The sequence below is a fragment of the Protobothrops mucrosquamatus genome, unplaced genomic scaffold (genome assembly GCF_001527695.2).
Source record: "Protobothrops mucrosquamatus isolate PMUCROS unplaced genomic scaffold, P.Mucros_1.0 scaffold3096, whole genome shotgun sequence".
Taxonomy (NCBI): Eukaryota; Metazoa; Chordata; class Lepidosauria; order Squamata; family Viperidae; genus Protobothrops; species Protobothrops mucrosquamatus.
In genome coordinates, this window is record NW_015389104.1 from 1 (window position 1) to 72,089 (window position 72,089).

General features: G+C 38.0%; 1 protein-coding gene across 2 annotated transcripts; it reads left to right on the forward strand.

The window, feature by feature from the left end:
* The first annotated feature begins 11,123 nt into the window (after nt 1–11,123).
* On the forward strand, nt 11,124–49,323 carry TFPI (tissue factor pathway inhibitor). 2 transcript variants are annotated; one of them, XM_015826394.1, is made up of 9 exons: nt 11,124–11,541; nt 22,827–22,946; nt 32,470–32,670; nt 36,958–36,996; nt 38,848–39,024; nt 39,594–39,680; nt 40,736–40,780; nt 47,028–47,210; nt 49,187–49,323. In XM_015826394.1, exons 2-9 carry the CDS (start codon nt 22,832–22,834, stop codon nt 49,291–49,293), a joined length of 954 nt encoding a protein of 317 aa, XP_015681880.1. In that variant the 5' UTR covers nt 11,124–11,541; nt 22,827–22,831; the 3' UTR covers nt 49,294–49,323. The 2 variants fall into 2 exon arrangements, with proteins under 2 accessions (XP_015681880.1, XP_015681881.1); XM_015826395.1 differs by lacking the exon at nt 40,736–40,780 and having other exon boundaries at nt 11,125–11,541.
* The last annotated feature ends 22,766 nt before the right edge of the window (nt 49,324–72,089 follow it).

A 72,089-nucleotide genomic window follows, 5' to 3' on the forward strand; every position in this document is an offset into this window, starting at 1 on the left:
GAATTGCTTGAAATAAAGGGAAATTGCCAATATTCTGTGATGTTGTTGATGATATCCCTAAAGTTTATGAGATACTGCAGAATGTCAAAAGTTTGTGACACAAAGAATCAAAGGTTCCAGTCTTGGAGGTTTGTGTATGCCATCAGAATTTTGTCACTAGGTTCTTAATGGTCTCAAAATGGCTATGGATGGAGGAGAGGGCAGATTCCATAAGGTCAACAACCAGCTACCAAGGACTAATTAGTCAGATGCAGTGCTTTTTTTGTAAAAAAAAAAAAAAAAAAAAGATGCTGGAACTCACACACGTCATACAACCCGCCTTGCCTACCCTACAAGGTTCCATCCAAAAAAGGTGCCGGAACTCCGTTCTGGGCGTTCTATGACAAAAAAAGCCCTGGTCAGATGTCATTACCTGTAGCCCATTCTACACTACTTGCAGGCTACTTCCTTACTACTTCTGATCACGTTTACACTTTTTATGGAGAAGGTATCACACTTCCAAACAAAGCACTGGGCTATGATGAAGCATGTTGATTTGTAAATAAATTGTGGAGCTTATTTCAGGTCCAGAGGCATTCCTAGAAATAAAGGTGATGCTGGAGGCTACTATTTTGCTTTTCAGCATGCAAATGTTCATGTCCCTTAAATAGAAAAAAAAAAAAGTTCAGTGGGGCAGAGAATTTAATGGGCCCAAATCAGCAGGCATGTGGGTGTTCCTGGGCATTGTGCTGGAAATCTGGAAATAATATGATGCAGCTCGGTGCCAGAATGGTAATTGGCCTATTTGTGTCTGTGTAATTGAAGATATAGAAAAAGTATACGCTGTATATTTCAGTTTATCTAGAAAGTCCATCTTTCCTCTTCTTTCTTCTGACTATACAATTAGCAAAGGAAACACTACCAAATTCAAAATGAATGTTTCGGTTAAGGGAACTTTGAGGGCAACTTCTCATACTGTTTTTCCCACCCAAGTAAACAAGAGATATTTGAATGGTTCCTCAGGGGATTGGAGAACAATGTTGGTTAAGATGCCCCAAGTGGACCATCCATCTTCTCCTCTCTGCTTCCCATCATTGTGCTCAATCTACTCTTCCAGTCAGAAGCTAAGAACTCAGATCTACATGCAATGATAGCAAAAAGGCAAAAGATCACTAAGAACAAAGGTAAGAAAAAAAATCCATAGAGATGTTGCCATTGGTTGTGATCTCCTAAACTCCAAAAAGATCAGCTTACAAATTATTTCATGAAACATGGCATATTTTTTATTTAATATCTCAAAATTATTTCTAAATTCTACATAGATAGGCATTTATTGTTGAATGTAAATTATATGTAAATCATTTTTTACTGGTTTTGTTCTAGTGGTTGTTGTTCATAACTGATTTTTTTTTATGCTCATTCACTATTTTTTTATGCTCATTCATGTGAACTTCAATTCTCCTGGTTCTTTAAGACATATGGAAGAAAGGGAGACTTGTCCTTCCCCATTTGACATTTCTGTGTCCATTAAAAAACAGAATTATATCTGCATTAATTTTTCACAACTTGAATTTTGTACCTGTGCACCTGGGATGATCATTCTTTTGATGATCAGACAGGGAATGCCTAGTAGCAAAAGCGTTTCAGAGCAGAGAAAGTTGTAGAGAGCATGCCTTTTATTTAGTTTTTATATTTACCCATCCAGCTTCAGACAAAATGGTTGCAGGGATATATAGAAAGCAGAGAATATTAGATATCCTCAAGTTGCTTTGGGTGGCTAGGAGGTGATGGAAGAAGCTGATCTAGCTGATCAACTTAATAATGCATTAAAATACTTTATGGGGCAAACTATGATCACAGTTAATTTCCATTACAATAAAGTATTACTATACAGTGCAGCATAAAAAGAACAAAAATTAGCATTAGGCATTGCAATATATTCAAAATTACTTTTGAAATATGCTTATATTTGGTTCTTCCCAGAATCCCATTTGAATGCCTGCTGGTAGCTCAGGATCAGCTCAAGGATGAGAGGCACTTTCTTTATTGATTGAATCATAAAAGATTTTGAGCTGCAAAGCAATGACTGTTTGGCCCATCTAACTTCCTGTTTTGTTAATGTATCTGCAGTATTGTGCATTAAGTTTGTCGTTTCCACATTCCATGCTTCTGTCCAGATATTGAGGTTTAATAACCCTGCAATTGATTTTTAACCCAAAATCACACACGATGATCTATTTTAACCATTACTTTGCTTAAAGTTATGTCATCATACATATTGTCTCTTTTTCTTCCTTTGAGTTTGACTTTAGAACTTTTTCCTTGGGTTATTAGACAATTCTGATCATTAAGCACAGCAGAGACAGATGATCAGATTCTGCTACAGGCGACGTGAAATGTGTTTCATCAAGTTGGTATTGCCTCTGGTTGCTCAAGAAATTGAGTTGAATGTGATTTGATGTTATTGCATCTGACTAATAATTTTGACAAGGCTGGTGGAGATGGCTGACTTCTAACTTCTTTGTTTATCTTTATATAAGCATTCCTAAGAAATGTTCTCAGCTGCTAACCTGTCCCTGATTTTGATACCAATGAAAAAAAGAGAGATAGTCTCAGCTTCTTTTGTCTTTGAGGCATAATAACGATTTATATTTGTAATAAAGATGAATCCTCAAGTATTGCTGTATTTCTCAAAAGATGTGCATTAGTTCTGAGAAGCCAGGCTACAAACCTCCAACTACTAAACTCTGCCTTGCTTCCCCTTTCCTCCCCTTTATTCAGAAAGACCTTATCTTCAGGGACTTCTTGGTTATGTATACCTCCAAATACAATTAATCCACATCCAAGACATTTATTGTGTTTACCAGTGCAGAGGCATTTCACATAAAGGAAACCACCATGAATATTTGGCCTTTAAAGACTCATCTGTTTAATTGCTTTCATTCAGTGCCAGCCTTCAAACATTCCTTGGATTAAATAGAGTGATCCGAGGTAATCATTTTTAAAATGGGTCATAGCAGAAAGCTATTCCAAGGAATGAGGCAATTTAGGAAAAGCATTAAGGAATGCTAAGCTGCATTAATAATGGTATTCACAATAGTCATGTTTAATGTTGCAGTCATGGTCCAGAATGGAAATATAAACTCTACTTACATGGTTAACTCTAGAGTGTGGGATGTTAATTAATTAAATCCCCAAGACTAAATCTAGAGGTCCCACAAATCCACCCTGAAAAGAAATATTAAAATGATGTTTGGAAGAGTCATGTAAAACCACATCCAGTTCATATAATATAATTAAGGGGGGAAACAGCTATTATAATGCACAAAGGATGTTTCAAAAGATTAAAGAATTGAGAATGTAAACAAATGTGTAGCTAATAAGCATGTATAACTCAAACCAAATGAAGATTGTAATCTGTCTATAGCTGTTTGCCAGCCAAATTGGAGAAGACGCCTGCTTCCTTAAATAGGCTGTCAGAATCAACTATCCATTAGGAAAACCAAGAGGTCCTTCCAGCCTGGAGATGGGGAAGTAATCTGGGTCTTTTGGAAACTCCCATTTCCATCATTCATTCTTTGATTCATTGTTTCTTTGATTCATTCGTTTGTTCATTTGTTCATCCATCCATCCATTCACTCACTCATTCACTCACTCATTCATTCATTCATTCATTCATTTATTCATTCATGCTGCTTATCTCATTCTGAAAAGTGACTCACAGTTGCCTATTATGTGATTAGTGAAATATTAAGAAACAGCGTCTGACTGAAGATGTTTCACTTTTCCTTTCTTGTCCCCTTTTTCTTCACCAATTTTCTTTTTCTTTCAGAGATTTTTGAACTCTGGTATGCCAACGTTTTAATTTCTTGGAATGATTTCACCGAGCACTGTGTGCTCCTCCCTTTTTGTTTACTTTTTGATATAAAAAAATGGTCAAGACAATACAATATACAAGGAAAAAATAAGTAGGTAACTCACACTAGTATCAAAAGTTCTGACTTAACCAGGTGTTTTCAAAAGGATTAACAAATTGGAGAGGGAAGAAAGGTCTGCAGAATTAATATAAACAACACATGAAAAAGAAGCTCTTTGTTGATTGCAGGTTATTTCTTTCAAAAATGCCACCTCTCAAACTTTGCTGTATCAAACAGTAATCCAGTATATTTTTTTGTGCATGTGCCTTTGATTCAGTGTTGACAAATCCTGGCAATTTTCTTGACAAATCTTCAGAAATGGTTTGCCCTTTCTTTCTTCCTCAGGGTGTGTGTGTGTGTGTGTGTGTGTGTGTGTGTGTGTGTGTGTGTGAGAGAGAGAGAGAGAGAGAGAGAGAGAGAGAGAGAGAGAGAGAGAGAGAGAGAGAGAGAGAGAGAGAGACTGGGAGAGGTCACCGAGCTGGCCTCTAGCTGGACAAACTAGAACTCATAGTCTCCCAGTTTTTAGCCGAATGCTTTAACCACCACACCAAACTGGCTCAAACCAGTAAACTAAAATTTCCTAAACTGTAATGTTGTCACTTTGGTTACTTTCAGGAGCAAGACAAAAGGATCCTTACGATAAAGCAAAAGAATAATTTCTAATGAGCTGCAAAAAAAAAACACCAAAAAAACCCCAACCTTGAGGAAAAGGTGTTGTGAAATTCTGTTACTGTAAATTCTGCAGTAAATGTAATTTTAGCATTCATTCCTTTGGTATTCAAGTCCAGAAGGATGCATCTTGAGAAGCAAAATTCCTCAGGTGAATGAGTCATGGGTTTTAGTTTGTGCAGATCTACTGAATAGCTTTATCCTAAAGACTGTGTGATGCTAAACGCTGTCAGTAGAGGGCCACAAAATATAAAGCATGCCTCAGTAAAAGGCTTTTATCTAGCATCAAATGTAATAGTAAATTAGAATATAGTGCATGGAATAAAGCCCCCAAAGAAGAAATAAATGAGAGGATTGTTAAATGGAAATTAAAAGAAGAACTGGAGGGAGGGTGGCTCACATCTCTCTAGAACGCTTAGAAAAAAACACAATGGAGTCTTAAAATGTACACTATCATCTGACTTGGCACAAAATCTGAATTAAATGAAGGAAGGGGAATTGCAAGTGGTTCTTAACTCAAGATGGAATTGAAATGCCCAAGTGGCCCAAACTCTGATTCAAAATCCTCTATGGAGCTCTATCTTAGTTTATCCCCAAAATATCCATGAAATAAGTTGGGAAATAAAAAAATATTCAGTTAGCTCCATGACCAGGTAGAAACTTGAAGCAAGATCTCCCTGGCCCAGATTCTTCAACTGATTTTCTAATTCTTGCTTCAGTATTGGGAACAAGTGGAGAGAGGGTATCTCTAGGAATAATACAAAGCACTTCCTACTAGTTCCAGGAAGAAGAAGCTGGTCACAAAGTGTCCAGAATAGTCCTAACTGGAATGCACAGTGAAAAAAGGCTATCAAGTCTGCAGGAACATCTGCATAAATGGAGTCAGAAAAACTGTAACAGCAAAAAGACATGTTTCACATTATAAATGTTCTGCCAAAAAAGGACTGGCAATTTATTATAAACTGGTTGTAATGATTGCAAGAGACAGAGGGGGAGAGAGAGAGAGAGAATAACAATGAAATATTAAAATATTGGAAGTAGAAAACTGATCTCAGGAGAACTCAGTGACCATTGGATCTAATAGGAGAATATAGAAGTTATAAATAAACTCCAAAAATTATTTAAATTTATATTCTGAGGAGTTTTACATTTATATTCTGAGAACATACATTGTAAATCTATTACAGGGCTACTTGCCACTTATTATTATTATTATTATTATTATTATTATTATTATTATTATTATTATTATTATTTTACACCAGTGGTTCTCAACCTTTTTAATGCCGCGACCCCCAACCGGTCGTAAGTCGAGGACTAAACTGGTCGTAAGTCGAGGACTAAACCGGTTGTAAGTCGAGGACTAAACCAGTCGTAAGTCGAGGACTACCCAACCGGTCGTAAGTCAAGGACTTTCCCTGCCCGGGAGCACCGCGCATGCGTGGTTCCGCCCCCTGCGCCGGCCGAGGCATAGCTGGCAAGCGGCAGAGACGAAGCAGGCCAACCACCAGCTGGCCCAGCCCAAGGGAGGTAAGGCACCCGCCGGAAAAGGGGAAAAAAATGGCGGACAGCCTTGCTTGGCGACCCCCATGAAATGGTCGATCGACCCCAAATGGGGTTGCGACCCATAGGTTGAGAACCGCTGATTTACACTATCCAAATTTGCCCTATTTTATGACTTTTCTTGCCACAGTTGTTAAGCGAATCACTACATTGGTTAGCTTACTAACGTTGTTGTCAAGTGAATCTGGCTTCCCCATTGACTTTGCTTGTCGGGTCACAAAAGGCAATCACATAACCCTGGGACACTGCAACCGTCATAAATATGAGCCAGTTGCCAAGCATCCGAATTTTGATCATGGGACGATGGGAGGCTGCAATGATCATTAAGTGTGAAAAATGGTCATATGTCACTTTTTCAGTGCTGTAACTTCGAATGGTCACTAAATGAATAGTTGTAAGTTGAGGACTACTTGAAATCCAGAGTGGCCTCACTTACTCATGTCAAAGGCCTGAGCAAGCAACTTGGTCTTTGAAGACCTTTGAAACATAAGCAGGATGTGGGATATATGGATATTTGTGGAAACCTCATTCCAGAAGGCAGGCACTGTTATAGATGGTGTTTTTTAATCACAGGAATTAGCCAGGGAGATACTGTGGGTGACATATGGTCCCTCAAACAGCTGGGCCTTATGCAATGTAGGACTTTATAAATAATGGCCAGTATCTTATCCATCATCCAGAAGCAAACCGGACACCAGTATAGCTAGGGAATCAGAAGGGTTATATGATCATGTTGAAGTATGCTCTTCACTGCCCACACTGCTGCATCTGGGGTCCATTTTGGGTGGTCTTCAAGGGCAACTCCACTGAGAGCACATAGTAATAGTTAAGTCTTTAGTCTTTTCTTTTTGAAGAATGTTTCTTACTCCTTACCCCTACCCTAAGCTTTGCTTTTCTTCCCCCAGGTAACTGGGCCGCAGCCTTCCATCATTTTTATTTTCTAACAACGCATATGGGATCATCTGGATTGTAGAGGAATTCTTAGAAATCAAGATAATGCTTATTGGGGTCCCTAGGATTAGTAGGAAGATCCAGTGCAGATAAGTATGTTGGGTTGGGGGCCAGCATAAACAGTGTTTGTGGCACTCTTATCTTATTCAGAACAGAGCATAAAGATAGATTAAGGTGGGGATGGGGAAACTATAGCCCTCTGATGTTCAGTTACAGCAGGGGTCTTCAAACATGGCCCTTTTATGAGTTGTGGACTTCAAATCCCAGAATTCCTCAGCCAGCGTGCCTGGCTGAGGAATTCTGAGAGTTGAAGTGCACAAGTCATAAAAGGGCCAAGTTTGAAGACCCCTGAGTTACAGTAACATGGCCTGTAAACATTAGGAATAGTAGCTCAGCAGCAGCTGGTTGGCTATGGGTTATTCACATCTCATTTAAAAGACTAAGCAATTAATGTTCCGATCTCTCAGTCTTGATTTCTCCACATCTACCTACAATCATATATGATTTGGTTGAGATCCCAGTTTTATGGTTAAGATCAGGGGTCCGCAACCCTTGATCTGTGGCCCGATGACTGGCTGCAGCCCATTCGGAACCGGGTCGTATAAGTGGTAGACAAGTGTATGTGCATACAAAACCACCACCCCCCCTCTGCTGGTCCACCGAGCTGGAAAGATTGGAGACTGCTGGTTTAGACAACAGTCCTTTTATTTTAGGCTAATCAATTCCACTCAGCAACTAGGTGGGAAGCTTAAAGATTTCACGCCATGCTACTTTATGCATGTAACTCTTTTTCTTTCCATTTCTCCCCCAATTGATTCTTTCTATATATTAAGGTCTAGTATTATTATAAACAATATATGTGCTACTTTTGCAGATAGAACAAATAAAAGGGACCTGAAATGTTAAAACTGCAAGAACTGTTAAAATATAAAACCCGTCAAAATATTATATGTAGGGTTTTTTTTTTAAATGCATTGCTTTTTTACAACTTGCTCTTGAAAGTACCATACTTAGATTTTCTATCATGCTGGGAAGCACAAGGTTTGAAATTTGCTCCATCTGTTGACCTGGACTTTCCCATAAGGAACTTACATTTGGGTTAGCTTTTACTGTTCATTCTTTGTCCCAGATAAATATATAGTCAAAACAAACCTTCTATTCATTGCTATGGCTTGGTGAATATTTGTTTTTGTGTGTGACTAAACACTACCAGCAAAGAAACTTTCCAGGTTCACAAAGTTTGTGCTTATTGAAGCTTGATAGAAGTTTCATATCTTAACTATTTCTTCCTGAGTTTTTTTCTTAATTATTTCCTCCAATTTCTTTTGCATTCATTGTCTACAATGTAATGCTTTTCCGCTAAGCCTTGAGTTGTCTTATGGAACTTATGTAGACAAAACATTTACAGATGTGGACCAATATTCTTTGCTGAAACTAATTCCTAATTCCTACTGATTCTTATGGATTTGCATTGTCATTTTGTACATTTCCTCTGTTTAAAACATGTAGAAGTAAATGTTATTCATATATATTTGAATAATATAAATGTAGCTTATTTATATTTGAAAAGTACAGCATAGACTATACCATTTTTATATACCATATGCTCAGTGTTAAGTTATGAGCAAAGCATGGTACTTTAGTATTGACTAAAAGCAAAGGAAAAAACAAAACATAAATACTAACACTGAGTTTATTGACTAGCTTTTTGAAGTTTAATTAAAAAAAACTACATTTTCTCAAGGTTTAGGGTCCTTGCAATGGCTCAGCAGTTAAAGACACCGAGCTGTCAGCTGGAAAGCTGACAACCTGGGTTTGAGACCGGAGCGCCACGTGATGGGGTGAGCTCCTGTTCCTTGCCCAGCGCCAGCCCACCTAGCAGTTTGAAAGCATGCAAATGCAAGTAAATTAATAGGTACCACTTCGATAGGAAGGTAATAGAATTTCATGTGCCTTTGACGTACAGCCATGCTACCACATGACCACGGAAATTATCTTAAGACAATGCTGACTTCCTCAGTCAAGAAACAGACATGAGCATCACCTCCTAGAGTTGCACATGACTGACAGGGAAACATTTACATTTTTACCTATGTCCTCAATTATCTCTTGTTGGAATCTTCCCCATTTATTCAAGACTTTCATGGCTTTGAAAACAGAAGCTTCTCATCTGTTTTGGTTCGAAAAGATCACAATGTGACAAAATTTTGTAAAACAACATGTTTGATAGTTGGAATACATATTTCAAATTTATAGAATTGCATATGAACAATGATTCAGAGTAGATATTAACTGAGCTGGAAATATTCACAATAAAAATGCATACATAATTTTTATTTGATCTGTGTGAGAACAGTGATATGGAAATGTGTTAAGTTGCTAACCTTACACAATTGCAACGTTTTATATAACATTGTTATTCCTTTTGATGTAACATTTTTGTTTTGTTTTTTTAATCTCACAAAAACAATTAGAATCATTTTGGAGTTGGACAGCTCCAGAAAACTGATAAACAGACTTTATACTTGAAATTGATAAACAATATAAATTTCAGGTAGTGCAAAAAGCAAAAAAGGTAAATGTGTTTTAGTTCCTTTATTTGATCAAGAAATATGGGCTAAGTTGACTGGAGCTAAAGTGACAACTACAGTATGTTTCATTTATTGCTTTGATCAATGTGTTTATGACACAGGAAATACATATTGAAGTAATTAAAGAATGTCAATAATGTTATGATTAAATAAGACTGGTAAGTCTATGTCTGGCACAGTCTTTATGTCATTGACTCTTACGTCATTGATATATCAGAGCCAAAGATGATCTTATTTAGGAGTCTTGGAGCAACTGTCATTACAAACTGCTATTTTTTTGGGGGGGGGATTGTAATTTAGGAGTTTCCCAGGTGCCTGAGTTGTGGGATTCTTTTTACCCGGAAACCTTACTTTTCCCTTGCACAAACCAAATCATCATATTAGTTCCTTGCTTCCAATGCTTCCCACTGTTGACTGTCACGATTGTTTAAAAATGCCCATATAGATGCCACAAAACAGAAGAATATTGAAAATAATCTCTCATGCGCAGTCATCTTTTTGCAGTTGTCAAAAATGCAACCTACTGAGCAGTCTTCTCTCTGCATGCTTACATGCAATGACTGCAACAGCTTGTGGTTTCAAAACTACATTCCTGCTGTTACTGTCTTCAGTGTTTGAGAGTGTTTTATCTCAAAATGCAATAAGCTGGACTTAACAGCCTTAGCTAAGCAAAACTCTGAGTGGGAGGAAGGGAAAAGAAATGATAGTCCTACGTCTTTGTGTCTGGATGAGAGCCAGACCATCTGCTTAATCCAGGATCATATTAGCCAACAACTTCCTTTTTTACCTAGTAGTTGCTAGTAACATGCCCTATCAGGAATGAGGTACTCTGGGATAAGTATTATCTCGTTTCTTCATGGCACAGTTTCATGAAAAATTGCCAGTCTTCAGAGTACAGTTGGGGGAAGGGGAAGCAGAAGATTTATTTGCAGTAGGAATATGAAGAGAAGAAAAGGCTAACCTCCCCCCCCCACATTCACACACACATTATAACCCTGATGATGGATTTCTCTCATAGTTGCAATATTTTTTCCTTTCTTTTAAGAAAGCCCTTTCTTTTGCCTAATATTTTGACCTAGCTCCTTCTACATTCATGAGCAGTAGCCCATCCTTGAGAGGCAGGAGCAGACAGCAAAACCAGTGTAAAAAACAGCAGACAGCAAAACCAAGTGTATGCATGCTTTGTCTGGATTTTAAACATTAAAAAGCTATCCTGAATATTCTTGCGGGGGGGGGGGGGAAATCCAGGAGGAAAGTCTGTTTATCCCCAAAAGACAAACTCTTCTGATAAATGATAAAGGGCTGGAAATCACAGAACCTTGTAGGATTCTATTGCAGTAGCCCATATCCCGAGGGCATGCAGAAAACCCAGTGCTGGGGAGAGTCTCAAGATCAGTTTACACTCCTTGTTTGGGGGAAAAAGGGAGGAGGCTAATCAGAGAAGACAGCCTGAAATTAGTCAGAAGGGCTGCTCATCCTGCCTCCCACGTACTGTTACAGAGAAAGTGTTTTCCTGGAGGGAGAAGTGCAAGATAATTTCACAGGAAGGTCATCACCATGCTTTGAACCGGAAGCTCTGCCAGGCGACTCCTTGGAATCCCAAGGTTTCTGCAGAGCATAAAAGAGCAACTTCAGAGCTGTGTGTTTAGATTCCCATCCCAACCTACTCCCCGCCAGTTTGTCTGTTGACAACTCTGGTAATAAAATCAGATTATATTTCTGATTTTGTCTTTTTTCTTCCCGTCCCCTCCACCACCCCACCACCAGGCCCTGCCTTCTGGAGCTGAGGAAGAAACAAAACAACGAAGTCTTCCTGGAATCTTGGGATACTTTTGGGACGGTTTTTTTTCAGCACTGCAAGCAATTTGGTGGTAAGAAAATAGCAATGTTCTTTTCATGTTATTTCTCTGGCTGGGTATGTGTTTTTGCCAGATGAGTGTCAGATGTCAGATGTATTGATGTTGTTGAAGTCTGCTTTTGTGTACTGAGTGCAAGAATTAAAATGGCAATGTATGCATTTAGCTGGAAGGATACCTCAGCAAGGACAGTGAGTAGTACCTTCGTGGAAACAAACTTAGAGCAACTAAATACAAACTGTTAGCAATGTAAACAGGTATATATTTCTATGGAGAGCATGAGGAAAAATAAATGTTTTCATAGTTTAGATTTAGAATATTTATTTTCTTGGCTCTGCATATCCACAATTGTTTGCAACACCATTTACAAGAAAATTATCTTGGGATTTACTCTCATGTATGTTAATGCAGAATTCCATCCCAAGTAAGGGTGTGATATTATGAATATCTTATGTACTGAAGAAGCTGTTTCAAAGAAATCCACAAGGAAAAGGGATTTATTCTCTTACATAGATGTATAAATTGGGAACCAAGGAAGAATGCAATAGTTAATCGCCCACTATTTTCTTGAAACAAGTTTTAGTATAGTTGGTGATAAGCTTTGTCTATGCTATTTGTATAAAAGAGACCTGGTGATAAATAAACCTTTCTCAATTAAATTGGAGGGGAAAGAGTGGGTTTTACTGTATGTTGCAATTCTCTTAGGTATAATTCTCATAGAGTTCAATGAAATGTACTTGACAGTATGAGAGAGAAGAAGTTACACTTGGTGGAAAATGCAGTATTTTAGTTAAGTGCAAGGAAAAGGGAAGAGATGATGACAATAATGAAAGATGGGTACTAATTTATCAGGCACATATTAAGAAGTTGGTTTTGACTGATAAAACTCAAAAGGGCTTAGGGTTATGTGACGTCATCTCTCCTATTTTGCACCTGTCCAGCTGATATGATTGGCAGAAGAAGCTCTCTTGCTTCTGAGGCCAGAGACTTGTTCTTTTTTCGTGCAGGAGAAGATCTTGTCCCCATTGCTCCTAGCTACAGAAGACCCTGTTCTCTTGGGAGTTGGGTTTGCCCTTCTTAGTATTTGGAATCCTATATGGGTATATCTCTTTGCCAAGCTTGGAATTGTTAGATCATTTTATTAATTACTATTATAATTTCTATTAATGTTAATTTTAATCTATAATCTTAACTGTTTTTATACATTGCTTTGGTCTTAAATTGAGCTAGCTGCCTTGAGTGCTTCACACTCAGAAGAGAAAGTAATTATACAGCCTTAATAAATGTAAACATGTCTTCTCACTAGCCAAAAGGTTGCTATCCCATTTAATCGGCCATTGGTTTTGAATGCCTTCAGATTAATAGCCTTGAATTTACTTAATAGAAATACAGAGTTGCCTTTCTGCCTAGCATCCTCTCCATTATCTTCTTCATCCCTCCTATTATTATCTCTAGGAAGAAGCAGAAGCTAGTCTGATATACTGGTGAATAGCAATAGCACTTAGCCTTATATACCCCTTCACAGTGCTTTACAGCCCTCTTTAAGCAGTTTGCAAAGTCAGCATATTGCCCCGAACAATCATTTTACCAACCTCGGAAGGATGGAAGGCTGAGTCAACCTTGAGCTGGTGAGATTCGAACTGCTGAATTGCTGGAAATTGGCAGTCAGCAGAATTAGCCTGCAATACTGCATTCTAACCACTGTGCCACCACGGCTCTGGTACTGAAGGTACTGATCCAGAAACCAGGACACTCTGAGTTTAGTTCTGCCTTACGCATGAAAGCCAGCTGGGTGACTTTGGATCAGTCCTTCTCTTTCAGCCCAACCCACCTCACAGCATTGTTGTTATGGGCAAAATAGCAGGAGGGAGTATTATGTATGTTCCCCGACCTTGAGTTATTTATAAAAATAATAAAGGCAAGATAAAAAACAAACAAATACTGTAAATAACTAAAAGAAATAAAACTAGGACAGCTTGGGGTTGTGCTTAGGGAAGAAAAAAGCTGATGCAAGTAGGTAAATCATGGCAGTTGCATAGTAATGTCAGACATATACATGGATGACCATTAAGTTACTCCTAGGTTTTAACATGTATGGCATATGAAAGTTGCTTTCGCAAACAGCGTTGAATATAGCATGCAATATCCTTTGGGTAGCAAATTTCCTTTATTTGATAAAAAAGAAGGATTTTCTTTGGTTCAAAGAATTATTCTCAGTTGTTTTATTTTATTTTTTTAAAGAAAGGGCTAAGAAATACTTTGAAACTCTAAAGATGTCATGCACATGGGGAACATGAGCTATGCAATTTCCTGTGACATTTCTACACAAAATAGAAAGTATATAGAATTATAATATGATCCATTCAAATCTAAAGTTAATTCCCACTCCTGGTTTTCTCTACCTCCTTCTAGAGTTGGATTTAAAACTGCCAGCAGAACTCTCTTTTATAATTGTCTACGGCATCCTGTCAAAAACCTCTCTAAGTATCACCATCTGCACGCAATTTTCCTAACTTCTTTAGAAAGAGACGATAGTCCTTTAAAACTATATCTCTCTAGAGAAATGAAACACTTACACAAATACTGCTTTCCAAAGTTCAAATATTTGTCCTGTGCTGAAATGAAAACTCCCTAAAGGATGCTGCCATTTTTAAAGTCCGTCTAATATTTAACCAGTCTTAATGCAAGATGAATTGCTAGCCAAATCACATTTTAAATCAAAGGCCTTTTCTGCTTGTTTTATTTTCTGCAGAGTAACTCCTATTGGAAAATGAAGTGGTATGTTATCTGTGTGACTGGGTCACCACTGATAAGCCTGATTGTTTCACAAAATAAAGATAGTTTCATATTTACCAATTAGTTATTTTTTTCATGTGCCATTATACCTTATCCTGTGTCATGATACAGTGTTCAGCTATGGAGACATTTGAGTATCGTAGAAATTTACGTGAACTGTCAATAAAAATATACTGTAGATAGAGCTATGGATATAGCTATACATATAGATGATGTTGATACAGATGTAGATATATATCAGGGGTCTTCAAACTTGGCCCTTTTATGACTTGTGGACTTCAACTCCCAGAATTCCTCAGCCAGGCACGCTGGCTGAGGAATTCTGGGAGTTGAAGTCCACAAGTCATAAAAGGGCCACGTTTGAAGATCCCTGATATAGATAGATCTATTATTTGGCTTAAGGATAGACCCCTGCTCTGAGTGATTGCTGTCATATGGGTACATTATTACTTGTGGTATTTGACTGAGACAGTCCTGATTAAAACGGAAACAAGCTTCAGGTTTAGGTTCTTCCTCAGTGAGCTCAACCAGAAGTGTTTGTTTTTAAAACTGAATCTGTGTGTCCCTCTCAAAGAGATCAACCAGACCTCTTAAGTCAGTAATACCACTGAATTTAAGGTTACTTTTTAGTAGACATGGCTGGTAGTGTGTGCAATGAATTCCTGATTGTTTGTGTGTTTCTGTGCTCCTGCCTTCTTATACATAGGTTTGGGTATACTGAGTTAAGTATATCTAGTTCAATATTACTCTTATTGGCTGCCAGCAATTTTATGCAAGAGCTTTTCCATCCCTACCTGGAGATGAAGATAAAAGCTTGAGTCTTCTGCATGCCAAGCACCCAACTCTGCTTCCACTGAGTTCATTAGACAGTTTGCTTGCATGTGGACATGGTATACATCGGAGCATGAGCAAAGTTACACACAAAGATAGTTTGTGTTTGAAAGCTAGTCAGAGGCTGTGTCAAATGCACATGGGAACAGTGGGGAACAATCCCAATTTATATTCCAAATTTGCATTCAGTTAGGTTATGTATATAGTCTTCATAGGACTTATCTCTTGTGACCAATGATCACAACTGTATTAAAATACAGGGGGAACTTTTGCCGAACCACAGAAACATTTTTTCTAATAATAAAAGTTTACCACTGAAGTGATGACATCTTTTCTTCTTTGACAGCTATCTTTGCAGACCTTTAAAAATCTTTCATTTAAATTGCATTCTCAATAACTTCAGGCTTGTATCTCTTTTCTGTTTTTCATTCTATCCTTCCTGTTGTTCCATAGCCACAAAAGTGACTCATTCAAAGTGACAGCACAGGAAATTGAACAGAAAAAAAAACCATAAGGCTTTTGAAGCTCAAAATCAACATAGGAACTTTTCCTTGTTTTTTATTCTATCCAACAGAAACACGCATAGTTAAAATAACTAAGGATGTACTTATGCAAACAAGTAAACAAAATTATTTTAAGGATCTGAGCAAAGTTGAAAGAAAAGATGGTTAAAGGTTTGAGAAAGCAAAATAACAAAGGAGTATTTATTGCTAAGATAGATTCTGTTCAGGCATGCCTATGTGGAATGTATCTGGAAATGTATCTATGAATCACTCGTCTGTTTCACTTTTTTTGTGGTTTCAACACAGACTGCAATAAGCAGAGTATCCATACCTGGTACATTTGAAAGGAGTTTGGTGAAAAGTGTATTTGCCTTAATGTTTCCAAATGCCTATAGCCAAATACACATATAGGTAGTCCTCTTCTTACGACTGAGCCCAAAATTTCTGTTGCTAAGTGAGATGGCTGTTAAGTAAATTTTGCCCCATTTTATGACCTTTCTTGCCATGACTGTTAAGTGAATCAGTGCAGTTGTTAAGTTAGTAACATGGTTGTTAAGTGAATCTGGTTTCCCCATTGACTTTGCTTGTCAGTAAGTCACAAAAAGTGATCACATGACCCCGGGACACTGCAACCATCATAAATATGAGTCAGATGCCCAGCATCTGAATGTTGATCGCGTGACCCTGGGGCTGCTGCAACAGTTATAAGCATGAACAACTGTTATAAGTCATTTTTTCAGGGCCCTTATAACTTCGAACGGTCACTAAGTGAACGTTGTAAGTTGAGGACTACTTGTATTAACTCCTTCAGAATTTAGCACACCATTCCAAAAGAGTGGTGTAAAGAGGAGCCAGGCATGTATAATCTGATAAGTCAGAACTATATTAACATTTGGGTGGTCTAGTTATTTATCTGTGCTTTCAGTTTTAAAAAAAATGGCAAACTTGTGTTGTTTTACCTGAGTAGCTTGTGTTTTGCTCTCCCTGTTTTGTAATACAAGCTCAAACAAACAACATAGATACCTAGCAATTTTATTTTCTAAAAAGAATATGGATAAAAAATATGCTAAAATTCTACCATAAAGGACCCAGAAGTCAACTGCACAAATGCAGAAGGTGTTCAGGATTAAGCTCTAAAACTGTGGCCTGCTTATTAAATATTTCTTTCCCCCCCAAAAAAAAATTATTAATTTTCTATTATTACATTTGATTAGTGCTTAATAAACATTGTGTTGTCTGGGTTAATTTGTTTGCTTAATAATGCAAGTTACATTCTTAGTCTCTACCCCTTTTTTCCAACCATTGATAAAATAAATTCCATGTTTGAAAATATTCTGTATCTTCTTTCTCTTTGTAAGCCTGTCCATTTCAGCACAGTCCAATACCTTCTTGATTATCTCTTCGTCTAGTGGTGTTTCTTCATTCTTCCAATGCTAAGCAAATACAATCCTGCTGTTTATTAAATATTTCTAAAGAGAGCATTGGCAGATAATTATTTCCCCAATTTGTTTTTAAGTTGGATCAAGGCATACGGTTCACAATACAGTTTGACTTGGTATTCTTTATCTTGATTCTGTCCTTTGAAAATATTAGCAGTATAAGATAATCTGAAATTGATGATGGGTTTGTGAAATCAAAGCACCAAAAAAGCTAGTTTGGGCAGAGCTTGGTTTCATGTGAGCGAAGTCATGGTCCTAATCTCCCACTCGACTCTTCCTTTCAATGCATTTTTCCCACTCCTTATGGCAAATCTTTATGCTGAAACTGGACTGCGGACTGTGAAGTGCATAAATCATCTGCAAACAAGATCTGTGATCCAAAACAAAGCCAGCAACCATCTGTGAAGGTTCTCAGTCATCCAGATCATGGTTGCTCCAAAAGGCCCGGGAAAGGATAATATTTCTCATATTCTTTCTGGATTTTAAAAGAATGTAAGGTCTGCAGAGCACATTAATCTTAATTCAGTTGAAGGTCTGAATGCACAAGTCCCTTTGTCAGTTTTTCAGCATTACCAGGTTGCAATACAGGTAATCCTCAACTTACAACAGTTTGTTTAGTGACCGTTCAAAGTTACAACGGCATTGAAAAAAGGAACTTAGGACCATTTTTCACATTTACGACCATTGCAGTATCACGTGATTTACATTCGGATGATTGACAACTGGTTCATATTGATGACGGTTGCAGTGCCCCAGGATCACGTGATCCCCTTTTGTGACCTTCTGATAAAGCAAAGACAATGGGGAAGCCAGATTCACTTAACAACCACGTTACTGACTTAACAACTGCAGTGATTCACTTAACATTTGTGGCAAGCAAAGTCGTAAAATGAGGCAAAACTCACTTAACAAATGTCTCACTTAGCAACATAAATTCTGGGCTCAATTGTGGTCGTAAATCGAGGATTGCCTGTAGTTCATGCGAGGACACTACTAGAGGAAAACTGGCTTCCACTTTTGTTTTTATAAAGCACAGATTTGAAAAAGGCACATGTTTTAAAATTACTCAAGGGATGTTTAGCACAAGTTTTATTTTTAACAGTAGATTACACAAAACAAGGAAGAAGGGAACCACAAAGAGTAATTAATCTTGGGAAGCTTCAGTCCCTGCTTCTGCATTTCCCAGGTGATGCAATAGATCAAGTAGCTGAGATTGGGGAACAAATGAAACATTTAAAACAAAATGTAGGCACTCTGTACACGGAAACAGGTAATTATAAAATACTACTTTTCAGGAGTTCCCATTCCCCCACTCCTGCCCCATTTCCTTTTGCTCCATTTCCCATAATAAGATTGCATTTAAAAGTGTTTCATTTATTACTCAACTTTTACATGTAGAGTGATTTTTTTTCTTCTTTTTTATGAAAGAAGCTTTCCATGAAACCTAGTTTCAGGTTGAATCTACTGCATTAATATTGCATAAGCACTTCACAGTCTTTGCTGCTTACTAATATCATATAATTATATACTACTGCCTTCTATGATGCAGTCTTTCTTTCATAATCCTGAGTCTTCCAGGGAATCTTTTGCAATACAGATTGAAACTATGATTTAATATTAGACTGCTATAAAAAATAATAAGGTATTGCATTAATAATTGGTTTGAACTATTTCCAGATTAAGTGCTTAGGAATGTTTGTTACAGGGCGTTTTCTTGTGGAAATTTTCCCCAACTCACTTGAAACCAACTGATTTCTAAGAAATGGGAAAGGATTTTACATTACACTAGTTCAGTTTGGCTTGTGAGGTGTAGACATTTGATCAAAACATTAATTGTGGGACTTGACTCGATTTTCAGGAAACAATGAGCAAATTTAAGATGGTAAAACGTTTGAAGAAAAAAATGATAGCAATATTTTCATAAAAGTTAATATTATAATTTCACCTGAGGGAGTCCTGCCATTGGTGGTGATTTACTTTCTCTTCTGGAGCTATTCCTCACCATGCCCCTGTGTTCTCAAACACATGGAACAGATTTTGAAGACATACTTTCAAGAAAAAGGAGGGAAAAAATGTACCTTTTTGTATAATTTCACTTCTTGGCATTTGCCAAAAAGAATTTCATCTACACATTAACAGTCTACCGATTTGCAGATAGTGCATTTCAAATAACCTTTCAAAATCTCCATGTTCTGCCATCAAACAGTGCAGAGTTCTGCAAATTATGGAGAAAACCCATTCAACATGATAATTTGATCAAAGCTGGGCAAAAATAAGTGTTATTGAATATATAAGAGTTGCATTTAGTGAGATGGGCGGCTATATAAATGTGATTAATAAACGCACAATATGTGTTATTATGGGTAATATGTTATTTAACATAATAAGATAGTCGTATTACAGTTCCAAAGATATAAAAACCTTAGTATGCTTCTACCAAATTTGCAAAAATATCCAACTAAAAAAGGATACTCTCAATCTAATAACTAATATTATTGGATTCCTTGGAAAAAAAAGAAATGTTCCGTTTCTCTCCTTCCAAACTGGGCTTAATTCTTTCTATTAGAAAATGTTTTCATAGAGCACATCGGTATCTCAGAAACGTTTATGTTGATTCTAAACTTCTTTATTATTAAATAGATTGTTTTGATTTTTTTTTTGATTAAGCATACAGGAGACAGACAGATAGTCTCTCCATTATTTAAGAATAATTATTTTTTGTCTCTTGACATTGGGCCAAGGTTACAGATACAGGTTTCATGAGGACAAATGGAACACTAGGAAAATAATCTTGATTAAAGATAAGCACTTTTTTTTTGTCCTGTTAATGGGTGGAAAAAGGAGAAAAAGCAGCAGACACTTTTCTTCACATACTTTTGTGGAACAGATTGAATATGGTTTCTGAAGTACTAATACCATGTGAAAGTATGTCAGATTCCTATAGCAACACATATTTTATGTCAGAGACTTTCACAGACCTCTAGAGCAGGGGTCCCCAACCCTTGGTCCACAGCCCAGTGCCAGGCAGTTAAGCGCACAAAACTGCATTTGTGCAAGTGGTACATACATGCAAAACCATCACTCTCCCCCCCCCATCGCCACCACTGCTGGTGCCGCAGGACCACAGACCACAAAATGTTGGAGACCACTGTTCTAGATATTCCTAATGTGAGATGGTTATTGGATTATTTATGTATTAGATTTATGCACCACTCATCTCATCTAGAGATGATCATGAGATGGAAGTAATTTTGTTATAGTGAGCTACCCCAGTCAGTGGCCTGGTTGTTGCATTCTGGACCAATTGGAGGTTCTGAGTCATTTTCAAAACTAACCGCATCAAGCGTGTTGCAGTAGTGATCAAAAACAGCTTCCTGATCCAGGCTCTTCTTGCTTCTAGCCCAGTGGTGGCGAACCTATGGCATGCATGCCATAGGTGGCACTCAAGCCCTCTCTGTGGGCACGCGTGCCATTGCCCAGTGCACAGATGATGCTGCGGGGCACAAGCGGAGGGCATGTCTATCATGGCGCTGCAGAGCCACCTAGGCGATCTGTGGCGGGCCATGGAGGCAGTGGGTGGCCTGGAAGGTAGGGTCAGCTGGGGCAGGGGGTGGAGCGGGCGGGACGGAGAGGTGGGGGTGGTGGTTTTTGGGCACTTGGTCTCTAAAAGGTTCACCATCACTGTTCTAGCCTATGTGTATGATAGTCCTATATTGCCTCTGATTGATTGATTATTGATTCTGTGCCATCAAGTTAGTGTCAGCTCTAGCACCCACATAGATAGATCTTCTCCAGGATTGTCTTTCCTAATTCTGATCTTTCACATCTTTCTGGATGGAAGCAATGGTGCACTCATTATTACTGTAATTGCCAAGAAAGTGTAATCATCTTGCTGCTGGTTGTCCTCTTCTTCTCTTTCCTTCCAGCTTTTCTAGCATCATGGATTTATCCAAAGAGCTATGTCTGCACAGAACATATCCAAAATAGGACCATTTGTGCCTCAAGTGAGAATCCTGAATTGACTTGTTTGTTGATTCATTTGTTGTTATCTCAGTCGTCTATGGTATTCTAAGGAGTCTTCTCCAACACCAAAGTATTAAAGCTTAATACTCTTTCTGTTCTGCTTCTTCAAAGTCTTTTTGGCAGAATCTCACAGGGAAAAACATTGCCTGCACAATTCTGATCTTTGCAAGTATAGAGGCATCCCTGAATCTTTTCCCAGGCCTGTTTTATGACGTGATAGTCTGGGCTATATTTCGTAACTGCTGATTCCTTTATACTTGATAGTTGACCCTAAAATAAAAGCAAAAGCTGTCCATCCTGTCTTCATTGCCAATTAAGATGTATATGGCCGCCCATATTAAGCAACTCTGGTGACTTACAATAATCACAACACTAATAAATAACCATAAAAACAATGATAAGTCTGGTTGCTGTACCTGTAGTCATTAATTTGGCCTTTTTTTACATTTAAACTTAATCTCATTTCCCCCTCCCTCTTAAATTGGGCTCCTTATACAACCCTTAACCGATATTAAATAAGTATATCTCCCCCTTTATTCAGGGGAGATGTAAATGTATTAAAATGTATTTAAACAATTGACTATGTCAGTGGTGGCGAACCTATGGCACGGGTGCCAGAGGCAGCACTCAGAGCCCTCTCTGTAGGCACGCACGCCATCGCCCCAGTCCTAGGCCTTCATATGGGTTTTATAAAACCTTTTTGCTTTAGGCCTCCACCGCCATGTGCAAAAAAAAAAAAAGGTTCAATCAATCAATTTCAACTTCTCGCGGGGGGGAAAAAAGATCCGCAAAGTTGGAATTGATTGATTGAACTTTTTAGTCCCACCCAGTCTGCTGTTACCACCGCAGCCATGCCCACCCAATTGGCCACACCCACCCAATTGGCCACACCCATCCGGCACCCGACGATGCATAAGTAGGTTTTGGGTTGCAGTTTGGGCACTCGGTCTCTAAAAGGTTCGCCATCACTAAACTATGTTATGCATTACTTTGGAGGGAAGGGACTGCTGGGACTTAAAACAGAGATACCATAGGTAAAATAGGAATTAGCAGTGAGGAGAGGAATTTTCATGCCAATATAATGCTTTGCCAACTCCAGGATGAATGGAGAGCACCCAGCAGAGGGGAAGGGCCCACAGGAAAAAGGGCAAATATTTCTCTCAAATGCTGCAAATATAAGGGGACTTTTGCATAGTCATATTAATGCAAACAAATAAATAAATAAACAAATGCATAATTCATCACAAATTATCAACAATCAATCAGGCCAAATATAATGAAGAAAAATGATCTTTTATAGTCAAGAGTCACATTAGGAAAGATAAGAAAAATCAGCATAAATAGAGAAACTGATGCTAATTCAACCCATTTAATTTGTCAAGAGTTACCTTACTTGATTAAAGTCCATAACCAGTCCATAAAGTCCATATAGGTTCAGTACAGAAGCTTTTCAACTTCCCCTCAGAATGAACAATATTTTGGAGTTAAGCTTCAACAACTCTTGTGTTCAGGCCTCGGCATTAACACAGGCATCATAACAGAGTCTTTGTATCCAAGCCCCTTTTTTCTCTTTCCTGGTGGATAATGATGTGAATTGAACTGTAACACCTATAAGACTTTTTTTTCTTGGCAGTGCAGGGATGGATGCTTCAAAGTTCTCTTCTTCCTTGTCTTCTGTTCTGAAGTTTATTTTCTTTTGCTTGTTTAGAAAAGATGAGCAGAAGGAGGATCGATATGTTTGTAGCTGCCATCTTGTATCTTCTCTCCCAATTTGCCCCTTGTGAGGGGACTGCAGCTTCAGAGAATGAAGAATATGCAGAGATTATTGGTAAGTGCTTTTTTTATTTATTCTCACAAAGCTACAGTACAGAGAAATAAAATGTCTCGGTTTAACAGGGCATATTTAATTCCTAATTGTTGTATGTGTTTTCAAGATAAATGGGCAATAATATTTCCAGCCCCAATTGAATTCCACTGGTTATCATTCAGGAGCCTGTTCTGTCTTAATTTGCAATTAGTCTGCAATTTCGTCCATTTATAGGTATGGTTTTGAATGTACTTTTCAGAAAATACCCTTTTTAGAAGCAAACCTAATTTCAAAGCATATTTTATCTAAATTAAAAGTGTAAAATTCATTACGGCAATTTATTTAACGTCTGAAATTCAAAGACTATGTCAATACAGAGGAAATGTTTTTAAAAAGGCAATGCAGTTAAAAACAAAAGAGTTCTCATTTTTGGCATTAAAATATAATCCTGCTCACTATTTCAATATTTGGAGTTGCCTAGACAGTTCCTATTACTGTCAAATTTTGTTTGACCAAAAAAAGAAAGAACATTACATTAGCTGTGAAAAGAAAATAGCTGTCATGTGTATATACACCAGGGGTCCAAAGAGTATCTGGAAAAGGTATTACTCGTTACTTTACTATTTACTATTTATTAGTTACAAAGCAAATAGGACAAAAAATAGAGGCCTACTACTCAGTTACTCTGACAATAAGTCTATATAAGCCCCAATACCTTGTACGGAATACAAGCTTTAAAAAATTCCTAGGAATACACAGATTTGAATAGTAAGGAAGATCCTGATGTATTAATTACGTCCAGTAACCTTTCTCTTGAAAGACACATTTCCTGAATGGAATGAGTCATAGCCATTGAAATACCCCTTTCTTGTAAAGGGTGAAAGTCCATAACTTATTAGTATCACTGCTTGGAGATTCAGCTTGTCTAGCAGGAAAAGCTTTTAGCAGGCGTGGGTGGTGGGTGGGTGGCAAGTTGTCAACTCCAGCTTACGATAGGGACAAAAAAGAGACTCATTTTCTCTCAATGCGACAAGCTGTTTTGCCTTGATAATGCTCATCAACAAGAATAATTTGAATAGAGCCTTGTGATGAACTGTATAAATAGAATATATAGACATGAAGCATTTCACTTGGGAGACAACAGAACAATCATCCATAGGAAAGAGTACTGAATATTTTTCCCTGTCAAGTCAGCTTATCTTAAAAAGGTGATTGTTTAGGTAAAATTGTAGAATTAGAGAGTTGTCATATTCTGCAAAGACATTTGATTTGGGTGATGGAAAAAATACACTTTGCAAAACGTATGTGCACAAGGCTCATTTTAGTAGGAGTAAGAAATAAGGAGAGTCACTTTGATGCAGTGGGCAAGGCATTGGCCTAGAAACCAGGAGACTGTGAGTTCTAGTCCTGTCTTAGACATAAAACCTGGCTGGGTGACCTTGGACTATTCACTCTCTCTCAGCCCAACCCTCAACACAGGGTTGCAGTTGTTGGAGAAATAGAAGGAAGGAGTAGTAGGTATGTTCGCCATCTTGAATTATGTGTAAAATAATACAAGTGGGATATAAACAAACACACATACTATAAGTTTCAGTCTTCCTTATGTCAAAGCCAGTTAGGTAATGTTGGATAATCCCCATCTCTCAGTCCAAGGAAAAAAGCAATAACAAACCACTTTCAAAATAAGATGACAACGATTCTGACTGATTTGAAGACGTAGACATAGTAGAAGAACGCAACTTTCAAGGGTATTAAATTCCTTTAATTCATATTTCAATTTAAAAAACATACTGAACCTCTTATGTGAAACATCATTTTTTTAAATATATTCTTCTCCACATTCTATTTATCTTTCTTTAAATATTTCTGTATATTTTTTAAAAAAACTCAGCCCAGTGCAAAAATGGGATAAGCACAAGATGGAAAAAATGAGGAGCAAAAACTGAGGTTAAGTTAGGTTAGGTTTTGCTATGCTATGCTATACAATGGTATCTGTATTGCTGTTTTGCAATAAGCTTAATTTGGCTTAGTTTAAGTTTTACCAGAACTTTATCTAGTTTTAATGGACAATTAGTAAAATGATCCAAATTACTTTTCTTGTTGAATTACACATCTCTTGGAAAAGGTTAAGAACACAGAAGTATTAAAAATAAATAAATAAATAACCTTTAAATATAATACAGTTTACATTTAGTGTAAATTAAATCACATTTAATGTTTTGCCTTGCTAGTTCTCAGTTCTTTGTTCTTGTCATACCTATATATCGGTGTCTGATCCTTGCCATGCCACTTAAAACCAAAGCACAAGTTCAATCTTATAAAAACAAATGAAATCTGGTTTTGTGCATTTGGTGGGAAACTGGAACCAAAACATTTTTCAGTTCTTCAGAAAATATTGTATGAAATTTTTCTTCCCCGCTTTTCCCAGAATTGTGGGAAATGATGTGATGAGTTTATTCCATTATATCCAGTTTATGGCTGTTATTCTAGTTCAGTGGTGGCGAACCTATGACACGGGTACCACAGAGGGCACTCGGAGCCCTCTGTGGGCACACGCACCGTCTCCCCAGCTCCTCCTCCCACGGCCCCCTCCTCACCAGCAGCCCTCCCGGAGGAGAGTCACCCCTGGGTGCAGCCCACGCGAAGCAGCGCAGCCAAGGACATGGTAGCCGGGCAGCAGGGACAAGACTCTTCACTTGCGCCCCATCGTGCGCAGATGATGCTGTGGGGCATGGGCAGAGAGCGTGGCTGCCATGGCGCTGGGCTGCCTGAGTGATCTGTGGCGGGCCGTGGAGGTGGTGGGTGGCCCAGTGGGCAGGGCGGAGCAGGGATGCGGGGGCGGTTTTGGGGCACTCAGTCTCTAAAAGGTTCGCCATCACTGTTCTAGTTCCTACTGAAATCAGAGGACAGGTTGGGCATCCATTTCAATAGCAGGAACATTCAACAAGCGTAGGCTGTATTCTGGATTTCTTAGCAACTGTATCATTCTGAGTGTGGCCTCCACAATTGCTCCTCCATTAGAATTCTTGGTGTGCGCCTATTCCATTCTGGAAAATCATTCTGGAAGAATGGGAACAAGAGAAGAGACACATGTGTAAAAAAATTCTCATCTCCCTTTCACAAATTGAATCCTTTCTTGGATTTCCACCTATTCATGAATAACAGGGACCTTTCTCTTAATGGGCACCAGGTTAATCTCCAATGCACTGGAGGCATTAACAAACCCATATAAATATAAAAATATGATTTTTATGCTATCGTGCTATCAGTAACGTACTTGTTTTTGTTTTTTGTGTTTACTTTTTGTTTATTTTTGCAACCCTTTTCCTATTAGTCATAGGTTGGCTCTAAGAGAAAAGAAAATAGGAATTGAAACAAGTTAGTGTGACATGTAATCACAGGTTTACTTTAAACTCCTACTGAAGAGCAAGACATGAATGCCATTTGTACTTGGCTGAAAGTACCGTCTATCTTGGCAACTCCATCTTTCAAGATTGGGGGTTTTTTAAAAAGAAATTTGCAGGCAATGACGAGGTTGACCTACCAATTTTAGCTCTAGTTAGCCAGTGTTTTTTGTGGATAGTCTGTTCCCAGGCTGCTGTTTCTTTCAATTGTCTGCTTTTGTCCATCTCCCCCACATTTGTTTTCTCTGCCTTAGTTTCTTCTTGCCATATTCACTGCAAACATTTTGTATTGCAATCCTGTGGTTGCTGATGAGGCATCCCAAGCAGCGCAGGATATGTTGTGTGTTCCTCTCCAAGGACCACAAGGGCAGTTTGACCTTATTACTACCTCCCAGCTGCTGTGGAAATTTCCTTAGAAGTTTGTGTGTATACATATTGTCTCCTTGTTGAAACTAATGTAATTGAGCTCATGACGGGGAACTGTCACGTATAGAGGAAAAAGTTCAAATATACACCCTCACTTCTATTCTGTTTGAATGAGCCCAGCAAAGTGTGAGATGCAGTGGTGTGTTTCCTGTGGAATTTCTGCAACTCAGCAAATATCTTTACTAGAGAGATGAAGTCCAATTTCGGTATATTTTTATTACCAAGGAAATACTGACCTCTTGAATCTGACCATGTGTTTAGAAGTCTTTGATTCCAAAAAGGAAATCTTTAATGTTTGAAATAGAAACAAAGACAGCTGCACTTCACGCAGTGTATAAATAATGACCAACACAATGGAAAAACTAGGATGTTGGGGTTTGGGGTGTTTGGTTTTTTTTTGTCATTCCCAGAGCTGCTAAGAGAAGACCTATTCTTTATGCCTTAGGGTGCCAACAAACTAGTCTAAATATAGTTTTGGATGAAAGATTGGGACAGCTTCCATCAAAAGGGTAAAATTAATCTCCAGTGTTTTGACATATTTGTTCCATTATATTACCACAGAGTTACGCTTCTGAATTCTTTGACAAAAAAATACAACACCAGGAAATTAAAGAAAAAATCTAATTTGTTTGCACAGATTTTACTATCTGAAGATACCTTAGTGAGGCAGAGGGAAGCTGCTTTTTCTCTTTTCTTCTTTCTTTCCCTGAACATAAACCAGAAGGAAAATAAGATGCCAAGATATGCCAAGAATCAAACAAAAGAAAAAATTCTCGGATGAAAAAACTGTTAATTTTCTTCCTTCGGTGTAAACTATTATGCTCGTAAAAGTGAATGGAAACTTCCGAGTACTGTGTGCAATTGCACCATTTATTGGGAATGTGTTAACTATTAAAAACACCAAATGTTGTAGGAAGTGCAATATATTTCTAAGAGGCCACAAAAGCTCTTGAGAATAAAAGAACTTGTTTTTGATTTGAGTTCATTCAGCTCAGGTTGGGTTGTCTGCAAAACTGCAAATAGCCTTTGGATGTATAGGAAACAAATTTTTCCACTAGAGAACAGTATCGTTGGATTCCATTCTGAGAGTTATAAAAATGAGGCATGTTTTGCAGTAGTAATGATGTAAAATCATTGACTTTGCCAGACTGATAGGGCTAGTTCCCACAACTTAGACATATAGGAACCCATCCAATGTGTCCTGCCCATTGCCATGTCAGTCAACTATAAAATAATAAGCGTCATAAGGGACAAACCCAAGTTAACTGGGGTAAACCACAAAAAGATGATTCAACAATCTGACTCAATATGCAAAATAGACGCAACATCCGCCCACCCCACATGCACACATAGACATTTTCACAGGAATATAGTAAATCCAGATTTAATTGTGCTTTCAGGTTTTTAATGTCATTTAATAATTGCTGAGATTTTTTTAAAAAAATAAGAATCTCCTTTTTCCCAATTATACATGATAGATATCACTAAGCTCCCATTGTTCATGGCTTCCTTCTTCCTGCCCTTCTTCTCTTTGGGGCACTGAAATGGGTCCCATTCTTTCTATTAAACAATTTATACTCTTCTTTCCTGATCAGAAAAGAGGGAGGCATTGCAGCCACAGATGAAGCACGAGCTTTAGGCCTTCAAAATCTAGCCTGGCCCTTTCTTATATATATTATTTTATTTTCTGGTTCCATCCTCATGGCCAGACAGGAATGATCTAAATTGACAGCAACTGCAAGGAAGAAAATAATTAGAATGAACTCCTGGAGACAGTCCTAGGATGGGATCAGGGCAAGGGAATAATTCAAGAGGAACTTGTTTGGCAAAAGCAACAATATTTGATTTGCATACAGGATCAGATTAGTCTTGCCCTGAAATATGCAGAGCCCTGATTAAGGCTCCTATCTTATTGGGAGGGTGTGCAGTCTGAATTCAGCGTTGTCCAGGCGTAATAATGCAAGTAATTCAAAGGACTTTGCTATAAAAAAAAATAGCAACAGCAATAAGACTTAGATTGTATACCCTCCATAGTGCTTTACAGCTCTCTCTGAGTGGTTTACAATACAGTGTCAGCCTATGGCCCCCAACAATCTGCTCCTCATGTTACCGACCTCAGAAGGATGGAAATTTTAGTCAACCTTGAGCCCTGTCAGGACCAAACTCCAGGCTGTGGGCAGAGTTAGCCTGCAATACTGCATTCCAATCACTGTGCCATCAGGGCTTCTCCTATAACAGTGGTGGCGAACCTATGGCACGCGTGCCAGAGAAGGCACTCAGAGCCCTCTCTGTGGGCACGCGTGCCATGCCCCAGAGATGGCAACCGTCCCTCTTCAACCAGCCGCCTGCTAACTCGCTGAGTTCCCACGTGGCTGGATGCATCCCAGCACAGCTGGTTTCCCTCCCACCCGTCCCGTCCCTCCTGGCCTCGCATGCTCTCCTTTTCTCAGGCACGACCCACTGCATCGCCTCCTCAGCTGTCGGCCAGCTATCCAGCTCAGAGGCGGCTTCTTTGAACTGCTGGCGGCGGGCTGTGGAGCCCCAGAGTGCACCAGTTGAGAGGCCGGCAGGCTGTGGCTGCTGATGGACACCGTCAGCCCCCATGCACTCGCTGGCCTCTGTGTGCGGGGGCCGATGGTGTCAGGCAGCAGCCGCCTCGGCCCTTGCCTTGCCCCATGGCAATGGCACCCCCGCCCTGCCGTGCCTCACCCCACAGGACAAGCCTCCTGCCTACCGCCCCATCTGCCAGAAACCCCCTGGATCTCCCCCAACCCTGTCCACCCCCCACAGGTGTCCCTCCCACGAGCAACATTGAGGTGACCACGCCCACTTTGGCCAACCCACCCAATCTGCCATGACCACCACAGCCACACCCACCCAGTGGGCCACGCCCACCTGGCACCCGGTGATAAGTGGGTTTTGGGTTGCAGTTTGGGCACTCGGTCTCTAAAATGTTCGCCATCATTGTCCTATAAGGCAACACCAAATTAAAAACCATTGAGGTGCCTCACACAACCAATGAACAGCATGCCTTGTTTCTAAAATCCTGGTCTCATCCCCTGTGGTTGACAGAGTCAGGACCATCTGGATCTCAAATGACATGACACAGGTTTTCCTGAATTTTACTCAATCACATTGTTTCACGAAGTTTACCCAGAGTATGCCAACACACTAATAGGACAGAAAGAAACGATGGCTTTATGAGTGTTCTTTGGGGATTGGGAAGCTTAGCCGATGAAATTTCAGCTTGGATCCTGCTCCGGGGAAATCCCTGATATCAAAGTTTGGCAGAGTTCCTAGCTTATTCCACTGTCTGACTTCTGGGCTTTCCCCATTTCACCAGATGGCAAAAGCTACCTTACCTCACTGCTCTTTCCCTGGACTCCTCAGCTGCTAGCTGCCAATTTTATCTTTCTCCCATGGGCCACATGGAGCTCATACGCCCACATTCCCCCATGGTGAGTTGATTCATTGACTCCAGGAGAGGGGAAAGAGAAGACCGTTGCAGAATTTTGAGCACTGGGTGCAAAATGCCACTTGGGAACAGTTAACTTCTGAAAACTGGGGAAGATTTCTTGCTCTTAAACTTCACAGGAAAAGAACCAAAAAACTAAAATATTTCTGTCCACAGATGTGTACACATGAATATCATTTCCAGATTTTGCATTTGCACTAAAAGGCTGCTAAGCAGTTTGAAAACGATACCCTTTAAAAGAATATGATCTCTAAACACTGATTACATCTTATGTCATCTTTTTTTTTAAAGATCTGTATCATACGTATTAAGATGTGGTAATTTATCCTTTGTAATCTTTAAAGGAAATGAATAAATGAACAGTGTGTCTCACACTCCAGTTTTGTAACTTCCAGGGAATTAATGGCTCTTTGATGTGCAATTTCTAGGCAGATGCTGCCCCCTAGTGATTCATTGTGCTTCTTTAAGGCTCAATAATACATATTCAAATGGTTGAATGAAGCTGTACGTCTATATAAGGATGTATATTTAAAATACTGTATTTTAGTGTCATTTAAGAGTTTAATATTGAACTTCATAATTTACTACATTTACTTAATTTCGTTGTGAGTTACACAGTGACAATAAAGATATCCTATTCCATAATAATATAATATGAACTTATATAGATAATGTATGCTATATGTAATATAAGCATAAAGTCCTTTTTCACGCTAACTTGCAAGTGAAAAAGTATTGTACCAGTGAACCTACTTTTCAGTAGTTTGTTCATGGTCAGTGATATTCTTGTTTCTTTTTATCATTACTGTACATCCTACGATAATAAGCATAGTAAGTATGCTTTCAGCAGAGAGGAAAATAAATATTTTTTTTAAAAAAAAATAATAAACAAGGTTGAAAGGAGTACATGATCCTTGAATTGACAAAAGAAAGCTTATAGTATACACAATATTTATATAAAGAAAGCCATAGTAAAAAGAATAAAATAGTTGACCTACCATCCAGGCAAAGAGGCTTTAGGCTTGAAAAGCTTAGATCTCTCTGCATTTTTAAGCAAACGAAACATTTCTCATTCCACTGGTGCATTTGATAAGGTATCTTTATTTTTCCAGTGTTCTTGAAAAACTATATTGGAACTAGCAACCAATATATTTATTTATGGGATAAGCATAGTGAAGGACTTTGCAAACTCTAGCATATGCAGCCTCCCTCTACAGCTAATATAATTGGGGTTACAAATTGGGGTGAGAAGGGCTTGTACATGCAAAACTGATTGGCTGATAGTACTGTTCTCTGCTTTATCTTGCAAGTAAGCTGGCAACTGGCTGGTCCAGGCAAAGCCCAGAGTAAAATTTTACTGGGTTCTTGCTTTAGATGGGTAATCTCGTCGCAATTTTTTTAAAGCTGGAGTATTATCAGAATGGGTTTCTAGTTTGTCTGGACAAAGGGACAGAAGGTCAGGATTTTCATCTGCTTCTGTCAAGAGCAAATTCTGTTCTAAAGTAAATGTGGAGGAAGGAATAAATAAAATTCAGATTGCAGACAAAATGCCAGACTAAGCAAGTGCTTTCTTTCCCCTAAATAAACTAAAATCTAGATTTTGGATTCAAGAGTTTTACATCCAGTAGAAAAGTTTTACTTTATGAAGCCTCAAGTTTCTATATGAATTACAGTTATAAGTTAATTATTTATGGTTGTTTTATTCCCAAATCACTAATTTGATTTTAGGGCATAATGGTACTCCGTACATAAAGAAGGAAAACCAGTTTGATGCAGTGGTTAGGGTATCAAGTTATAAACTAGGAGGCGTCCAATCGTACCGTAGAAATGAAACCAAATGGGTCACTTTGGGTCAATCACTCTCTTTTAGATGCAAGAAGGAGGCAAGGATAAAGAAAATTTTACTAAACAAAAATAGAAAGAGGAAGGAGCATTATGTTGTTCAGGTATTATTTATAAAAATAATAAAGGGATTTTAAAAAAAATCTACAGTGTCTAGTCCAGACAGTCATCAGAAGTCAAAACTGACTTGAAGATGTACACACACAAACACAAACTGAAATGTTGTGTTGGACCAAGCAGGAATATTTTACAGATATTTCATTCTACCTCTTGGAAACAGAACTGAATATATATGATACATCATGTTTAGATTCCTTCAAATACCTTTGGCTATTATACTGTTCAATTTATATCAGGGTACACAGTATATGAAATACTGTTATCTGCCTTCTTTCAGGTCTCAGTTCATCCCCACTCATACTAGGTATGTCGATCTGTGCCTTGAAAGCTGATTCTGGTCCCTGCAAAGCCCTGCACACCCGCTATCATTTCAACATTCATACCCGCCACTGTGAAAGTTTTAACTTTGGTGGATGTCAAGGCAATGAAAACAACTTTCTAACCTTAGAAGAATGTCAACAAACATGTGTCATAAAAGGTCAGTATATACCTTGCTACAATTCTTTGTCTTTTTTTCAAAAGAAACACTTCTTTTTAAATCTCACACAAAACTTATCACATTGTTATCCTATGTACTATTTGCAGAATATACAAATATATACATGATCAGGAGGAAAGTATTTATGATCTAGTGTAGAATTTTAACAAAGTGAGAAAGGTTTTACGTGTGTGTGTGTGTGTGTGCGTGTGTGTGCGTGTGCGTGTTGACTATACAGTCCCAGTCACAATCATTACTTTTTGACTGTTCCCTCTTCCTTATACCGACCTCTGGATGTTGAAGAATAAATCATATAATATATATAATTATCCATCCATCAGACTAGACTAGACTAGACTAGACTAGACTAGACTGGAATAGACTAGAATAGAATAGAATAGAATAGAATAGAATAGAATAGAATAGAATAGAATAGAATAGAATAGAATAGAATAATAACTTTATTGTCACTTTGAATGTACACTAACTGGCATACATTAAAATGAAATGTCATTGCATTCAGTTCTCAAAGGGTCACCACCTCCGTTATACACTGCATAAATATGACAAAAATAAATAAATAAATACAGAATTATGCCTATACCCACATATATTATATGACACAGAGAAACAACAGTCTAGTTCGGATTATGCATGGCGAGAAAAATGAAGTTTACAAGTTTACCGGACAGATGGCATAGGGAACAAAGCTATTACAGAATCAGGTAGTCCTGCTAGAAATACATACTTCGAAACCTCCTCCCAGAAGGTAGCAACAAAAACAGACCGTAAAGTGGGTGTGTGGGGGTCTCTAACAATGCTTTGAGCTCTAAGCATATAGTGCTTATAAGCAGCATCCTGACTACCAGGGAGCGAGCTTCCTATGATCTTCTTGGCTGTCCTTACCATTCTCTATATGGACTTTCTAGCTGAGGCACTGCTGCCACCAAACCAGACAATGATGCAGTTTGTTTAAAATGGTCTCAATCGTGCCTCTGTAAAAAGTGGCCAGGATAGAAGGAGAAAGATGTGCTCTCCTCATCCGATGCAGGAAATACAGATGCTGATTTGCACGCTTCACTAAGGATGACGTGTGGAGAGACCAATTCGGATTGTTAGTTATCTGCACCCCCAGATACTTAATACTGTTGACCACCTCTATAGCTGCATCCTTGATGCTGAGTGTAGTATGACTATGCCGGCTATTTCTAAAATCTACAATGATCTCCTTTGTTTTATCAACATTTAGAACCAGGTTACTTTTATTGCACCAGTCCACCAGAGCCTTCACCTCTTCCCTATAAGCATCTTCATTGTCATCCCAGATAATATCTATCTATCTATCTATCTATCTATCTATCTATCTATCTATCTATCTATCTATCTATCTATCTATCTATCTATCTATCTATTATTTATTCTTCAACATCCATAGGTCTGTATAAGGAAGAGGGGGCAGTCAGAAAGTAATGGTTGTGACTGGGACCTTATAGTCAACACCTTGCCACATTTTTACATGCATTGCACAATCACAGAAGCCAGATTGACTTTTTTGACCCCAGCAAACATCTTCATTGATATCCCCAAGAAAACATAAAACATTGACCGCACGTTGGAATAAAAATGATTTCAGACATTTCCAAAAGGTGAAAAATGAAGGAAATTCAAGTGTTTAGGAGGTGTTGTCATAGAAAAAAAAAGTATTTCCCTCCAACAGCAGATTCAAGAATAGTTAGCACTATATTATTGTCAGATTGTATTTTTGAAATTAAGTTTAAAAAAACAGAAATACAAAGCAGGCAAGGATAGTGTCATTTAAAAAAAAACTTGTTATGATTAGGATAGATATAATTTAACCTGTTCTGTATATGCAGCAATGGGGGCAGGGAATCTTGCAATGAGGAGCTGGATATTGCTTATTGCTTGTATTGGGGGCTGTATATCTGTTCTAGGGTAGTGTTAGGAAACATAAGACTCTAGGAATTGCACCAAATTAGATCATTGATCTAACTCGCCCTATTCTTGTAGTTTCCCAAAGTATCAGTTAGTGATTAAAGCCATCCCTGGAGACATCACAAATTAAATTTGGTGCCATGTGCATGTGAAACACCCTTGTACACCTGAACTCTGGTCCTTTTTGGAATTAAAAATAGATCAAAGATAAATATAAAACTTTGGAAAGGTATTTTGAATAGTAAGCTCCACGTCTCATTTTCACAGGCAAAATGAACATTAAGTCCTACCGCACATTACCAACAGATGTAAATTTGATGCTGTAGGCCAGGCATGTTAAACTTGCGACGTCACGTGACGTATCGCGACTTTTTCCCCAATGCCAGCAATGGGGTGGGCGCGGTTTCAGCATGACACATCCGGCCCACAGGCCGGCAGGTTGACATGCCTGCAGTAGGTAATTTCCATGTTTTAAACTTCAATCAGTACTAACACTATACACATAAAGCAGATGTTATCCATGTTTAGTAATTCAGGTATACTTCAGATATATTGTAGGTTCGGTTCCATAATAAAGCAAATATTGCAATAAAGCAAATCACACAAATGTTTTGGTTTCCCAGTCTATATAAATGTGATGTTTACATTATACTGTGGTCTATTAAGTGTGCAAAAGAAAGCCAATATACATGTTTTAATTAAAAAAATACTTCATTGCTAAAAAATGCTAAACATCTGAGCCTTCAGCGAGTCGCAATCTTTTTGCTGGTGAAGGGTCTTGTAAACAAAAGTGCACTAACTGTGTAATAAAGTGCAGTAAAGTTATGCCCATACTAAAAGTCCAAGTGGGAAATATATCTTATAACCAAGAAATTAATTCAGCGGGGGTTTAGTTATTCCAGAGTTTCCAGCAAAGAAAAGTACTATCAAATACCTGGCTGATTCAGAAAATCCCAAGGAGAAACTTTTAATAAATTTTTCTGCCAGAAAAAACAATCTTACTTATTCAGTCAAGGCAAGTGAAAGCACAGCAATGAGCAAGTATAATAAACATCATGAATTTATATGCTGATCTAGAGAAGCTAAACCAGTCAGGGCCCAAATGCATGTTTAAGGGTGTATAAATGCAGCATAAGATGAAGTGTTTAATTCAAACCTAACAAAAGCCAGATGAGGAAATAAGATCCCGGTCTCCAAGGGAAAAAGGTTTGAGTCATGCCCTTTAACCTTAATCTCCAAGAAAATTCAAAATCCTCTTAAGATGAGAAGGAAGGGGGGAAGTTATGTTATAGAACCCTTCATTTAAAGAATTTTGACTGGTGGGGTCCAGAAAAAGGGCCTTCTCTTTCATTGCCCCCATCCTCTGGAATATTCTCCCTTCAGAAGTGAGGTGGGCTGTCAGTCTCCTGGCATTTTGAAGGAGTTTGAAGACCTGGCTCGGCCAACTTGAATGGCACTCACTGAGCAGCAAGCCACCCTGGGGATGATTGGCACCTTGACGTCTTTCCCCCACTACACACACACCTTTTAACGTCTAACTCAGGGGTCCCCAACCTTGGTGACTTTAAGACGTGGACTTCAATTCCTAGAATTCCTCAGCCAGCTTTGCTGGCTGAGGAATTCTTGGAGTTGAAGTCCACAAGTCTTAAAATCGCCACGGTCGGGGACCCCTGGTCTAACTTATTTTATTCTTGTTTTTATTTGGCTCTTCTTATTGATGCACTGTATTTTTATGTGGCTTTTATGCTTTTAACTCTATACCACCCAGAGTCCCCCTGTGAGATGGGCAGTACCTAAATTTGACAGGTAATAATTAAATACCCATGGAAAACAAAACTTCATGGAGTCCCTCTGAATTTGGAACTGAAAAAAGATGCCATAGTAAAATTTTCTGATGCATCTGTAAAATGAATAACTGTACACTTATAAGGTTTGAAAAAGAATCATGATTATAAGGTGTTCTGCAACATGTATAATTTGTAATCTCTTTCGAGTTTGGGGTATTGCCTCTTGCTTGGCTAGTTACTGAAATTAGTTTAGATGCTTTGTGTACATTTCTTATATTGGACTTCATCATTTTCAGCGAAGTTTGTTGCTACTATCTTTCAATTACCTCAGCCTGCCCAACCAGTTTGGACTGAGTTCACATTTTACAAGTGCTATCTATTAAAGAGTTTTATTTTATAGAACCCAGGAACTCTGTGGCTGTGGCTGTCTTGTAGAATAGCATTTCCCCCCCAATCACTGAGATTCAGATGGCTCTGAAAAATTATAACCATATGAGAATTTTTACCCATTTCTAGATCCAGTTTAAAATTACTTTTTCAATTTCAGATTTACCAGGGAAGAGAAAGAAATTAAGAATTAAGAAAGGTAACTTATTGTTTTATTGTGTTTTGTCATCTCTCAGTATTAAGAAATAATTAACCAACAGAAATATGGCTGGGTTAAGTTACTATACGGATTTTACTCAAATGTCTCAAGTTCTTGTTAACTTATAAGATCGCTGTACTTATCACAGCAAACAATAACTATAATGATTTTTTTATATTTCTTTTCATCTGTAAGAAGGAGAGGGGCTCAAGAATGAGATCACTTTTTTATGGTGTTTGATTTTGGAGGGCTTCATATTAACAGTACAATGCAATACAATAATTTTAACTTACAATTTACAATGTATAATGTAATATAATTGTATCGCAATTAAGGTTTCATTGTAAAATGAATAATGAATGAGAAATGAAAATTGTCAAGGTAAATTATTAGTGTTCATATCATATCAACTCAATTATCCTTAGTTAATTAGGTTTTAAATGGCTATCTTCTTTGCCTTGCATATGAATATCTTGATTGTAAAGGTTCCATTATCTTGAATCCCATTGAAACCAATCAAAGTACTAGGAAAGCAGTGACATGAGAATTAGAATTAGTATGTTGCAAGACAGATATTCTTTTTTTTTAAAAAAAATTATTCAGAAGGATATTTTTACCCATAATAATCCACAGTTTTGGAAGAATTGCATTAAAGTTGATTTCATTTCAGAGTTCAGTTTCTGGATCCAAAAACTGTCAGAGGACAGTGCTATCTATTCTTTCTTAGGAGATATAGGAATCAAGCAGAAAGACCTCTGAATGCCACTAACAATAAGTTTGGTTCATCCTTAAATAAACTAATTTCTTCCCATATCACCAAAATTTAAGTTTGGCCCCTTAGGTTTAAAGTTTGAGTTTAAAATGAAATGATGGAGAGCATTTCACTGTTATTAGACTAACATAGATATCGTATGTAAACTGATGCATTAAAAGTGGGATAACCAAGTTCAGATCTACCCCCAGATATATATTTTGTAACTTTGGGCCAATTATTCCCTCAGCCCGACCTGATTCACAGCACTGCTGTTAGTATAAAAAGTGGGACAAGGGAGTGGTATGTGTATATGCCATCTGGAGCTCCTGAAAGAAAGGCAGGATATAAATTTTGTAAATAAATAACAGAACGAGAAGTCTGATATCTGATTGACAAATTTAGCCGAGTTATCCTTATGCTCTCTTTTGGAGCATGTTTTTGAAACCATTGTCCATTTTCCAGCTGCATTAGAAGTTGTAGCAGCTGTTCTTACTTTCAGTAGTTTGTGGTGAGATCATTTTTGTAGCCTACATTTGAAGACTGTGTAAATATAGCTGAGTTTAAGCCTGACAACCGACTATAAGGAAAAAAGATACAAATCTCATGGTTTTGTGAGAGACATTTTCTATCGTAGCTCACCTTTTTGAAAAAGTGGGGCCATCTGGACTCTGAAATTAAATATTAAATATTATGGCAGCATGAAAGGTTTACCATTCCCTTGAGGGCTATTGCCTAACTGTGGCTCAAAAAATACCAGAATAAACCAGGCTTGTGAAACTCCTCACATTCTGTCTCTGTTATGCCTATCCTGGAAACTGAACCAGCCATATTATTTGCAAACCAAAGCAGAGTATATAGCAAGTCCTTAGCCAGCTGCTGTGGATTAATACACCACAATTACGTTATGTGTCACATTCTGAATATGTTACAATCTTCCACCTATAAAACTAGAGTACTGAAGGATTTCCTACATCTTTCCTCCTGAAGTCAATGGGACTGAGCAGCATTTAACTTTAGTTAGAACTGAATGATTTGATCATGAAGTTAAGAGGGTTCAGTAACATGATTTTCCTCCCTGCAACAATCCTAATTCACAGAAAAGCCTGCCTTCTGCCTTTTGGAGAATGACCCTGGCATCTGCCGAGGATTAATCCCCAGGTATTTCTACAACAAAGAGTCACAGCAGTGTGAAAAATTCCAATATGGTGGTTGCCTGGGAAACCAAAACAACTTTAAAACTTTGCAAGAATGCCAAAATACCTGCCATGACAGGGGTAAGTGGAGCTGTTTCATGGGTACTTTACCTGCATCTCTCAGTGTCTTGTTAGTGTAATGTAAGAATGGAGAGACTCTGGCCTTCCAGATCTTTTTATAAAGCAACTATCACCAGCTTTTATTGGCTGAATTACCAATAGCTGATGGGACTTGGAATTTATAGAATTTGAAGCCTGTGGGAATGGTAATGTGTGTGCTAAGCTGCAACAGAAATTCATTCACATGTTCAGTTTGAAGGTTGCTTCTATGGGTGGTTGCTATCATGTGCCTTTATATTTGAGGACAAAAAGCAAAGACAATAAGGAATCAGAAAGTCTCCGCTGAAAGAACTGCCTAAATTATGCATTAGCAAGCTAGTATGGTGCAGAACAGAAGGTCGGAATAAACTCCTGTTTCAGTTTAATGTAAACAAATGTAAATGAAGTGAAAACTGCTTCTTACCTTTAAATAAGTTCAAATGAAAAGAGGATTTCAGGAAGCTACAACCTTTGGGTATTAAATAAATGTTAATCACCATTTTCTCTGTCCCGATATACCATTTTGATCAGACTTTTTTTTTTAATTTCAGTCCCCTCAACCAATTCACTACAAATAGATGGTGACCGCATGGTTTTTAGTACTATTAGTAATAATAGTGCTCCACTTATTAAGCAAGGTATGTATTAATAATTTATTCCTGAGTAAGAATTAGGCTCACTCTACATTTCTAATCTGAATTTTTCCCTGTCATGTTTCTACTTTGCCTCTAGTGATTCTGAAGGGCATTCAGTTTATTAACTAAGGGGATTTGTGCAAAGCTTGGTGACCGATTGCTCCATTTTTTATTTCCTCTGTATTCCATCATCTGTATATTTGCTTTTTAAAAATCAGCTGTTTGTGCCTCCATGGAAAAGCTGCTTCTCGGTGCATTCTATTATTCTCCTAAAATATAGTAAAGTTTCTTTTTATCACTCTTATATATAATGCCTAAATAGAAAGGAACCATATGAAGCTTCCTTAACCAGGATCACATAGTGCATATATTATATTATTTATTCTGACTGGTAACAACCAAAAACACACTCAGCCCTGCTAACTAATACTGGGTATGGTAGAAATTGCTGGGAATTTCTGTTTTGACTGCTAAACTATAGTTTACCAAGGAGATCTCAAATTTCTAACATGCCATTGCAACATGGGAATAGTCACACAATGCATGCTAGCACCTAGCATGTTATCTGACAAATTATTCCTTCTGAATGTGCTGGATTTATATTTTTCTGCTTTCTGCCTGAAGGAGTCAGTGGCACCACTGTTCACATCAGGAATATGCACTTTGTCTTTAGACTAATGGCTCTCCCTCCAAACATCACTGAGGAAAAATAGATGAGTCCAGGGAAGCCAAAACAAAAAATAGACTATAAAATCCTCATTAATAAATTAAATCAGAGTTTCATTCATTTCAGTTCATTTTTAATTGTTACCTAACTATCCTGCATACAGTATCTCCTAGAGTCTCGAGACTTGGGATATATAAATATCGGGAAAGAAATAATAAATACTAACATTTCTGAGGTAATTGTTAGTGGCAGAAATAAATCCCTTTTGTTGTTTTTGCTCTTCTTTATTTTTTTTTATCTGAGAGCTCTCTTTGAAAGGTTTATTGCCATTGCTTTTCCATGAGAGTACGCCATATTGGAGATTGAGACTTCTCATTTTTATGATCCACAGTTATACGTCAGGGAGAAAGGAACAGCTGGAAAAAGACTGATCACGGTTGCTATATTTTTCTTCTGGCCATCTGCACTTGCATTCAGATGTGCTTCTGGGAACTGGCTGGTAGTTTGTGGATTATGCATGCTGGCTAGAAAACTGGAGTGCATGTAAGAGAAGTCCAGGGAGATCTTCTTAATGAACTTTGGGACTGCCTATGATGGGAAAGTGCTGTGTGGTTTTTCTATATCCTGGCTTCATTCATGACAGAACATAGAACTTTGCTTGGGCTATAATCACCTAATCCAGCAATGGGATGGAGGAAAGGCTCTCTTGTTTCACCCAAAATCCAATCAAGATGAAGGATGGTACAGACATGTTCTGAGTAGATAAATAAATAAAGCATTAAAACTGTTTCTAGAATAACTAACAATATTTTTTTGGTGTTTGCCCTGATTGAGCAGCTAAACACATCTCATGTTTGTATGTCTTTAGATTGATTCTTCTTCCTTGTGTAGGCAAGGATCTGCTGTTGAATTTGGACAATCCACTCAAAACTTAAACCTATCCAGTCAGGGGTACATATCAGTGGGAAAACATGGTAGCTTAGAAGTTCTTAGTTCTAGTTCTTAGAACTTAGGAATGCTATCTTCTAAGAATATCTTGGCACTCCTATAGAGCAGGGCTTTTCAACCTTGTCACCCATTGTACCACTTTTAGGATATGGCAACATCCGAGTACCACCAGTCGCCTAGCAAGGTGTCAAAAACTTGATGACCCCCCCCCCAAAAAAGGAAAAAAGTGATAAAAGTACAAGTAGTCCTCAACTTACAACAGTTCGCTTAGTGACAGTTCAAAGTTACAATGGCACTGAAAAAAGTGCCCCCCAAGCCACAGCCGAGCAAGACACCTGCCTGCCCACCCGGCAGCGCTTTTCCTTCTATCCGAGGTTTCCATTGTTGTGAGCATTTCTGTTGAGGATTAGCAGCGGGGGTGTGGTGGGGGGGTGTTTGGTTTTTATTCCCCCAATCTGCTGGGTGGTTGCAGCAAGTTTCGGTCACTTCACATGACCCTGGAACACTGTGACCGTCATAAATATGAATCAGTTGCCAAGCATCTGAATGTAAATCACAAGACCCTGGAAATGCTGCAACATTCCAGCTGATCGTCGCTTCTTCTGCGCTCAGCAGAAGCGCCAGGATCAGCGCCGAGCTCCAGCTGGAGCCTGGCACTGATCCTGGCGCTTCCACTGAGCCCTGACAGTCCTGAAGAAGTGCTGATCCTGGCGCTTCCGCTGAGCCCTGACAGCTCTGCAGCTCCAGTCATCTCTTGCTCAGGCTTATGCGGTGCTGACACCGTTTCAGCCCATTCCCCTCCCCCACTACCACTTTTCTAGGATGGTCGCGTACCACCTGCCAGGTGCCACTGTACCACAGGTGGTACCCGTACCATTGGTTGAAAAGCCCTGCTATAGAGCCACAGTGAAGAACAGTCTGACAGAATTACAAAATCCTGATGAGATCACATTACAGATAGTCCTCGACTCATGACTGTAATGGAACTTGTCCATTACGGTCAAATGTCATGATGGTGATTAAGTGAAGTACCCATGTGATCATCCCTGCTCTCTTCCCAATGAGGTTGTTTAATGAACATGCAGTTCATGAAGCAAAGCATGGGGTGGCTTGGGCTCTGGAGGAGACCGTGGCCCAGGGCTCCCAAAGCCTTCCCCACCTTTAAGGCATCCCATGGTCCACTTCCTGCTCCTCAGGAGGCCCACAGGCCTTGGGCCTGCTTTCCATCCTACTGGACCTAATACCTTTTCCCTTACCTCATGTCACCCATTACACACTTACCTTTCGAAGAACTCTATAGTTCAAGTTAGGGAAGCAAAGCAAGCTGTTTTGTTGCTGGGCTGGGCTGCATGATCCAGGAAATGGCCACCATTTTCCAAGCAGCAATAATTCTGAAATTGCACCATACAACCCAGCAAAAAAACAGTTACTGTGTTTTCTAAACCCAAACTCCAGAACTCTTTGAAAGGCAAGTGTGCAGTGGGTGATGGGTAAGGAGGAGAATGGGGGGGCCTGATGGGGAGAATGGGGGAGGGCGAGATAGGCTGGGGGGGTGCTGTAGCATCCCTGTGATTGGTCATAAGGGCAAACAACTATGGGGTATTTTCTGCTGGGGGGGGAGTGTCTGCTGTAACTTCAAACATTTGCTAAATGACCAGCCGAGAAATCCTTCTACATTACTCAGATACACACAAATAAACACACATTCATACACATGCACCAAAGTATCTTCCTCTAAATGCCTAACTAGAGATAAAGCCAACTTGCAGGGCTTAATGGAAACAATTTAATTTGCCCTTTTTTCTTGCACAGCAATCTTCTTGGTAAGTGGCAAAAGTAATCAGATAATCATATAGAAAAGAACTAGATAAAATTTCACTCTAATGAAAGAGATTTGAAGATGCCATTAATTTATAAACTGTTTTCAAATGGCTTTAGCAAGGCATGAAATGTTGCTATTATCTCTGAGTCTAGATAGTCTGCTGAGCTACTATTCTTTCTGTGTCAACTGACTCCTGTAGTATCATTCCTTGACAAAACAGCCAGCCACCAAGTATTCCTTGCAGTAGTTAAATAATATCAGCAATTTATTACTGCTCTGTTAATTGCTAATTGCATATTTTAATGGAAAATGGTATTTCATAGTTAGCTATCATAATCCTTACAGCAGGGGTATGAAATACACACACACACACACACACACACACACACACACACAAAGAGAAAGACTACAGAAACACAGACATTTGAAATTTGGAAAAAGTGTCCTGGACAGGAGAGAGAGTTTTATGGGGAGGGAGTCAAAAAGGCAAGATGGTGGCCACGGCAATATGACTGAAGCTCTACCCCTTCTTATATGTGTTGATGTCACATGCATATGCAAAGAGGCAGGGTTTCAGTCATGTTGCCACGACTGTCATTGTGCTGTTTTTGAATGGTTAAAAGGCAGTAGACAATGTTCTAATATTTCTCTTTATAGATATTCATAGATAGGAAAATTTTATGGACAGAATTTCATCCACCTACTTAGCTACTTTCTTCAACTTCATGCTGTTTCGCTTTGTGGGTATGTGTGTGAGTGCATTCATATGTGTGCATGTTTCCATTTGGCCAACTTCACAGAAGAGGCAAAAGAATAAATTCAAAATGCAAGATTAAGGGGATTAAGAAACACCTCGAGATGTTCTAGGAAATGGCTCTGCTAACATAATATAGAACATAGAATAACAGTTGGGAGGGACCTTGGAGGTCTTCTAGCCCAACCCTCTTTTCGAGCAGGAGACCCTATAACATTCCAGACAAGTGGTGGTCCAGTCTCTTCTTAAAAGCACCCACAACCTCTGGAGGCAAGCCATTCCACTGATTAATTGTTCTCACTGTTAGGAAATTTCTCCTTAGTTTTAAGTTGCTTCTTTCCTTGTTTAGTTTCCATCTATTGTTTCTTGTCTTCCTAAAGGAAGGGGCCTTGATGTGCAAAGTTGTATCATCTGCCCAGTGTAGAATTAAGCACCTAGTTCAGTGGTTCTCAACCTTTTTAATGCTGCGACCCCCAACTGGTCGTAAGTCGAGGACTAAACCGGTCGTAAGTCGAGGACTAAACCGGTCATAAGTTGAGGACTACCCAACCGGTCATAAGTCGAGGACTTTCCCTGCCCGAGAGCGCCGCGCATGCGTGGTTCTGCCCCCTGCGCCGGCCAAGGCGCACCTGGCAAGCGGCAGAGACGGAGCAGGCCGACCACCAGCTGGCCCAGCCCAAGGGAGGTAAGGCACCTGCCGGAAAAGGGGAAAAAATGGCAGACAAAAAAATGGCGGACAGCCTTGCTTGGCGACCCCCGTGAAATGGTCGATCGACCCCAAATGGGGTCGCGACCCATAGGTTGAGAACCGCTGACTAGTTCACTTTCTCTTGACACCAAAATGCCTTCAGTCAACCCCTGGGATAAACTGGAAGTGAGTTTAAATTAAAAACCCTGCATGTTCTGTGCAAAGAGCACAAAAGGCACTGAAAAAAAGCTTGTTCAATAGTTTCATAAAAAAGGACCCCCTCAGAGTCACAACGTGAATCTGTTGCTTTCTATTCAATGAAAAGACGTGTTCTGTATGTTTAGTTTGAGTCTAAACTGACTGAGGGAGAGATTTCCTTCCTGGCATTTTATAAGCAAATTGCTATTTCGGCTGTTTCCCCTGTGTTTTTTTTTTCCTGTAACCTAACAGCACATACGTATAATTTAAGATTTTACTTAGTTTTGTAAAATAATTTAAGCTTCAGGTTTTTATTGCCTTTTTTTTTTTACAAGCTATGAACCTGGACAGGTTTGGATGCCATAATACTATCTCTATCATTATTTCTCATCTAGAAAATCAAGGCCCTTAAAGACTCCAATGACCAGTCCTTGCTTTGCTTAAGTTTCATAAAACCCTCTTGATTCTTCACACAAATCACTGATATCTTTGCACCAAATAGACTTATTGCTGTTTCTCTTTCATGGTTGTTTCAGAAGACAACATTCTTTACTACTTAGTCTCACGAAGACTGTATCTCTTTTATTGTTGTTTTGTGCCTGTCTATTTGTTTTAATGCTTGAGGACACCTCTGAAGGTATCTGGGTTCTAATGCTAGAAAGGACTATGAATCTAGTTGTACAATACCCCATAAACTGCATTTTGGTTTCATTTCCAGGCACAAGAAGTACAATTATCTTTCAGCAGGGATACTATAGGATTTGCGCAACATGTTGTAGACAATGTCAGACACCTGGGATTCTTTGGCTGCTCCAGAAACCTGACATTTGTTGGGATTGTTGCTGAATACTGCTAACGTAACATATAATTGGACACTATGTGTGTGTGTGTTTGATAATACCCTAATATAATATCAGTTTGCAGCAATATAATAAGAAATTAAAATGACTACCAGCTTCACTGGCCAGTGCTGCTTCTAGTTCTTGTGCTTAGTCCTAGTTCTTGGTGCTTGGTCCTAAGGCTATGGCAGGGGTCTTCAAACTTGGTCCTTTTATGACTTGTGGACTTCAACTCCCAGAATTCCTCAGCCAGCGTGCCTGGCTGAGAAATTCTGGGAGTTGAAGTCCACAAGTCATAAAAGGGTCAGGTTTGAAGACCCCTGGGCTACGGAGTCAGAACTGTAGTGTCTGACTTAGCCAGAGAAGGCCCACTAGCAGAAATCACTTTATCTAGCTCTCCCCAAACTATCAAGTCAGAGCTGCAGTGTACCTTCTATAAGCTTCTCATACCATCATATGTCTGGGTTATCTCTTTTCTTCTTTTCTCTCTTAAAAACATGTGCCCTTTTTCAATCTTCCTTCCTTGTCTTCAAACAGACAGCATTCTTCTAAAGTGGACAAGTTTCAGAAGTGCTGAATATCATGGTGCCTTGTAGTTTCTTGAAACATCAAGTTTTTAGAGAACAATTTTAGCTGCTGGAATGCATTTTTCACAAATATGTGAAAGCAGCAGCTTATGAAAGGAGTGACCTTGTAAATAATGGAATGTGATGCTTAAATACAATTTCACAGTGGTTTTAATGAGATACGGTATTGGGGAAAAAACAACCATTCATGTTGAGCTTGGTTAAATCTAGAAACTATGTACCTAATTGGAACAGTGGCTAGAACATCACACATTTTAAACAAATTTAATCAAGGGTTGATTTAACTGACTTATCTTGGATGTCAGATTTATTAGTGCAGCATGGCATTGTCACAAACTGGCAATCTAGGCACGCTTGGCTGAGAATTCCCATCATCCACAACCTTCATATCCATTGGCCTCATTGGGTGGGAAAGGGGGTGTTGATCCATCACATTTGGAGAGCATGAGATTGGTATAATCTGGGATAAAATACCTGTGATTTTATCATGAAAATTCAGTTCTTTTTCATGATTTATTTTACTGTTCGCTTGTATTCGTGCCACTATGGATTTCACTTCTATTTTTATTTTTATTTTTAAAAATAGTCTATTTATATAGTATGACAATTATTATATTAAGTGTGTGTATTTCACAGTTTTATATTACATTAAATTTTGATACTTTCCTTTGACTTAAAAACCTTCCCAACAATACACCTGCGCGCACGCATACCACACAGACACACATTTTAAATTATGAGAACTTCAGTGCAATATAGGAGAAATGGGTATTTCTCATAGAACCAAAAATACAAGAATCCAGGATTCTTCTATTTCTCACCATGTTTTCTTACTTATTATGTCTAGACTTATTTCTGCTCCCTTCTCTTTGTGTGATGCCCATGGACAGAGGACTTTGCAAAGCAAATGAGAAACGGTTCTTCTATAATCAGACTACTGGAAAATGCCGTCCATTCAGCTACACTGGATGTGGTGGGAATGAAAATAATTTTACCTCTAGGAAGGCCTGTGTGCAGATGTGTAAGAAAGGTACAGTTGCAAGCCTTGCAACACTTGGGTTGAAGTATTCTTCGTTAAAGTGTTACTGCAAAATCCAATCTGTGTCGGTCACCGTGACCAGAGGTTTAAACTCTTCCGAGCTTTTGGACTCATGCTTGAGTCCATGTTAAGGGAATTTCTCTCTATTGGAATATGTATTGGAAGAGTAGAGAGAGGTTCTCTGAAGATGGGCTCTAGCACCAGTCTGAAGGCTCAGAAAACTAAATCGCTGATCCTGGTGACTGACCCAGATTGGATTTTGCCACATTATCCTGGGACATGTATATTTGCCTTCATTTGTAAAGTATTACTACTGAGTACACAAGTCAAAGAAGTCTGTCCTGTTGTTTACCTTTAACAAGCACCTAGAGGATGTACTGTACGTATCTTCTGGAAGCCCTAAACACCAGCCATTAGCACAGCTGAATAGAAAAGATTCAGACTGTCTCCTGTTAGGAGTTTGAGTGCAATACACAAGCTTTTAAGGTTTGCGATAGCAACCAATCAGTATGCTTTGCCAATCTAATGGGGCTGGAAACCTCATCAGAGGTTGCTGAGTTTTCACCTTCTCTCCCTATCAGTGATGCTGGCTGCAGCTCTTAGGATTGTACTTCAACACACTCACAAGCCCCCCCCTTCCCTGTTCTGTTTTGAAGCATCTCTTTTGAATGCTACGTTGTGAGGCAGTCAAGAATACCGGATTAAGTACCTAACTAGGACCATAGAAGCTTGATATTCTGTTGATGTCATTAACTCTTACTCCAATCACCTACTTCACACTAACTTGTAAGACTATGGAATATATGTAGAATTTGCAAAATGGGGGAGTAGGGGGAACATGTACAATGCACTGATCTCCATACAGAAAGAGTGGAATACACTTGTCACAAATAAAGAGAGCCAGTTTGATGTGATAAAGATGCTGGCCTGGGAACCAGGAGACAGTGAGTTATAGACCCACCTTAGGCATGAAAGCCAGCTGGGTGACTTTGGGCCAGTCCCTCGCTCTCTCAGCCCAATCCCTCTCACAGGGTTATTGTGGGGAAAATAGAAGGAGGAAGAGTATTAGGTACATTCACCACCCTGAGTTATTTATAAAGATAATAAAGGCAGGATAAAAAAATATTTTAAGAATCATCTGAAGGAACTCCTGGTTAGAAATAGATATCTATTTCTAACCAGGAGTTCCTTCAGATGATTCTTAAAATATTTTTTTATCCTGCCTTTATTATCTTTATAAATAACTCAGAATGGTGAATGTACCTAATACTCCTTCCACAGGGCTGGAGATTATTCCAAAGAGAACTATCTCCTTGTGTTTTTGATACCAGTTTCCATTCATTCATTCATTCATTGGCTACCCTCTTTTTTTTTTACAATTCTGAGCAGGTTGCAAAATAAAACAATATAAAGTATGAATGTATGAAACCTTAAAAAGAAGAATTTGGAAAAACGACACCAAAACACCACACAGTTGCTCTGTCATTTACTGTAATCCAACACTTGGCGGGGGGGCAGGTCTTGAGGGCTTGTTAAGGTCAGGGTGGCGATCATACAAATCTCAGGGGGAATATTATTCCAGAGGGCAGGAGTCGTGACAAAGAAGGGCCACTTCCTGCGTTTCCCCTCCCAGAAGACCACGCCTGTGCCTTTCATAAACAGGCTTTTGGTTTGTTAATCTTTTATTTGTCCTAATGAAATAGAAGTGTGTAGGTACACCAAAGGCATCAATATCTCTTGTCATAATGCTTTCAGCTACCGGAACAATTGCTGTATATTGTTAGTCCTAAATTTGTTACAGCTGGTTTTTTTTTAATGTTCCCACTTTAAGGAGTTTGTAATATATAATTAGACAAAAGGGAAACAACAGAAAGAAGGGCGGGAAATTGAGGTGGAGAATGAAAGAGAAAAATATGGCATGCTGTTTAATATATTTTGTCATTTCTTTTTTTTTCTCCCTCCCCCAGGTTTCATTTCGAAGAAGGGACAAAAAGGTGTCATGAAAATACGTCGGAAAAGAAAGAAACAAGTAGTCAAGCTGGTGGATGGGGCAATTGTTATTGAAAGGATTTGAGCACTATATAATTAAACATTCTGAAAATGTTTCATTTTAAGATCTACTATTCTTATATTACCCACATGATTTAACACTGTACCATACAAGTTATTTATCAAGGTTTTCTATAGCAACCTTTAGGTCTCTCTATTCCCCTGGTGTTTTGCCAGTCAGGAGCCAAACTTTTTACTGTAAAATTAATGCTGTGGGTTTTTTTTTATGATTATTACATAGAATTGCAGAAAAAAAGGCTGTGATCCAGAACTAGCTCACTTTATCTTCTTATTCTGACATTATCCAATCACTCTGACTTGTATACCATACAGAATTTGCTGAATATACAGCCTTGTGACTGAAGATCACTTTGTTTTACTCTCATAGGTAATTGATTTGCCTGAAGACTGATTCCTTGCTATATGGATCCTTAGGCAATAGAATATTATTGGACTCCTTTGGATATAATCGTTGAACCTGTGTGACAATATACAGTTTAGAATAATTATTTCAATTATTAGATACTCTGGAATCTAGAAATTTAGAAAAAGAAGTTTAATCCTCCAGTCTGCAGAGAAATATTATATCAGCTTATTGCAACTGTAATAAACCTTGACAATAAAAAGGATAATGTTTTGTAACAAAAATATACAGGAAGAAATAAATTAGTGCTTTCCAAGTCACAAAATTCACTAAGAAATATGTTAAACAAGACTTCAATTTCATTTAAATTTCTATTTTAAAAGCCAAAGGTTTAAATTAATACAAGCTTTGCAAAAATCTGGATTCAAATCGATCAATGCAATTCAGTGCAAATGGGTGCACAATTATCACCTTCAGAGGCTCCTTAAAGCAGTATTATCAAAACTAAATCACTGACTGGTTTTTTTTATTATAAATATATAGTCAAAATCTACATATAAAGCCCTGCTAATTAGGCATTTCTAAATTTTATTGCAGGTTTTTAAACTAATTGCTTCCTGAGCATTTTTAAATAATGAACCATATTTTTTCTTTTTATATTCTGTAAATTTAGCATATAGTTTTGAATTTATTTTATCCCTTTATAATAATATCTAAGAATTGTCGAACTAAATGCTGTTTTTTTTAAAAAAAATCTGTTATATAAATACATAATGTAGGAGACCATACTATAATTTTATATTTCTTTTTTAGCATGTCAGTGTCTTCAGATGTATATAAACCCTTTTCAGTCTTTCTTATCAAATCACTGTTTTTAATTAAACTTGGGTTGAATTAGGGAAGGAGGGCTCTAATAAATCTTTGCACCCAGAAGGGAATGAAGTAAAGCATGGTTGTGTATGGAAAAGAAGAGAGAGAACCTTTGTCAGTGGAACAACCTGCCTCCAGATGTTGTGAATGCTCCAACACTGGAAGTTTTTAAGAAGAGACTGGACAACCATTTGTCTGAAATGGTATAGGGTTTCTGCCTGAGCAGGGGGTTGGACTAGATGACCTCCAAGGTCCCTTCCATCATCATCAACATCATCATCATCATCATCATCATCATCATCATCATTATTATTATTAACCTGAAAGAAGACTTGAGGATTGGTATTTATGGGGGATTTCTGATGAAATGATCATTTGACTCCAAGAAGGCACAAGAAGATGCTGAGCCATTACAAGAAAGATATTTGAGTCCCGGTGAGATAACAAGCAGAAAACATAAAGAAATTCAAAGCAACAACTTGAAGTAGAGGGCCTTGGACAGGCCTTCAAGATTCTGTTAACATATTGAAACCACATTAAAACTTTATTCCAAAATTTTGTAGTAACTTCTGCGGGTTTATTTATTTCAGTTTAGAGACTGCCCAACTCCTCAATGATTGTGGGCAGACAACTTTAAACAAAACTGAAGTGAACAGAAGGGAATAAATCTAAGGGAATTTAAGTCCTAGGAGAACAACCAGGTTTTGAGTAAATTGCAGAACAATATAAGGGTGGGAAGTTATGATGGTAGAGGAGCATTCCAGAAGACAGGTGTTGCAATCAAGTAACTGTCTCCCAGATCCTGCAAGATGGTGAACTAGGTATGTCTAGTCAAATGAAGAGAAGGACTACAGGTGATACAGTCTACAATAGCAGTCTTCCAGTATTTGAGGGGCTGCCACAGAAAAGGACTTGATCCATTCTCCAAATCACCTGAGGGCAAGACAGAGTATCAAAGATAATCCTAGAAAATCCAAGTTCCTATAATTAAGGAGAAATTTCCTAACAGAACAATTAATCAGTTGAACAATTAACCTCTGGAAGTTGGAGTTAGTCCATCACTGAAGGTTTTCAAGAAGAGACTGGACAGCTATTTGTCCAGAATGCCATAGGGCTTGAGCAGGGGGTTGGACTAGGTACAGGGGTAGGCAACCTTGGCTCTTTTATGACTTGTGGACTTCAACTCCCAGAATTCCTGAGCCAGCATGGCTGGCTCAGGAATTCTGGGAGTTGCAGTCCATGAGTCATAAAAGAGCCAAGGTTGCCTACCCCTGCAACTAGGAGACCTCCAAGCTACCTTCCAATTCTGTTATTCTATGTTCTATGTTGTTCAATAAATGGGACCTGGCATGCATTCGTCCTGATTTATCTGACCAGACAGGCATAAACATTTGGAGATAAGCAGTCCACTATCAGGTCCCATTATCACTTCCTTTAGCAGCAGCAACACACTGCTGACTCCTACTTAATCTGTCATCTACCCAGACACAAGGTTCCTTCTCACAAATACTACTGCTGACTTCAGTAACACCAATGTTGTACATGTGCATCTGGGTTTTTTTTTCTACTTAAGTGCAGAAAAACTATACAGTTTGAAATAGGGTCCATGTCGAGTCTATCAAAAGGTTTTTTGAACCTTGTGCCATAACTGTCTGTCTTTATTGGGAATTTTTAGAAATAAAAGAGGAAAAATAAAAAGGGATTAAAAAAAACCCCAAAGGAATAGAAAAAATAAAGTAAAATGTGAAGTGAATAAATGGAGAATTTATAAATTTTCAATATTTCACTAACTGATTTTAAGTGATTGAATATGTTATACAGTTTTGAAAGCTGGAGATCACAGTTAAAGTCCATTATACAAATATCAACAGTAGTCAGTCCATTATAAATAACAAAATAAGGCTACAACTTATATTAAATTCTGTTCAAGCTACTGAAGATTTCATAGAGTTACAATATTAAAACTGCACATTAGGAGAATCCCAAATTTCAGATATTGTGTTTGCATTCCAACAGGTTTGTGTGTGTGTTTATTTTATTTTCAGTATTGTATCCTGAAGACATATAATTTCCTTTTCTAGCCTAATTTTGAAAAATGGGCTATTCAGGCCATTAATCTCAGATGAAAACATTTTAATTTGATCCATAGTTTTCATATTAATAATGAAATAGCAGCTGTCTGGTCCCATTTTGGGATTCTATCTGACCTAGGTCTTCATTCCCTTGGTCTGAAACAGCCAATGACTTGAACATTCATTTGGCATAATTAGTGGGATACATAAAAACTTTGCCATCATCCGTAAGGACTACTAAATGGAATAGAATATCCCATATACATCAAAATCTAATATTTTTGTAGAAAAAAAATTAGAAATCTCAGGTTTCTCCTCTTTGTATGTATTTCTACATTTAGTAGAATCATAGTGAGTGCATCTCAAAGGGACTATCACTCTTTTTTAAATTCCAGTATTGCTTCTTTTGTCTTAATATGCTTGAATTGGACAAGTATATGCTGTAGCAATTTTCTCTTTCATAGTACTTATGGATTTTTTCTGCATATCTTTTGCATTTCCAAAGTTTCATCTATATCCACACCAAGATAAATTTTAAGTAAAGAAATTTCCATTTCTCTTTCTAAAACCTCTTGCTAATGTCCTCGTCTATACTTGTGAACTTTGTATTATTTTATGTATTTCTATTTTAGCTATTTTTAGTTTAGTTTCCAATTTGTTTAACTCTGGTTCTCTAATGAGAACTAATGAGACTCCTGATATCTTGTCTGCAATTTCTTTATCTTGCTGTTCTAATTTAGTGATTAATTTGTCTTATTTTTTCATTAATTCCAGTCTCAAAAGAGTTCAATTCCAAATCTTGGCTTTTTTCCCCCCAATTAGTTTAGTGATATTATTTACCATTGCATGAAAGTAACATGTAAAGAGAACTTTAGTTTGTGAGAAGGAAGCAGAGATATCAAGCTAGCCTTTTTCCAATTTCATATCCTTTTTAATATGTCTTCTCTTACTCAGTTTTGATAGATAACAAGTGATTTTATGTTTCCGTTCATTAAACATATCCATACAGGGTGGGGTCATTGGGTTGTGTCCAATTTTATAACCTTTTTTGCCATAGTTGTTGAGCAAATCACTGCAGTTATTAAATGAATCATATGGCTGTTAAGCCAATCTGGCTTCCCCTGCTGCAGGAGTCTTCAAACTTGGCCCTTTTATGACTTGTGGACTTCAACTCCCAGAGTTCCTCAGCCAGGCACACTGGCTGAGGAATTCTTGGAGTTGAAGTCCACAAGTCATAAAAAGGCCAATTTGAAGACCCCTGCCCTATTGACTTGCTTTTTGGGAAAGTCCTAAATGGCATGTAAATACATAACTGGTTTCCAAGTGCCAGATTTTGATCACATGACCATGGGGATGCTGTGACAGTAGTAAGTCTGAGAACTGCTCATAAGTTACATTTTTCAAGCACCTTCATAATTCAAATAGTCATTAAACAAATTGTCCAAAGTCAAGGATTACCTGTATACGTATATCTGCCCTTCTGATCTAGTGACTTTAAGTGGCTCACAATAAAAATATAAAAACAGCATAACACATTTTTTTTAAAAAATGTAATGTAATTAAGGAACAACCATAAACGCATATATACTGCACCCCATTAACAAGCTGGTTCCAATGAAAAACCAGATCTTCTTGGTTCCAGAAGGCTAACAGGATTGGGACCGGCTGGATGTCTAGTGGATATCATTCTGTCTGCAAATAGCATGAATTGGAAATTATACTGTCTAGGTCCCACTAGATGGTGCTATTTCATGGGCAAACCTCCCGTTGTCTCTGACTTGTCCTACAGATTTAGAGAGAGGTAGATAGAGTCTCTTCTATCAAACTCTGCATCTTCTTGGACCCAGAAGTTGTATCTCCTTTGTGGCAATGACTGCCCTCAGAAAGCATCTATTGGAAAAATCGGATGGCCCTGACCCTGTTAGCCTTTTTCAAGCTTTGGAAACCCTGCTATTTTGTACATACATACATACATACATACAGTGGTGGGATTCAGCCAGTTCGCACCAGTTCGGCAGAACCGGTAGCTAATTTTTTGTTGCCCAGGCCTAGAATGGCCTACTGGAAGCTGCATCCACACAAATATGTTCACATATTTGAATCCCACCACTGCAGGCACACATACATACATACATACATACATACATACATACATACATACATACATACATACAAACATAGAGAGAGAGACCCTTAAAATAAACATTTTAAATACTGTTAACAAACATTTCAAGCACTGCCCTAGACCAGATGTTTTTGGTTAAGATTTAGTTCAAAGTTGAAAGAGAAAAAAAAAAGTCAAGTAATATTTCTTATGTCAGACCTCCCTCTGCTGGTTGAAGATAAAAGTAAAAATGTAAAACTTCATCCAACTTATTTGAAATTTGTTTCATGATGTATGCTTGATTAAGGCAGATAAGCTAATATCTAAAAATAATTGTCTCCAGATTGGTAAAATCCTTATCATTATAATTGTACTAATATGTCATTTTTTTACTAACCCCAATTTGCATTTAGGTGTCTCACTAAAAAAAAGGAGGGGAGGAACTAGAATAAATCAAAGAAATACTCTCTTTATTCAAACGTCACCAGATACAGCTTTTAATTGTCCTTATAAGCAAATTTTGCAGTTCTAAAATATTATAGATGAACAAATAGAGTCAACTTGAAAAGTTAATTAAACTGTCATCCTAGATTGTATATGCATAAATGTGCAAATCCCCAGTGTAAGAAGAGATGTTGAAAAGTTCAAAAGAAATATAATGAAAAAGAAAGTAGGGGACAATTATATGATAGTAAAGTTTAACTAAACCTGAAAGTTTTAATAAAAATTAAAACTGCCTTTCACTGATCACTCCCCATTGTATAATTGTATATTGCTTTCAATGAAAGATTAAAATCTCCTTCAAGATTTTATAGCCCTCCAAATTCACCTTCTTCAAAACAGCCCCAGACAAAATTGCTGTTCTATGGTTCTTGACAGTTAACAATAATCAAGAATGGACTTTAACTTAAGATATTATCTCTCATGAACAAACTCTGTGTATTCCCTAATAAGCTGCAATCTTGAATCTGACTTCTGAGAAGTATGCAGTTTCCCCCCAAAATTTATTTCATCTACAGATTTGACTGTGTCTTTTAAATATGAAAGTGATGAATAGTATTGGGCTTAGAACAGAATCATATATCCATTAAGAACATGTTGAATGAACTGCAAATCCATCTGGCAGTGGAATCATCCACCCCACGTTGTTCTTAATGCTATGGTCAACCTAATCAAATACCTAAGTACATCACATTCTCAGCATCCCTTTAGTTTACTAATATATTATCTATCTATCTATCTATCTATCTATCTATCTATCTATCTATCTATCTATCTATCTATCTATCTATCTATCTATCTATCTATATCTATCTATCTATCTATCTATCTATCATTTATCTATCTATCTATCCATCCATCATCTATCTATCTATCTATCTGTCTGTCTGTCTGTCTGTCTGTCTGTCTGTCTGTCTGTCTGTCTGTCTGTCTGTCTATCTATCTATCTATCTATCTGTGTATGTGTGATTTTTACTCTTAAATTTGATCATTTTACTTTATTATATTTTTGGGGCTGCATTTTATCAGTTTTTGCACAAAATTATAATGCTGTTTTATGATGCTCTTTGCCAAGATATTTACTAGATAGATGATAGATAGATAGATAGATAGAGAGAGAGAGAGAGAGAGAGAGAGAGAGAGAGAGAGAGAGAGAGAGAGAGAGAGAGAGAGAGAGAGAGAGAGAGAGAGAGAGAGAAAATACACACACACACACACACTCTATGAAGGAGGACTCAGAGACAGTCCAATGCTTGGTGGCAGGAACAGCATACATTGAATGGCACAACCAAGTAAGTGGCATTTGCACAGCGTATGGGCTAGATCCCCCTAATGAGAGATCCCATAGAAAGTCATGGAGAATAAGAGGACTAAAATTCTGGGAGACTTCCAGATCTAAATGGACAGACAATACATTATATAAGGACCAGAAGACAGCAGTGGTGATAAAAGCAATAGTCCCTAGTACTAGGGACTAAAAGAGGAACTAGACTAGAGAGGGTGTGGAAAATAAAAGCCAAAGTGGTCCCAGCTGTGATAGGAGCACTCCTCTGATTCCTAAAAAGGGAGAGTAGCTTCAGCAGATTCCAGGAACACCGTCAAGATCTCTGTCCAGAAAAGTGAAGTACTAGGAACAGCTAAGATATTGCGCAGAACCCTTAAACTCCCAGGCTTCTGACAGAAGAACCGAGATTGAGGTAGACACAGACCACCCATAAAGGTGAGAAGGGAATTCATACATAACATACAGTAAGTGTAGAAATTGAGCTGTATCTCTCTCTCTTTCTGAGATCACAAAGCCAATTATGTTAAAAGGGAAAGGGCTACTTTGGAGGTGGTTACCTTTTGAGAACTGTATGCAATGAAATCTCATTTTAATGTATGCTGATTAAAGTGACAATAAAGTTATTCTATTCTATTTTTCATTAATGCTGCTTAACTGTTAAAACTATATATATATATATCTGGAAACTGATATATATCTGGAAGAAAGACTGTTTCCTTCAGATTGCTGGTAAGTTACATAGGGTGAACAATGAGATATGACAATCAGTCATATGATGACTGATAACTCTATGACAGTCATTGTATCACATTGCAGATAATATTAGTACCCATCTCTCATTCCTCCATTTGAACTCTTAAGGCGAATGATAAATTATTGATCTTCCAAATATCTTAGGAAAAAATATTTGGTGAGTACTGATCTATAGAAATATATGTGTGTGTTTAAACTTTCTGTAATGATGCTAATATATCAAAAGAATATTTCTTTTGAAATTTCAGTGTTCGTTAGAGACACTAGGTTGTAGTAGAGGGAAAAATCCCACTGGAGGGTGAGTTGGGATGTTATTAAGAGTAGGAAAATGATATTGGGACAGCAGCTAAGCAGATGGACCTTCCTTACTTTGGCAAGTAAATGAGGTAATAAACAGATTGACAACTATTGCTATTGTTTATGTCAGATTAATATACAGAAAATTAAATATTTTAAAAAATGATTAATGTATCCCACTCTCTTCATTTCCCCAGCGCTTTAAAAAGTAAAACTGCCTTGAAAGATTACTGCAGTTTCTTGAAGCTAAAGGTACTTTGTTATAATTTTGTATGTTTTAGAATTTGACTTTTTAGGGATTTTAGAATATCTTCCCTATAGTAATCCAGAAGGCACATTATTATGCTTTGCCCAGAAGAAAGTTGTTCTTAATTTGGAGAATGCCAGTAAAGAGAGATAATTGGCTGTCTCCCAAAGCCCTTTGTCACCCAAGCCCTATTTCTCTGTGACAAGCTACTTACTGCCTGAAGTTCAGTGTCATTAAATCTTTGAAGAACTGTACATTTGGCAAGGTCATAGCCCAAGATTCATAGAAAGATAGCTGTTAAGTCATTCGTTTTTGTTCTATGACATTGTTCAAGCTAAAGGAGCATTCACTAATTAATGGGGGTAGTCCTGAGGAAAAGAACTGGACCTTCTGTCAGCAGTTTAACATCAATCTCCATGCCCTAACTTCAATTTTACATATCTCTGTTTTTAACCTGACCAGANAGGCAAATGCTGGGAAGGTTTATATACAGTCGTTCAACGCCTGCTTCCGGCTCCTGGAGTGCGTAACCGGCCCCAGCTGATCCTGCCGCACATCAAAGCAGGCAGCACGCTTGAAGTGCGGCAGGATCAGCGGGGCCGGTTACGCGCTCCAGGAGCCGGAAGCAGGCGTTGAACGACTGTATATAAACCTTCCCAGCATTTGCCTTTTTAACCCTGATGATGTCAAGTGCACTTGACGAAAACTTGGTAGATTAAACTCTATATGTTTTATAGATTTCTCTTGGTGGTCACTTTGTTTTATAATACATACATACATACATACAGTGGTGGGATTCAGCCAGTTCGCACCAGTTCGGCAGAACCGGTAGCTAATTTTTTGTTGCCCAGGCCTAGAATGGCCTACTGGAAGCGGCATCCACACAAATATGTTCACATATTTGAATCCCACCACTGCAGGCACACATACATACATACATACATACATACATACATACATACATACATACATACAAACATAGAGAGAGAGACCCTTAAAATAAACATTTTAAATACTGTTAACAAACATTTCAAGCACTGCCCTAGACCAGATGTTTTTGGTTAAGATTCAGTTCAAAGTTGAAAGAGAAAAAAAAAAGTCAAGTAATATTTCTTATGTCAGACCTCCCTCTGCTGGTTGAAGATAAAAGTAAAAATGTAAAACTTCATCCAACTTATTTGAAATTTGTTTCATGATGTATGCTTGATTAAGGCAGATAAGCTAATATCTAAAAATAATTGTGTCCAGATTGGTAAAATCCTTATCATTATAATTGTACTAATATGTCATTTTTTTACTAACCCCAATTTGCATTTAGGTGTCTCACTAAAAAAAAAGGAGGGGAGGAACTAGAATAAATCAAATAAATACTCTCTTTACTCAAACGTCACCAGATACAGTTTTTAATTGTCCTTATAAGCAAATTTTGCAGTTCTAAAATATTATAGATGAACAAATAGAGTCAACTTGAAAAGTTAATTAAACTGTCATCCTAGATTGTATATGCATAAATGTGCAAATCCCCAGTGTAAGAAGAGATGTTGAAAAGTTCAAAAGAAATATAATGAAAAAGAAAGTAGGGGACAATTATATGATAGTAAAGTTTAACTAAACCTGAAAGTTTTAATAAAAATTAAAACTGCCTTTCACTGATCACCCCCACTGTATAATTGTAGATTGCTTTCAATGAAAGATTAAAATCTCCTTCAAGATTTTATAGCCCTCCAAATTCACCTTCTTCAAAACAGCCCCAGACAAAATTGCTGTTCTATGGTTCTTGACAGTTAACAATAATCAAGAATGGACTTTAACTTAAGATATTATCTCTCATGAACAAACTCTGTGTATTCCCTAATAAGCTGCAATCTTGAATCTGACTTCTGAGGAGTATGCAGTTTCCCCCCAAAATTTATGTCATCTACAGATTTGACTGTGTCTTTTAAATATGAAAGTGATGAATAGTATTGGGCTTAGAACAGAATCATATATCCATTAAGAACATGTTGAATGAACTGCAAATCCATCTGGCAGTGGAATCATCCACCCCACGTTGTTCTTAATGCTATGGTCAACCTAATCAAATACCTAAGTACATCACATTCTCAGCATCCCTTTAGTTTACTAATATATTATCTATCTATCTATCTATCTATCTATCTATCTATCTATCTATCTATCCATCCATCATCTATCTATCTATCTGTCTGTCTGTCTGTCTGTCTGTCTGTCTGTCTGTCTGTCTGTCTGTCTGTCTGTCTATTTATCTGTGTATGTGTGATTTTTACTCTTAAATTTGATCATTTTACTTTATTATATTTTTGGGGCTGCATTTTATCAGTTTTTGCACAAAATTATAATGCTGTTTTATGATGCTCTTTGCCAAGATATTTACTAGATAGATGATAGATAGATAGATAGATAGATAGATAGATAGATAGATAGATAGATAGATAGATAGATAGATAGATAGATAGATAGATATAAAATACACACACACACACACACTCTATGAAGGAGGACTCAGAGACAGTCCAACGCTTGGTGGCAGGAACAGCATACATTGAATGGCACAACCAAGTAAGTAGCATTTGCACAGCGTATGGGCTAGATCCCCCTAATGAGAGATCCCATAGAAAGTCATGGAGAATAAGAGGACTAAAATTCTGGGAGACTTCCAGATCTAAATGGACAGACAATACATTATATAAGGACCAGAAGACAGCAGTGGTGATAAAAGCAGTAGTCCCTAGTATGGAGAAGTACTAGGGACTAAAAGAGGAACTAGACTAGAGAGGGTGTGGAAAATAAAAGCCAAAGTGGTCCCAGCTGTGATAGGAGCACTCCTCTGATTCCTAAAAAGGGAGAGTAGCTTCAGCAGATTCCAGGAACAACGTCAAGATCTCTGTCCAGAAAAGTGAAGTACTAGGAACAGCTAAGATATTGTGCAGAACCCTTAAACTCCCAGGCTTCTGACAGAAGAACCGAGATTGAGGTAGACACAGACCACCCATAAAGGTGAGAAGGGAATTCATACATAACATACAGTAAGTGTAGAAATTGAGCTGTATCTCTCTCTCTTTCTGAGATCACAAAGCCAATTATGTTAAAAGGGAAAGGGCTACTTTGGAGGTGGTTACCTTTTGAGAACTGTATGCAATGAAATCTCATTTTAATGTATGCTGATTAAAGTGACAATAAAGTTATTCTATTCTATTTTTTCATTAATGCTGCTTAACTGTTAAAACTATATATATATATATATATATATATATATATATATATATATATATATATATATATATATATATATATATATATATCTGGAAACTGATATATATCTGGAAGAAAGACTGTTTCCTTCAGATTGCTGGTAAGTTACATAGGGTGAACAATGAGATACGACAATCAGTCATATGATGACTGATAACTCTATGACAGTCATTGTATCACATTGCAGATAATATTAGTACCCATTTCTCATTCCTCCATTTGAACTCTTAAGGCGAATGATGAATGATTGATCTTCCAAATATCTTAGGAAAAAATATTTGGTGAGTACTGATCTATAGAAATATATGTGTGTGTTTAAACTTTCTGTAATGATGCTAACATATCAAAAGAATATTTCTTTTGAAATTTCAGTGTTCGTTAGAGACACTAGGTTGTGGTAGAGGGAAAAATCCCACTGGAGGGGTGAGTTGGGATGTTATTAAGAGTAGGAAAATGATGTTGAGACAGCAGCTAAGCAGATGGACCTTCCTTACTTTGGCAAGTAAATGAGGTAATAAACAGATTCACAACTATTGCTATTGTTTATGTCAGATTAATATACAGAAAATTAAATAATATTTTAAAAAATGATTAATGTATCCCACTCTCTTCATTTCCCCAGCGCTTTAAAAAGTAAAACTGCCTTGAAAGATTACTGCAGTTTCTTGAAGCTAAAGGTACTTTGTTATAATTTTGTATGTTTTAGAATTTGACTTTTTAGGGATTTTAGAATATCTTCCCTATAGTAATCCAGAAGGCACATTATTATGCTTTGCCCAGAAGAAAGTTGTTCTTAATTTGGAGAATGCCAGTAAAGAGAGATAATTGGCTGTCTCCCAAAGCCCTTTGTCACCCAAGCCCTATTTCTCTGTGACAAGCTACTTACTGCCTGAAGTTCAGTGTCATTAAATCTTTGAAGAACTGTACATTTGGCATGGTCATAGCCCAAGATTCATAGAAAGATAGCTGTTAAGTCATTCGTTTTTGTTCTATGACATTGTTCAAGCTAAAGGAGCATTCACTAATTAATGGGGGTAGTCCTGAGGAAAAGAACTGGACCTTCTGTCAGCAGTTTAACATCAATCTCCATGCCCTAACTTCAATTTTACATATCTCTGTTTTTAACCTGACCAGAGTATTGGATATGTCTCTGAGTGTTACAAATATAGACAACAGAAATTTAATTTGGGGCACTATAGAGGTAGTAGACCTAGGGCAAGAGTCCACCCTGGCTCCACATAGTACTTGGAGTAAGGTTTCAGCTTGAAACTAGGTAATATATAGTAGATCACTGTAAAATCAAAGAAAATTAACTACTTGTTTTGGGCAACTGAAAAAGCAAATGTACTGAATTATAGTTAAACACTTTAAAACTACTGTACAAATTTCATTCCAACCGACATCTCAGAAGATAAAAAGGGAATTGGTAAAATGACTTTACTAATCAAGATTAACTACCTATTAAGTCTCAATATTGCTGCTAATTAAAAATAAATAATGGGTGAATGTGGCAGATAGAGAGTTAAGAATTGGCTGCAGTTAAGAATTCATCATGCTGCTAATGACCCCACAACTAGTATACCTAGAAACCCATCATAATTATGATGAAGGAAAAGATCAGAATGAAGTGAATTATCTTTGGTCAATGCATTGGAAGCTGATTTAGACAGACTTTTGGTCTATTTGGCTTAGCTTAGGCTCTTACTACAAGTGTTTTTTTCAGGACCCAACTCTATCTGGAACTGTTAACTGAGGACTGAACACAGTAACAAAGCAGATGTTTTCCACTGACCTGCTGCCCTTCTTTGATTTCCCCCCATCTTGAAACATTTTTCCAAGTCCAGTGATGAAGATCTTTGCCCCCCCCCCTTTTTTTCTTCCAAGTTCATCTTATTGATATAATTGGTAATTGGTTACTCATAAAACCTATTGCCTGTTCTGTCAGTCTACTTTAGTACTATGACAGTACTAATCTGTCATAGTACTAGTCTTGTCTAGTTAGACAAGTAACATGATTACTTATTGAATACATGTGGTAACTTATGTTATTACTCCCTACATGCTCTTTGTTACTTGTACAAATATACAGACGTTAGTACCATGATGGTCTGACCTGGTTTAGAAATATTTGCAGTCACCTTTCCCTGCCTGTACCAGATGCCATCTGGTGACATGTCCATTCTCTAGTTCTTGTCTTGTGATTTGTGGATTTCTGAATTTATCCATACTGCCTAGTTGCCCCATTACCAGAACTGATTGGCATCCATTTATGGAAGGCAGAAATGGATGATGTTGCCTTCTTTTAATCTTCCGCTTACTTTCAAGGCAACCTTAGATGCATTTTCTGCTCCATTTCCAGAAAATGTCTTATATTGACATTGGCCAATAATGAATATTTCATTTTAATCATATTTTAAAATTAGTATTATTGTATTAGTTATCTGTTTTAACTGGCTGTAAGCCGCCCTGAGTCCGTTAGGAGAAGGGCGGGGTATAAATTTGATAAATAATAATAATATTGCCTTGAGGTTCCTGCCCATTTTGGATACCATGCTTCAACTTCTTTACAGGCTAATCCCAGCAGTTCATTGGCTAATTCGCAAAGGCACAAATGTCCTTTCAAGCTTCTCTACTTCTCTAATAACTTTTAGAACTGTCTTTTACTTTGTCTGTTGTAATAGCACAATGATTATAAGTTTGCCTTGTAAATAGAATATTGCTGTTTTGGGATCTGCCAAATTCCAATCATCTGGGAGAAAAGGGACTCACTCCTAGTTCCCAAATAGCCATTGGAGCTATACAAGCCAAGAGTTATAGCAATTTGCAATTATAGCGCTCATGGTAAAGGTAGCTATAAAAAAAAATTAACAAAACCAGAAAAGCAATAGGAGTGGGGTTTGTTTTTTTTAAAAAAAGTTGTGCATGCATTTTGAAGCTTTAATTTTAGTCATATATAAATTCAATGTAATTTAACCTTCGTGATAGTTAGAACAATTAACCAGTGGAACAACCTGCCTCCAGAAGTGGTGAATGCTCCAACACAGGAAGTTTTTAAGAAGAGACTGGACAGCCATTTGTCCGAAATGGTATAGGGTTTCCTGCCGGATCAGGGGGTTGGACTAGATGACCTCCAAGGTCCCTTCCAACTTTACTATTATTATTATTATTATTAACTTGTCTGTGTATGTGGAAGAGAGGAGAGAGGAGAGGAGAGGAGAGGAGAGGAAGATGCACAGATAAACCTTTATGTGTATGAGATGATCTGTTCACAGGAAGAAAAATGACTGGCAATTAAAGTCAGCTTAGAATCAAACTGGCATGAGCACAGACCAGGAAGGGCAGATATTTCATCTGCCATCTCTACATTATGAAACTATGATATCCATTTCCACATTTTGGTTGATCTTGGATTTTCTATTCAATGCCTCCTACCTGTTAACTAGCCTTCCTGTCTCGGTTAGTATCTTATTTGTGGGACCTCGATGGCCTTCATTTGAGGCTGCCTGTCTGAACATTTGCAATGGGCATTGAAGCACCTCACCTCCAAAACCAAGGGAACTTTGCTGTCAATTGCAGCTCCTTCCATCCTTGGGGTGCATGCTCAAGAAATGTCTGCATGGTTAGTAGAGGCAGAAAAAGTCACAATGTGACTTCCCTTACAATGTTGTGTTTGCTAAGATTACACCCTGCGATATTGAACTTAATAGACTGAAACTCTGTGAGAAATTTGCTTCATATCTAGATGGATCTCTGTAATAGTACAAACGATAGATTTAACATCTAATCTGTTTTTTTCAGCATAGTTATTTCTCAGAAGCTACTAGCAAGACTTAGCAGCTTTCATCAGGCTTTCAAGATCAAAGGATAAGCTGATATATACAGCTTCTTAAAATAATTTTTTTCTTAAAAATATTTTGAACTCCATTTCACATCTAAACAGTTTTAGGTGTATTACATCACAGGAACAAGAAGAAAGAGATTTGGGGCCCATGCTCAGAGATTATTTATTAGAATAGCTGAGGCACAGCTCTATAAAATAGAGGAACATGAGCTGCTGATATAAGTCCTGTATTACAGAGTTTGTTCTTCTACAGTATGTGTATTTAAATATATTAATAATATTACTCTTCATGTTTACAGATTCTGTCCTGAAAAAGTTAGGAAACAAATTTGGAACTCAAGTATTCAATGGAAAGAGAAATTTCAGTTCCTCACAGAGATTTCTTATTAGTATACAGTATAATACTGGGATTCTGTCGTGTGCTTTAGAGTAAGGTTCGCATCATTTAATTCTTGTATCCACTTTCATACTTTTATACATACATGCTTACATTTACTTTGTGCCACAAGAATTTTTGTTTCACTTGTTCTGCAACAGCAGGCAACAGAAATTCATTTATAAGGTGTGCCAGTGTGCCCACAGTAAAAACAATAACAATAAAGGTTATCTCTTAACATTTGTTTCATATTCCAGATTTAATGGTAACTTTCTGTCTTTCCTCTTCAAGGACCTTTCCCTGTCTTCCCCTTCTTTTCCAGCAATTGTTCTATAATTCCCAGATACATATGGGAAGATTCTTGCCAGATGCAGTGTCCATTGATACTTCTTACCAGGATACTCAGTATTTATAATTTTACATCATGCTCAGCCTAAACGCCTCTCAGATTTTCCATGTTTTTCAAAGGAAGAGAAACTACATTGTAATGGTATGATGAAAGCAAAGAAAACACATAAACAAGAATAAAGCATCAAATCAACTTTGCAGGTCAAGAGTCCACATCCCAATCAGCACCGTTGTTGGTTTGGTTTTGCTTCTCAAACTGCATAGTCCTTTCACACACGATACTTGCAACGTGATGACTCCCCACATCAAAAGAGAATGCAGCCAATAAGGCCAACTATGGTAGTATTACATGTTGTAATATCTATATTATTTTGATTTCAATTCATTTCAATGGGGAGTAGAGATTTATGTAATTCTAAAATATATCAATGTTTGATAAGGGCTCACCGCATTTTTATTGTTACCTATCTTAAGCAACAGTCTTTTGTGTCACATTGCACAAAAAGCCATTTTTTTACACTAGGCACAAAATGGATGCGTTGATTCCCCACGTGGGTATTAGGCGCATATTTATTTGTTGAAAGCAATTGAGATTAATATTTTCAACTGCATTATATTTTTTTTGAATTGTGAGCCGCTCAGAGTCATTGATTGAGATGGGCGGCCATAGAAATTCAACAAACAAACATCACATAAATATTGTGATGTAATACGCTTGGGCCCTAAATGATGATAATGTACTTATTGTGATGGTGATGATGAGTGGTATATGTATGTATTCTTTTAGCTTTTATATTTCATGGAACACTTGAAGCAGGAATGATTGTGCATAACAACAGCTTTCTACAATCAGATTCCACTTTTGTTTCTAAGTTTTATTCCAGGCAGTTTGGAATTCCTACTACTGGCCTTAGCCTTTCCTTGGTTTCACTGTTGATTTCCCTTGGCATAGTCCTCTACTTTAAGTAAGTATTATTTTAATTTTAAACAATGTGTGGTTTACTTATTTGCAAACTTTGTATGCAATACAATACAAAGGCACGCCTCTCTCTCTCTCTCTCTCTCTCTCTCTCTCTCTCTCTCTCTCTCTCTCTCTTTCTCCCTCTCTCTCCAAATTAAAAGAAGAAGTGCTATCAAGGTGCCTTTCAAGGTTTGGGCCACGTTATCTGAGGGACAAGCTATATCCTATGGTTCCTGCCTCTCTGGTAAGGTTGGGCAGAATTAGTGCATTTTGGGCCCCATCTATCAAGCAATGTCACCCATTAGGAGTCAGCGAGCAGGCCTTATCTGGGCAACCCTTGCCCTCTCAAATGACATCTCTACAAATGCCCTGGAAGTCTTTAGAAACTTGGTTGTTCTTTCAGGGCTTTGGATAGGATACTTGGGCCACTCTGTTGGTTACATTTTGTTGTTGTGAGCATGCTTGTCTGTTTGCACAGGACTTACTTTTCACCGTGTTCTTTTTCTTATTTTTTATTTTAGTGTTAAGCCACATAGCATTTGGCTCTCTAAATCTTGTAAGTAAATAAATGAATGGTTTGGGTTTTTTTTAAAAAAAAATTACACACTTAAATTTGGAATTATCCCAAGTGTGTATGGTATTCCTTTGAGTTCAAAGAAAACATGCTGTTGTGCAGTTTATCTGTGGACACAGAGGTGGCACAGTCTCAGACTGGAAGCGCAGAGTCTAAGACAGACATGTCAAACACAAGGCCCGGGGGTCGGATGTGGCCCGTGAAGTGGTTTCATGTGGCCCGTGAAGCCATCCTGGAAACAGTGAGGGAACAGCCCCCTCTGCCTTGGCCCTGGCCCAGGCTGGCCGGGAGCCAATGTACATGTCAACGCTGCAAATACTGTATATTCTTGCTTTGACAATATGCAGAGCTGTCTGGCATTTTTATAGTTAAACCAGGCAGAAGGGGAAAAGAAACCGGAAATAAATCACATCTTCCAAGTTGATTGGAAGATGTGAACCATGACCCCAAAAAAAGGTGGGAGGGAAATGTTTAGAATTATATGCATAGCGGAAAAGAAGCCAGTCCTAAGCATAATGTCATGTGTCTGAGTAACGAAACACTTAAAAGGACTTTCAGGCATGTTTTCTCCTAAAAGCATTTATTAATGTTACAGCCACATCAGCACAGCATGGGGGAATGCTTAGACTCGTGGACTTCAATTTTGTGGTGGCCATCTATGCTGAAATGCATTCAGTCTTAGCTCCATAAGCCCCCCTCCCCTGCATGGCCTGAGAGGAACAGTGAAGCTCCTCCAGTGGACCACGCCTTGGCACTTGCCCTGGTCCCACCCCCTTCTGCCAGAGACCCTCAGATCTGTCCCACCCCTGCCCAGGCCCCCACAGGCATCCTTGACGTGAATGATGTAGAGCTGGCCACACCCACCCAGGCCACACCCACTCCATCCATGCCCACCCAGTAGGCCACACCCACCCTGGCCACACCCACCCGGCCCCCTGAGGGCAACCGCAATGCTGATGCGGCCCTCAATGAAATTGAGTTTGACACCCCTGGTCTAAGACAATGGGGTCACTAAAACTCCATTGTTGCAGTAATTGTGGGCATTATTCTGTGACACTGCTCATACATTTATCAGGTTTTGATAGCACTTGTCTATCAAAACCTGATAAAAACTAATAATAATAATTCCAAGTACCTTTCAGTATTACTAAAAATTCAGGAACAGTTACTATTACATCTGGACTGAACGTTGAAATCAAAAGATGTTTTTGAGTTGAATGTACTGCCCTTCCAGAGAGGAATCCAATTTCCCCTTCTTGCAATACCTCAGATAGGTATTGCAAATTGAAGCTGTGTTATTGTCGCAACATTTTCTGGGTTGCCATGGCTTCATCTTCTCTGTTCATTCTATGGATCTTAAGCTATGAGGAAAAAATGTGTCAAGACATCTGTGGCATCTGTTTTTCTGCTTCGCTGTAACATGTCAAGATTGCCACATTATTAGAACACTCGAAGACAAGAATAACATATGTGTTCTTCCCTGTTGTCTATTATAAAAGTCTACTACTTTTCTTTAGGAAAAGGATTTTGCAACATATTACTAATTTAGTCACTTTGTCAAAGAATGAAATAAGATTAGTTTGGCATGAACTGTTTTTAATAAACCCATGCTGGCTTCTAGTTATAGCTTTATTTGTTACTAGATATTCACAGATCTATTTTTTGATTATTTTTTCAAGTATCTTCCCAGATATTGATGTTAGGTTGATTGATCTGTAGTTTCCTGGGTCTTCCCCCCCCCCATTTTTTTTTTGAAGATGGGAACCACATCAGTTCTTTTCCAATCCTCTGATAGTTCCCCAGTGCTCCAAGATTTTTTAAAGATATGATACAATGGTTCTGAGATAACATCTGCCAGCTCCTTCAGAACTCTGGGATGTAATCCATCAGGTCCCGGTGATTTATATTCATCAAGATCAGACAGGGGTTCTCTTACCATTTTCTTGCTTATTTTAATTTTTATTTGTATTCTGTCTTTTACAGTTATATTTTTGGTAGGTTATGCTATGATTTATTTCTGTGTGAAAACTGATGCAAAGAATGAGTTAAGCAGCTCTGCTTTCACTCTACTGCCTGTTTAACAAAACCACTGCTACTCAAATATTGTATTTGACATAAAGTCATTCTATATGCAAAAGAGATAAAAAATCGTTTTCTCTCCTGTGTTTCTTTATAGGAGCTTGAGTTGCCCAAGGGTCAGTTTGCATAAGAATCTTTTTTTTAGTTTTATTTGTGAGTGTGTTGTATCACTTGCTACTCTGGCAGGAATTTCCCAGCAGCAGCCACTGGTTACAACTCCTCCAGTAAGTAGGCATGATATTTTTTTTACAGTTTCAAATTTATCAGCTTCAGCATCTAGTTGGAAATAGTGATTCAAAGCTAAGAGTGAAAAGAGCCCTTTTGAATAAGAGAACAGCCTGGGAAGTTTAATCTTCCTCTTGTTTGCTAAACCAGGTGGAAATTATCTGTATTATAAAACAGCCTGAATGAATTTTATGCTGTACTAAATCTGTGCTTCTGCCTGCCCACAGGTATGCAATGTACTTCACATCTCCCACGTCTATTTTTTTTCTTTGCAACTTCTTCTGGATGCTCTGTGAAGGCATTTACCTCTACACTGTCACTGTGGTAAATGTATTTGCAAAAAGACAGGCCTTGCGGTGGTATTATTTTCTCGGCTGGGGTACGTTGTTTTCCTTTCACTTCCTCTTCTTTCTACATTACAAGAACACATACTGTAACAAGATACACTGTCATCATGGGATAGGTAACATGCTACATTGCATCTCTGACGTTTTTTTAAGCCCCCCTTCCTAAACCATAGGGGGGAGAGAGAGAGAGAGAGAGAGAGAGAGAGAGAGAGAGAGAGAGAGAGAGAGAGAGAGAGAGAGAGAGAGAGAGAGAGAGAGAGCGCTCTTTGGCTGCTCACAAGCATGAAAATGACAATTGGGCTGGCAGAACTGGTTGTTATTAGCATACCACTGGTCCCATTTTGCCTGCAAAAGCTTGATTTTTTTAAAAAATGTGATTACCCCATTTAAATAGCTTGCAGTCTGCAGGGGTCTCAATCCATAGTTTAAGTAGTACAGCACCAACGATTCCCTTCATGTTTGGATGGCATTATTTTAGAGGACAATTATCCTACCAGCTATAGCTTTGGAATCATATTCTTATCATCTTTTTTTTTACTTAGAGACATTTGTTTAAATTATTGAATTAGGGCCAGGAAAAGTGAGCCTAAAACTGAGGTCCATTATCAGGAAAGGAAGCTCATTGGATGATTTGGGGCCATTTGCAGTCTTTTTATCCAATGTATCTCCTGAGTTACATTGTAAGGGGAAAAAATGAAGGGAAGGAACATGAAGATGTCTCTGTAACCCTGAAATAAATCTTTCTCTTTTTGCAGGGTTTGTTGTTGTCAATAATATTATGCTTTTCTGATAAAAAGGTAAAATGTTTTTCTCTCTTTTTTAAAAAAAAATTCGAACTGACTTAGGTTTGAAATTGCATCTAGCAAGTGGTTAAGAACAGGCAAGTTAATGCTTAAATGCTGTCATAGAGAAATAGAAGAGGAATAGTGTCAACCCTTTCAAGTCATATTAAACTAGACTAGAGGATTCAGCTTGTGATGTGAGATCAATCAGTATACTCCCCAACACTTGATAATCTATACTGGCTGAAATAATGCAGAAGGCAGTACTCTAAAGATGATAATGTATAGTTTATATGTGACAATATATGCAGACAACAATTAAAGCTATGAGAAAAGTTTTCTTTTGTCACTGCATTTTTCATAGTATGATATGACCATAAAAGTATTTGATTCCGGTGATGTTCTGTGGAGCCAGTCTGGCTGTTCAAAATTAATTTAGCAACTAATGAAAAAAAGGTTCTAAAAAATCTGTCTTCACTTTTTGTCTATATTGTTCTCATAAGAAATCTGTTCCATACAATACAACCATTTTTTCCCTTCTTTTTTCTTGAAAGGTTCATTCTGTTTTCAGAAAGCTATGGAATCGATTCCAAGCATCACTTTAAAATCAACATTCTGCTTAATGCAGACAACTCTGAACATCTGGATGGAGCCACAACAGATAATGTTGCTTTAAAAAAAACTTTTTGGCCAATTGCAATACACTCTGTGCAAGTAATGTGCATCCTGTAGCTGCTTTTTAAAGAAATCATTCATTACAATATTATATTCTAATAAGAAACAGAGTTAAGACTGTAATAATGTAAACATTGTAAAAACAGAATGCAAAATGTATCAAGCTGTTTGGTGTATTGGTTAAGGTGCGGGTCTGGAAACTAGGATACTATCAGTTCCAGTCCCACCTTAAGCATGAAATTTGACTGGGTGACTTTGGACAGTCCCTCTTTCTCTGTCAGAACCCATATTCTAAGGGGGCCCTTTCCTATCTCTAACTCAATCTTTACTCTCTCTATAATCCTGGGTTCTGCCATGCTCCTGGAGGGGAGGGGGAAAGCGCTGGGGTTTATTGCTCTGTTTCCCTTCTATTGCTACACTGTAACACAGGGGTAGTCAACCTTGGCTCTTTTATGACTCGTGGACTTCAACTTCCAGAATTCCTGAGCCAGCATGGCTGGCTCAGGAATTCTGGGAGTTGAAGTCCACGAGTCATAAAAGAGCCAAGGTTGACTACCCCTGCTATAACACTTTGCTGTTTCTGCATACTTCCCTTGTGAAGTATCTCTCCCCTTGATGTCAGCTAGAAAGGGGAGGAAGAAGAAAGGAATGTGCCTCCGGCACTGGTTTATCTCCGCATTGAAGGGAAGGTGTGAAAGCCGACATAACATCACTACAACCCTGAGACAGCCTGGCATTATCAGCTCTTTCCCACAACGGACTTAACACCTAGGGATTGGCCCATGTGAACTGACCGGATGAACCTTTGGGGTGGGGTTTAACCTATTGATGTGAATGGGAAACCCTCAGA

Excerpts from the sequence above, each read along its gene's own strand:
- TFPI (XM_015826394.1), top strand. The coding sequence starts at position 22,832 with ATGAGCAGAAGGAGGATCGATATGTTTGTAGCTGCCATCTTGTATCTT. Across the intron at positions 36,997-38,847 it reads GAAATTAAGAATTAAGAAAG|AAAAGCCTGCCTTCTGCCTT; the intron begins GTAACTTATTGT and ends CCTAATTCACAG. Across the intron at positions 39,681-40,735 it reads TGCTCCACTTATTAAGCAAG|TTATACGTCAGGGAGAAAGG; the intron begins GTATGTATTAAT and ends TATGATCCACAG.